Source organism: Symphalangus syndactylus, chromosome 10, assembly GCF_028878055.3.
Source record: "Symphalangus syndactylus isolate Jambi chromosome 10, NHGRI_mSymSyn1-v2.1_pri, whole genome shotgun sequence".
Taxonomy (NCBI): Eukaryota; Metazoa; Chordata; class Mammalia; order Primates; family Hylobatidae; genus Symphalangus; species Symphalangus syndactylus.
Window position 1 is genome coordinate 91,591,892 of NC_072432.2, and position 60,948 is coordinate 91,652,839.

The window sequence follows — 60,948 nt, forward strand, 5'->3', positions numbered from 1 at the left end:
TTTGGCTTTGTTCTTTTTGCTTAGGATTGCTTTGGCTACTTGGGCTTTTTTGTTATTGTTGCTCCATACAAATTTTACAATAATTTTTTTTCTAGTTCTATGAAAAATGACATTGGTAGTTTGATAGGAATAGCACTGAATCTATAGATTGCTTTGGCCAGTATGGCCATTTTAATGATATTGATTCTTCCAATCCATGAGGATGGAATGTTTTTCCATTTGTTTGTGTCATCCACGATTTCTTTCAGCGGTGTTTTGTAGTTCTTCCTGTAGAGATGTTTCACCTCCTTGGTTAGGTGCATTCCTAGGTATTTTATTTTTTTTGCAGCTATTGTAAATGGGATTGCATTCTTGATTCGGCTTTCAGCTAGAATGTTATGGTGTGGAGAGATGTTACTGAGTTTTGTGCATTGATTTTGTATCCTGAAACTTTGCTGAAGTTGCTTATCAGTCTAGGAGCCTTTCGGTGAGTCTTTAGGGTTTTCTAGGTATAGAATCATATCATTTGTGGAGAATGATAGTTTGACTTCTTCTTTTTTAATTTGGATACCTTTTATTTCTTTCTCTTGTCTGATTGCTCTGGCTAGCACTTCCAGTTCTGTTGAATAAGAGTGGTGAGAGCAGGCATCCTTGTCTTGTTCCAGTTCTCATGGGGAATGCTTCCAGCTTTTGCCCAATCAGTATGATGTTGGCTGTTGGTATGTCATAGATGGCTCTTATTATTTAAGATATGTTCCTTTGATGCCTAGTTTACTGAGAGTTTTTATAATGAAGAGATATTGGATTTTATCAAAAGTTTTTCTGCATCTATTGAGATGATCATATGGTTTTCATTTTTTATATACTTTGCATAGTATTTAAAATGGTATCTTAAAATTACATTTTCTAATTTGTTTGCTGTTAACAGAATTGCAATTAGGTTTTTGCATATTGATTTTGTATCCAGTAACCTTGTTAAATTCTATTAACTTTAATAAATTATTTGTGCATCCTTTTAGTTTTTATGAAGACAATCATATCATCTGTAAATAGACTTTTGTTTTTCATTTCTAATTCTTATATCATTTTTTCTTTTCCTGCTTTACTGTACCACCCTTAATATAATCTTAAATAAAATCTTAAATCTTAAATAATGGTTAGCTAAGCTTGTTTATGATCTTACAGTCAGGTGATCTGCCCACCTCGGCCTCCCAAAGTGCTGGGATTATAGGCGTGAGCCACCACGCCTGGCCTTCAATGTTTTTAACTCAAAATAATCAATATTTGGGAGGCCAAGGCAGGCAGATCATGAGGTCAGGAGTTCGAGACAAGCCTGGCCAAAAGGGTGAAACCCCATCTCTACTAAAGATTCAAAAAATTAGCCGAGCATGGTGGCGCGTGCCTGTAATCCCAGCTACTCAGCAGGCTGAGGCAGGAGAATTGCTTGAACCCGGGAGGCAGAGGTTGCTTTGAGCTGAGATCGTGCCATTGCACTCCAGCCTGGGCGACAGGGCGAGACTGCGTCTCAAAATAATAATAATAATATACCAGTCTGGTATATTTGGAGGTGGCCCATCTTTCACTTCTTCGAGGGGCATGTAAGTTTTCACACCTCTACTATTAAGTGTATACACATGAAACTTATCAATGTCATTTAAGTAGACATTCATCTCTAATAGTATAGATGTCAAAGAACAAAGTCATCAGACACACCTTCTCTTCCAGAGTGGCCTGCCAGGTCAGATGATCCTACCTGGACCAGCTTCTCTTCAAACACTATGAAATGTTTTCTGTTACTTGTTACTTGATTCAGTGACAAACATCATTATCAACCAAGCAACAGAATGAGGTAGGATGTGATTTCCATGAAATTGTCCCATTTATTTAGACAAATCCTTCACTGAGTAACCTCTAATGGTAGCTAACAAGGCATTAAATGCTGGGTATCACAGAATTCTTTCTGGCACAATAAACCACAGGTAAGCATTTATCCTCCAGTAGGACCAAGTAATTCCTCAGGTCAAACCTCAGTTTATTCTTAGACAAATCCTAGGCTTCTTTGGAGTGTAGCTCACTGACTTGTTTTGCCCAGACTGTGACCTAAGCCCCAACATGTCCATTGAGCACAGGCTTCCAAGAAACATCTTAAACAGTGCTCTCTGCCCTTCCCTTCCTTTTCTGGGCCCCCAAGAGAAGTCCTAGGCACAAGAAAAGTATCCCAAAGTAAAGATGATGGGAATAGCCTACTGCCCAGACGCTACCTTGACCTAACATCAAATCATACCTAGAGGGAATCTAGAGCTGCAAGGAGTGGCAGTGAAAGGGTAGGTAGCTCTGAATCCAGGTAGAGAATATGTGAGATTGAGAGACATGGAGAAGACAGGGGAGTTTGACCAGAGTAAGATAAATGGCAGACAACCATCACCACAAATGGGAAAAGGAGAGGGAGAAGAATGAGGATTGGAAGTAGACTGAAAAACGAAAAAAGACTAACAGAGGGTAGAGTGAGAGTGTGTAGCAAAGAGAGTAGGAGAGGAGAAAATAAAGAGGAATGGGTGGCAGAACTGAAAGTTAAGCAGGAGTATACTTATCATCTATAAGCATCTGAAGGTGAGGATGGGTGCAGTGGCTCACACCTGTAATCCCAGCACTTTGGGAGGCCAAGGCAGGAGAATCACTTAAAGCCAGAAGTTCAAGACCAGCATAGGCGACATAGTGAGTGACTGTCTCTATAAATTCTTAAAAAAAAAAAAAAAAAGTATAAGCATCCGAAGGTGGAAGGGATCTGATATATCCTAGCTCCAAAACAACATGAAAAGTATAAGACAGACTTAATATGAACATAACAACTTCCTAAAAGTTACAATAGAGAGATAAGAGCAAAAGAATTGTGACTGGTCATTCTTTGAAAATGGAAAAAGAACAAGATTTATTGCCAGAGACAAAGAGACAGTTGAAAGTTCTCTGAAGCTCCATTCTAGAAAGGTTAGATATATGCCCTGCTTATAGCTTCCCTTTTCACACAGGGATGGTTGGATCCTTTCCACCCAATTGTGTGTAACCGGAAATTCCAGCCCCAGGAGGAAAACCGTCTCCTGTTAGGAAGGCATGCATGAGCCCCCACCCAGCCCTCAGCTCCAGCATGCACAGCATGGGTGGCTGCAGTAGCAGCAGTAACTGCTGGGCGAGTGAGTCTGGGAAGAGGTGGGTGACTGGGAAGAGCTTGACGTGACTGTCTCCAAAAAGGTGCAAATCACTGTTAGCTGAGGGACAATCCTGAGGATTAGAATGTTTTTATTTTCCCTGAAACTTCAATCCATTCATCATTTTAAATTAAGTACACAGAGGTTGAGCATTTTTGCTTCTAGAAACATACACCTTCAAATATCTCAAGTGCTTCCTAAATACAATCTTCTATAACCTGATAGCCACCAATCCTTTCCCTCACACACTCCATTCTTCAATTCCTAAAACTTTTCCTCAGTTGGCATGGGTCCCAGACCCAATTATCTTATTTTTTTCACCTCTGAATACATCCTGATTAGTGGCTAATCCTTCAATATTGAGGGCTCTGGAACAGACGCAATACTTCACTTGATGCCTGATCCAACCAGAGTAAAGAACATTACAACCAGCACTTTCTTCATGTGTTGATATTATGATTCTATATATGCAGCCTGTGGTGACCCTGGCATTTTCACCACCCCATAACACTGCCAAATTACTAGTTTGCTAAGTTCCAAAAGGTTGACCACCATTCATCCATCCTGTTTTATAACTGGGCTTCTGGGACCAAGTGGGTACCTTCTATTACCCCACAGCTATACCCTTGCGCTTTTCCCATCTTCCCTCCTCGAGCAGGCCCCAGATGCTAAGGAACGGCAGCGTAGTGATGGAATTTATCCTTGTGGGCTTTCAGCAGAGCTCCACTTCCACACGAGCATTGCTCTTTGCCCTCTTCTTGGCCCTCTACAGTCTCACCATGGCCATGAATGGCCTCATCGTCTTTATCACATGGATAGACCCCAAGCTCAACAGCTCCATGTACTTCTTCCTTGGCCATCTGTCTTTCCTGGATGTCTGCTCCATCACCACTACCATCCCACAGATGTTGATCCACCTCGTGGTCAGGAACCACATTGTCTCCTTTGTATCTTGCATGACCCAGATGTACTTTGTCTTCTGTCTTGGTGTGGCCGAGTGCATCCTCTTGGCTTTCATGGCCTATGACCGTTATGTTGCTATCTGCTACCCACTTAACTATGTCCAGATCATAAGCCAGAAGGTCTGTGTCAGGCTTGTGGGAACTGCCTGGTTCTTTGGGCTGATCAATGGCATCTTTCTTGAGTATATTTCATTCTGAGAGCCCTTCTGCAGAGACAACCACATAGAAAACTTCTTCTGTGAGGCCCCCATAGTGATTGGCCTCTCTTGTGGGACCCTCAGTTTAGTCTGAGGGCAATCTTTGCTGATGCCATCGTGGTAATGCTCAGCCCCGTGGTGCTCACTGTCACTTCCTATGTGCGCATCCTGGCCACCATCCTCAGCAGAGCCTCCTCCTCAGGTCGGGGGAAGACTTTCTCTACTTGTGCCTCTCACCTGACTGTGGTCATCTTTCTCTACACTTCAGCTATGTTCTCTTACATGAACCCCCACAGCACACATGGGCCTGACAAAGACAAACTTTTCTCCCTCCTGTACACCATCATTACCCGCCATGTGCAACCCCATCATTTACAGTTTCCACAACAAGGAAATTAAGGAGGCCATGGTGAGGGCAGTTGGAAGAACCAGACTGGCCCAGCCACAGTCTGTCTAGCAGGAAGGCCCTGAAAGGAAAGCTCCTTCACCTGGGGAATGGGAGAGTTACCCCTTCCCCAGCCCTGGCAGATGAGTAACTCTCCTATGCTGAAAGGCTCCAGGAAAGAGCGTTCATGGCTTCCTTGGCACTTGAATCAGACCTGAAAGTTCCTCCTGATGTCCAATGTCCTGTGTTATCTCTCTGACTTCATTTCCACATTGTTTTTTCTTGGACCTTCCTTGGGAGAATTTTGGATTTTCCTTAGTTTCTTTTCCTCTTAAGTTCTCACAACAGGATTCAATAAATAAGTGCACTTAACTCCATTTTATTTGTATATACCTTTACATGCTAGTCCCCCAACCTGAGTTTCATACATACATTTAGAAATAAACTCTTTTATTTTTCAGCTTTTTTTTTTTTTTTTTTTTTTTTTTTTTGAGATGGAGTCTGGCTCTGTCGCCCAGGCTGGAGTGCAGTGGCGCAATCTCGGCTCACTGCAAGCTCTGCCTCCTGGGTTCACGCCATTCTCCTGCCTCAGCCTCTCCGAGTAGCTGGGACTACAGGCACCCGCCACCACGCCCAGCTAATTTTTTGTATTTTTAGTAGAGACGGGGTTTCACCGTGGTCTCGATCTCCTGACCTCGTGATCCGCCCGCCTCGGCCTCCCAAAGTGCTGGGATTACAAGCGTGAGCCACCGCGTCCGGCCTATTTTTCAGCTTTTCATTTTGCTGTTTTTCTTTCTCAAATTCCATTCTTACTTCCTGGGTCTACCCTCATCTACCCAATTCCTATGAAAAGTAGGTAAAGAAGCAAGAAAAAAAAGGCTGGGCACAGTGGTTCATGACTGTAATCTCAGCACTTTGGGAGGCTGAGGATGGAGTTTGAGACCTGCCTGGGCAAGCTAGGGAGACCCATCTCTACAAGAAATTTTAAAAATTAACTGGGTGTGGTGGCACATGACTGTAGTCCCAGCTACTGAGGAGGCTGAGGTGGGAGGATTGCTGGAGCCTGGGAGGTTAAGGTTGCGTGAGCAATGATAGCACTGCTGCACTCCAGCCTGAGCAACACAGCAAGACCCTGTCTCATTTAAAAAAAAAAAAAAAAAAGAAGAAGAAGAAGAAGGAAGGGAGGGAGGGAAGGGAAGAAAAAGGGAACTAGGCATAAGTATTCACATAAGAAAAGTCAGTTAAAGAAAAAAAAAAAAGATCAGCACCCTTAACTTCATCTTCTTAGCTTCCACCAGTCGTGGGGGGAGAATGATACTAAATGTCAACAGTGCACTCAATTTGTCTGTGTTGTGTGTTGTCGGGGACAGATGGGTGATAGAGGCCAGTGTGCCAAACCCCTTCTCCTAAATCCTCTAGCTTCCTTTAGCAACAGGACCGTCTGCATGATATTTCCCTTCCCATGCAAGTGGCAAGTGCCTCTACCACGCTTCTCAGGTTACCTATTTCCTTCCCTGTTATCCATACCCCAAATTAACTCCCCTCTCCCCCTACTGCCTTCCTTTTTCTCTTCCATCTTTCATTTCATTCCACCTCAATCCTACTCCACCTTACCTCCTCATCTTACACGGCTCCCTGTATTTTAAGGAACCCTTCTGCATACTACCTCCACCATTGCAGAAGTCTTTCAATTTGTAACCCTGCCCTCTGTGGCTTCCTCTAGCTTCTCAGCTTAACCAAACATAGCTTTCTTTGAGAAGGTACTATATTCTCAGCAGTTCTCTTTCTTTGAAAATTGCATATTTCTCATACCCCTTCATAATAAATAAACAAGGGGGTAGGCCTGTTATTTATTTCCCAGTGCACTTCCATAATATGAATGGAACTCATTTGGGATGCTCTCAAATAGATGTACTGCCCTTTCCACTCCTGCACATCACACACTACCCTTTGCAATGATGACTTAAAACAGTAGCTTCTGGCAGGGCGTGGTGGCTCACGCCTGTGATTCCAGCACTGTGGGAGGCCAAGGTGGGCAGATTACTTGAGGCCAGGAGTTCAAGACCAGCCTGGTCAACATGGTGTAACCCCATCTCTAATAAAAATACAAAAATTAGCTGGGCATAGTGGCGCATGCTTGTAATTCTAGCTACTTGAGAGGCTGAGGCAGGAGGATCACTTGAACCCAGGAGGCGGAGGCTGCAGTGGGCCATGACTGCACCACTGCACTCCAGCCTGGGTGACAGAGTGAGACTCTATCTCAGACAAAACAAAACAAAACAAAACAAAACAAAAACAATAGCTTCACTCCACAGAACTCCAATCTTTTGAGTCCAAATTGATTTATGCAGAAATCAGAGGATGTGAGAAGCTCTTCTTAACAAGGAGAAAGGAGAAACCACTGTAATTGGGAAGAAACAATAAATGCAGAACCTAAAATTTCCATTGTCAAAATTTGCATCAAAGTCAAACAGGCAAGAAAGACCTTAAGACTATTGCAATACGAGATTAAACTCAACACTACTGAAACAAGGGTCTGGGAAGTTTTTAAGAGCTGCTGTACAAGAAATCACATGACATCTGTGTTTGCTAATTGCAAAGGAAAAGGAAACTTTCTTCTATCTTCAAAACAAGCTGTAGTTTTACAATTCCAAACAAGGCACCCACAGGAGGTTAGGCTCCCACCCTCCCACAGAGACTGAGAGATAGGGGTGCTATCTTCCTTGATGATTACATTTCAAAGGGATGGCTCACAGGTCCTTGAGAAAGACATTCCCTAGGTCGTAAAACTGGCATAAGCTTCTAAGGAGATTTATACACATTTCAAAGGAGCAGAGAAGAATTTTGCAATCACAAGTTTTCTAAAGTAAACATTCAAAGAAAGGGGAGGTCAGGGGCCTAACATCCAGAAGAAACCTGTCTTAAGTTGCCAGACTGGGGTGAATATTAAGGCTCTTTTGGTCACCACTGAGAACAACAACAACAAAAAGGTCCCAATCTTTCCCCCTTGGGTCTCAGCTTCTTCTCTAGGTTTGAAAATTCCTATCTCAAAGAGGAAAAAGTGAAGGAAAGGAAGAAAGGGAAAGGAGAAGAAAGACTGCTTTTAAAAAGTTTTCTAAGAAATTATTTCTTAGCTTTACATTTGCCCAGCACTGACAGACGCTGAGATTATAAACAAGACAGTTCCAGCTTTTGAGAATCTCAGTCTAGTAGGGCAGACAAGAACAAATAATGGTAATAGAAAGGGCAAGCATTATAAAAGGCCTACACAAAGTACCTTGGAAGCACATATGATAACATACTTATTAAGCACTTACATTGTAAGAGCTTTCCATTTAATCGTCACATAACCTTAATGAGGTACTAGTATTATCTCAAGGTTGAGATGCAAAAACTGAGGCTCATAGAGGTCAAATACTCAAAATCCACAGCATTTACAATGGCATAGAGGCCTGCGCCTATAATCCCATACACTCAGGAGGCTGAGGCGGGAGGATTGCTTGACCCCAGCCTGCAGTAAGCTATGATCCCGCCACTGCACTCTAGCCTGGGCGACACAGCGAGACCCCATCTCTAAAAAAAAATAAAATAAAATAAAGAAAAATAAAACGGCATGGCTCCTGTTCCTAAGCCTGCACTCCTAAGAAGGTCCAGGACAGCGCAGGCTTTATACCAAGGAGGTGATACTGGCTGCGCCGTTAAAAATACGCTGGAGTTGTAGAAAATTGGGGTGGGGGTTCGATACCGGGGACGAGTGAAATTCCAGGCAAGAGGAATCGCCCGCTTAGTCGTAAAACTGGTGTTGTCAACATGGATGGCGGAAGGTGAGCTGGGGCCCGGAATGCTGGCAAAGCAGGCCGAGTGACCTAGAACTGCTTTCTCAAGGACGAGCACTGTCTCATTCAAGGCCCTGGGCTCCCGGAGGCCCGGGCGCCAGTCGGGAACGGACGCGAACCGAGCTCGCAAGACAAGCCACAGCCCTGGCCGCGTCTCCCCTGCCGTAGCTTCGGCCCTGGTCCCTGGTCTCTGGAGGACACAAATTGCCCCTAGACTCTGCGAAAACCCATGAAAATGTAATTAACCAGAAACCACCCTGAAACTGCAGGGCACTTCCCAGTCCCCTTTCATGTCCCAATGCAAAGACACTTGTCGCTGGTGAGCACGCAACCAGGCTCTGGGGTTACCACAGCGCAGCCCAAAGACCGAAAATATGGGAAGGGTACTCAGGAATTGGCTCCCGCAGGGTTTAGCTGGGCCCTCGGCTCCCTCACACTCAAAGCTGAAGCTGTCGCCATATTTCCGGGGCCGGCTCCGCGACGCACTTCCAAACTACCCAAGAGGCTGTAGGGCCCCTGACCTAATTAGAAACTGGAGAGGAAATAGGCGTGGCCCGCGCTGACAGCCTGTGACGAATCAGCCTTCCTCGGCCTCTCGGACCGGGGCTGTGGCAGCCAATGAGCGCCCTCTCTTTGGCCGCCTCGCCCGCGCCGAATTGCGGTAACCTGACCACCTCTGGGGAACACGATCTATTCTGGGACACCAGTGCGGCTGCTCAGTCCTTCCAGCGGGAGATGCGGACCTTGAGGCTTAGGATCCCCTCGTAGCCGAGTGGAATGGTTGGGATACTGCGCCCTATTGGCGCAGGATGGGATGGGAGCGAAGCAAGGTTTGACGCAGACCTGAGCAGAGGTCTCTGCCAATCACATCCACGGATCCGAAGCCAAGTTCTTTCGCAGTGATAGCCCCGACTCAGCGAACTGTATAATTGTTGAATCCTCTTCCCTCCGTCGAACAACAGTGTCCTTTGAGCTGCCTTACCTCCCCTTTCCAGGTAGCCACTCCGTGAAACCTCCCATAAGCCCTACACCTTTCTGGGTTTACTAGACTTTCTTTGAGTTCCCTTAATAGTCTGTGCGTTTTTCTGTCACTGTACTCCCTTATTGTTTTAGAGTATATTTACTTTCCTACCTTCTCCACTCGTCTGTGATTTATTTTGTAATTCTTCACACAGCATCCGGCCAGAGGAGGTGCTGTAGTGCTATTTCCTGAATGAACTCTTAAGCAGAATCCTGATGTATTAACCAAATAAAAACAGAGCTGTTCTGATAGAAGTGGAGTGGGAATGTCCAGAGCCCTGAACCCTCACGGAAGCCCCCGAGGCACCTATTATTAGTGACTTCCTGTGAAATATTCAGTTTAACATATAGAAATATGGTTTATCTAGGAGATGAAAAATATATTTAGATCCTCAAGGAGCACTTGGTTTGGGTCAGCCTTGAAGACCCAGCTGCATTCTCACTCTTGGGTTCTGTGAAATAACCTTACGCCCATATAACAAATGGTTTTTGTTGTTGTTGTTTGGCTTAAAGCTGTCTGAAATGGGTTTCTGTTTCTTGCAACTGAAGAGTCTTAGCTGAAGAGGCTTAACTAGGACAACGATGCTTCAGTGTGGTTATGAGGATTAAATAACATAAAGTATTTCAAGCACTTCGATTAGCACCTGCAGAAATGTTTCTCGCCTCTTCCAACTGTTAACAGTATCCCATGTGCCCAGACCATCAAACTTACCTGTGTTTTGTACATGCTCAAAATAACAAGCCCATTTTGCGGTCAGTTTTCTTTTATTTTTATTTATTTATTTATTTATTTATTTATTTATTTATTTATTTGAGTCGGAGACGGAGTTTCGCTCTTGTTGCCCAGGCTGGAGTGCAATGGTAAGATCTCGGCTCACCACAACCTCCGCGTCCCGGGTTCAAGCGATTCGCCTGCCTCAGCTTCCCAAGTAGCTGGGATTACAGGCATGCGCCACCACTCCCGGCTAATTTTGTATTTTTAGTAGAGGCGGGGTTTCTCCGTGTTGGTCAGGGTGGTCTCGAACTCCCGACCTCAGATGATCTGCCCCCCTCGGCCTCCCAAAGTGCTGGGATTACAGGCGTGAGCCACCTCACCCAGCCAGTTTTCTTTTTTGCAAGTTTTTCCTCATTCCAGCCTTCATCTTTCAGGTGTTGTTATGATTTATGTGGGGTTTTTTTTGCTATGTTTTAAAGTTCTGTTTGTTCCTGAAAGGATTTAGTCATACTCCTCAGTTCATGGCACACTATCATCAGACCACGACAGTAAGGCCCTCTTGTTTTATTTATTTATTTATACCCTTCAAATCCCATTTTCTCCCTACAATAGGCAATTTTCTAATGTGCTTAATGTGCATATTTCCATTTATGTGTTTTCTAAACATAGTTATTATTTTGTGAGCATGCATTATTAAAGGTACTCCAAAGCTACTGAGATATTTGTCTCATTACTTATATTTGTTTAACCTAAGCATTGTTTTTTAGCTGCATCCACGTTGCCAGATGTTAATATTTAATCTGTTACTTCACATTGATGCCTAATAGTCTGTGGTATGCATCTGTCCACTCTTCCATTGATGAGCTCCCATGCTGCTTCCAACTCCATGCTACTACAAATAACCCTGCATTGAATCCCCTTGTGAACTTGTAAATAATTTGTTTTATGTTACTTAGGGGAGGAATTGCTGCTGGGCTACTGGGTATGAATCTGTTTAATGTGTCCGAGTAATGCCATATCGCTTTCCAAAAGTGGTGAACCAATCTTGCAGCAGTGCAAGATTCTGCATTTCCACGTCTGACAACACTTGCAATTTTTCTTTTTTTTTTTGAGGCAGAGTCTCACTCTGCTGCCTAGGCTGGGGTGCAGTTGTGTAATTATGGCTCACTGCAGCCTCCCAGGCTCAACCAATCCTCCTGCTTCAACCTCCTGAGTAGCTGGGACTATAGGCGCATGCCACCATGCCCAGCTAATTTTTAAATTTTTTTGCAGAAATGGGATCCCACTGTGTTGCCCAGGCTGGTCTCAAACTCCTGGGGTCAAGCAGTTCTCCCGCTTTGGCCTCCCAAAGTACTGGGATTACAGGCATGAGCCACTGCACCCAGCCAACACGTGCTATTTTCTAGATTTCTAATCACTAGTTTGATAGGAATAAAGTGATATCTCATTGTTTGTTTAATTTGCATTTGATTACTAATGTAAATTTCCATATACTTATTAGCTTTCTCCTCTGCAATTAATTGCCTGTTCATATTCTTTGCTCCCTTTTTTTAAATTGGGTTGCTTTATCCTGTTCATTTGCAGGAGTTCCTTACATATTTTAGGGTGATATTACACCGTTGTCAGTTTTAGACAAAGCAAATATATTCTCCATTCTGCCATCTGCCCATTAACTTTGTTAATGATGCCCTTTATGGAACAAAAATCCTTAATTTTTTAATAATGAAACTCCCCAGCTTTTGCTTTATGACTTGCGCTTTTAAAACGTTGAAATATGGGTCCCACTTTCTTAGTTGTGCTTATTCTCTGCCAGATATCTCTAAATCTGAATTCACTGGTGAGGTCTCTAGGCATTCCATTCGCTCCTCTTCACTGAACTCCAAAGTCACTGTTCTGACTGAATTTAACCCTCTTTGAACATTTTCCCCCATACAGTCTCAAGCTATGAAAATCATAGCCTTTAACTATTTGAAGTCAAGTTTTTCATAACCCTGGACACATATTTCACCTTATCTCCTTGGCTACCAGAAACTCAGTGACATGGTTACTTTCTCTCAAAGATTTTTCTTCACTTCCATTTCACTAATCAGTTCCATCTTTGTGGGTCAGAATTAGATCCAGAATAGCAATCTGTGCTGTGTCACCTCTTCTTTCTGAGGAATGACATTTATATTAAACAATATATCCTCCGATTCTGGAACTTGGTTTTGTGCCGGTTTCATTATTTGCTCCTGGGATCTATAATCCAGTTTATGTATCTGTTTTGTTAGCCCTTGGCACATTTTAAAAATGACATGACTTATTTCCTCTCCTTTATCTTTACCTAAACAATTCCTTTCTTGTTTCCATGCTCAAGAATATAAAAAGCCCACACACAAGACTCTACCTTCGTGATGTAAAGGGCTACTCTGACTTTCCTTCTATGATTTTCTTTTGTTTTTATTTCATTCCTTGCACTTATTTTCTTTTGTCTCTTTCTTTCCTTCCTTCATCCCTTACCTGCCCCTTTTTTCCCTCTTTCCTTCCTGAATTTTACAAATGCCAGGGACAAGGGCTAGCTTTCTGTAGATCACAGCAAAGAAGCTGCTTCTGACCCAGAAGCAGGTTTCCCACAAACACATGGTGTGTGTCCCATAACCAGCAACCCTTTTCCAGCTGTGCATCAGAACTTAGTTCTGTTTCTATGGAACAACGTATTGTATCTTTTTTCACTGCCAGATTCCAGGTGTGAATCCCATCCTACCGCGTTTCTTTATGAGATTTTATTTTCCTCATTGTATAAAATCTAAAATTCTATATTACCTGTATTTTGTGCATTGGTGTGGAGGCCATACGTAGGTTTTTTGTTTTGTTTTGCCAACTCCATTGTACTTTCTTTTTCCAGAAAATTACTAGGATGCTGCCTCTGCTATGACTTTTCCTCTGGTATCATACTTGATGTCCTCTGTAGCATAAAATGTTATGGCTTTCCTGAGCATTTTTAAACTTCTTTTTAAAAAAAAAAAAATTTTTTACAAACCCACAGCTAACATCACACATTTTTTTAACTTTCTTCTCCATTTTACCTTGTCCCACCTGCATACACACCTGCCCCTCCCACACATACACCATTCCCATTTTAAAATTGAAGTGCTTTCAATTTAGTGGCCAATGCTCATAGAAAACAGATTTTCCCTTTGATCTTCCGAGAAGCACTCTGTCCCGATTCAAGAACACTCTGTCCCAATTCAATTATTCCCTCATAGTTAGACTGTGAGCTCCTTAAAGGTAGGGACCATGACTTCCTGGAGTCTGCAGCAGTGCCTGCAGCCTTCGATGACACATAGCAGGCAGTTGGTAAACACTTGCTGACAAATTCACTCAATCATTGTTCTCTTTTTGTATGTATTTTTCTATCATGCTGATAATAATTATTCACCTGCTATAAAAAAGTTTTTTGACTCTTTATTCTCAAAGCTGGATTCAAATCACAATAAGCTTTCCTTAGCATATTGTAACCATTTATAGCAGATTAAGGTGTAGTACCATTTAATGGGAAAAAATTGTTCTATAGTTCAGATGAACAGGCTTCTGTTCCTAACACTGTCATTAACTGTGTAACCATGGACATATCACCCATTTCCTTAGTTATGTACAATGACATAATTAATATTCGCTCACCAGCAATTCTCTTAGAAGGAGGCTGTACTTTTTGATGAAGTACTTGGGGTAAAAATAAGATAAATTTCCCCTACCCAGAGGACTACATGTGAAATAAACTATTTTTCTCAAAATATGAGAATGTGCTGGTAATGCTGAGCAAGCAGGCAGCAGCAGAAAGAAAGAAAGGAAGGATGGGGTGGAGGAGTCTGTTAAAGGCGTAAACTTCTTCATGGGACTTTCCCCGGGATCCCTACCCCACCCACCCCCATTTTCCTATTCAATCTACAGTAAAATATTGTAAATGCCTAGCAGGGTTATGTAATAGTTCCTCTTGAAACTAATGAAGAGGTGTTTTGTGAGTCCTACAGTTGATAAGGAATGAAACTGAGGCAGCCTGCATGGACTCAGGGGTGTGGATGCAAGGGATTGGGGATGGGCTAATTCCCTCTTTTTGGAATCCAGGATCTGGTATAAAAATGAGACCCTTAATTTCCGGAAATCTGTTTTTCCTTCCATCTGTGTCTGCTTATTAAGCCATTAAAAACTGCGTGCTTCAAAGAGAAACTTAAAAACTGACAAATGAAAAACCTTACAACTACAAGCTCTTCTGTCTATGTATTTATATATATTGTGTGTGTAATGTTTACATAAAAGAGCTCCAATTAATTGGCTTAAAGAAAAGCACTTAAATATTTTCTCAGAAAAATTAAAACTAATGCCTTTTAGTTCATGCGACTATGGTAAACTTTCTAAAATAAAGACAGTTTTAAAGACTATTGATAAAATAAAAATGTCTTCAAAGTTTAGACATTTGGTCTAAATTAGGTCAGATATTAGGTTTGCTAAATGATTTAAGGTCATAAACTACTTCTTTGACTTTTGGAAATTGTCCAATTTACCTACCTTGAAGCCATTAAATTTTAGATAAGACCTGGAGACATGTGGAATTAGCCATGCCTCCTCGCTATGCAAAGAAGGTTATAAAGAAAAGAGATTTCATTTAAGGAATGATCTTGTATGGTAAATTATTATCCTAAAGCAAAATGACTGGTTGTTTAAAAAGAGGGATGTTTAGGGCACGTAAGATAGTCCAAGTATGTTGTAGGTGGTCTGTGTAAGTCATGAAAGGATTTGTGAAAGGGAATTTATGCAAAAAAAGTTGTACAATTCAAAGGTTGTTAGACCTCCTAAATCCTTCATAAAATGCCACTGTGACTCTTACTGTACAACTTGCCTGGCTTTATAGTTAGGTAAGGCCTGAGACATGTGGAGAATGAAGAGGAAAATAAACTGTGGGACACTGCCGAAATTGTATGGCATGCTGTGGACTTCCCAGGTTTGGAATTGAAATTTGGGTCAAATTTAATCAGATTCTTAATGACATGGGCACTCCCTTCAGACATCTGAGTTACATACAAAATGGCTGTATGAGGCAGGGTGCAGTGGCTCATGCTTATAATCCCAGCACTTTGGGAGGCCAAGGTGGGCAGATTGCTTGAGGTCAGGAGTTCGAGACCAGCCTGTTCAACATGGCGAAACCCTATCTCTACTAAAAATACAAAAATTAGCTGGGTATGGTGACACATGCCTGTAATCCTAGCTATTCGGGTAGCTGAGGCAGGAGAATTGCTTGAACCCAGGAGGCAGAGGTGCAGTGAGCTGAGATTGTGCCACTACACTCCAGCCTGGGCAATAGAGTAAGACTGTATGCAAAATAAATAAATAAATAAAAATAAAATGGCTATATGATCATCACTAAAGTTTATTTCACCAATAACATTTTGTAAGATTCTAAGGGACGGTAACATGTGTTTTTTTATTCCCAGCTCTAAAATCTTGTAATTCTTTAGATGTTATATACTTAAGATTCAATTACACATGTTTTCTGCATATTATAAGAAAGGTCCCTTACTACTAATTCCAGACAGACTTTCCCCCACCCCACAGTGTAACATCTCTGAAATGGAATGTGTCTTGTAATTGATGGCACCCTTCAATTACTGTTGGCCATGCAGCAGTCATGACATAGTTGTCATTGCCTACACATGCCTGATCTGTAATCCCTTGATGTTTCAGTTAATCAACCATTTAATGACCATTTGAAGGAATATTAGTTCTAGTTGTTGTCTGAACACCTTCCCTGAACATGTTCTAGCAAGATCAAAAAATGTGCCAGCATTAAAACTTGCATACTAGGTATTGTAGCCTGGAAGAAATTCCCATAGACAATACTAGAGGACTTTTTTTTTTCTTTATAAGAAATGTCACTTCACGAATACTCAAAATGGCCCAGAGAATAGAAATGCATGGGAAAATACATCAACAATTCTGAGTCAAAAAGTGATTCAAGTGTAGACTCAGTGTGAAAAAAATTAAATAATACTATAATGACTCAGTTATTTCAGTGCATAGTAGTGATTTTAAGTTCTATTTCCAAACAACTCTAAAAGAGTTCTTTAAGAATGAAACTTTAAAATATAAATATAAGAAAGCATAGCGATAATTTTACAGTATTTTTTCCTTTCTTAATGGTACCTAAAATAGGATGCCATACAGTCAATTGTGCCTTAAAGTCAATAAAATAGATACTTTAGAGACTATAAAAATGAGAAAGCAGTTCCAGCTCTCAAGATAACTGATAATCCAGAAGGGAGAACATAAAAGCACATCAGGAATAATAGTAGTAAGGCAAAATACAGTTACCATCCCCCAAATAGGTACAAAGAAAAAGATTTGGACATTTTAAGGAGGAAGAGATCACATCAGGAAAGGCTCCATGATGGAGGTAGCATTAGAGAAGGGCTTTAGAGAACTGGTAGAATTCTAACTAACAGAGACATGATGGAGCAGGAAAGTAAAGAGAATGACCAGAAAACCAGATGCAGGAAAATGAGGGGCATTTCTGGGAAATGGTGAGTAGCACACACATTTTAACTAGAGTTAGTTACCCTTTCTGACTTTACAGGCTTCTTTAATAATTTGATGAAAATTATGAACGCTATTCCTTTAAATAAAAGCACAAATTCATAGTCAAAAAGTTTTGCATGCTATTTCTGGGGATTTCCCATTCACAGCATGAGAGAGGGAAAATGGGCAAGGGGAGGTGGGGAACACCTCTGAGAGGCTGGTGCAGGTGGCCCAGGCTGCAGAAGTCCTTTTTCTGGAGGAGATGTGCATCTGACTGCACTTGGGAAGCATGACTGAGAGATACAGAATTGAGGCCAGAGGGTGCTCATTTAGATGGCTCACTCAGGGATTAAAGAAACTGGGATACCCCTGGGAATCATTTCCAGCTTTGACTGGGATGATACGGGCTTCTTACCTGGTGGGATGGTGTCTAGAAGATGTAGTTGAGAAATGAAACATATAGGTTAAAAAATATTCCGGGCCTAATTAGGGAGGACCTTGACTCCCCACGCCCACTGGATTTTAAACTTAGCTTAGGAAGCACTAGGGACATAGAGATTTCTGAGAAGAATGAATATTCAGAGCTCTGATTCAGGAAGATTAACCTTCGGATGAAAGGTATGTGAGCAAGGCCAGGGGAGACCAGTTAGGAGTTTATTGCAGTTGTTTTTTACATTATTCAAATACATTCTGTTTATTTACTTTGCCTTCTCTCCTCGCCACCCACCATTTGACAGAGAGCCAGGCCTTTAGCAGGCATCTGATAGTGCTTGCTGAAGTGAAAGCCATAAATTCCCTCAGAGGCTCCCCTTGTAATGTCACTATTCCCCGACAGGTGGCACCATTACAGAATTATTTACAGAGCAGGGTTCCTTCTATAAGCACAGTGCTTCCAAGCAGAAAGAGAATTCACTTTCTGGGGACAGTCTAAATGTAAGGGGGAAATGGTAGCTAGAATAAAGGATTCAAAAACATGTCTTTTGTTCAAAAATATTTCTTACCATAGCAAGGTATCCTGGCTGAATTTCTTCTTCAAGGCATGTAAATGAGGAAGATGCTTCTGAAAACCTGCCTTTTCAAAGATGCAAGCAATTTTATGTCTTGCAAGAAGTATACGCCTAAATATATTTGGGTAAGGACTATTCCTTAGTTCTGGGAAAACTACTAGGTGAGCCATTTCATCATACATATCAAACAGAGACTATCATTTATGGTGATCCTGAGATCATGTAAAACTGAGTGTTCATGTTGGAGGCCAGCTTACATCTCTTAGAGAAATAACAATTTCTCTAAGAGCAGATTTTAGCTGTACCAGGATAAAATTGTAGCTTACTTCTATGAAGCTATACGTGTTTTCATCTTGAGAATAGGAGCTAAACCCTGAGAGAGGCCCCTTAAACCAGTGTGAGACGGGAGTGCCAGAAACTGAAAGAGTTGTGAAGAGTTACATGCAGCACAGCGTATGTTGGCCCCAGACATAGAATGGTATGAAGCCATGGCGGGGGCTATTTCCTCACCCCCACAACATCAGCAGTGCTCCAGCAAACTCCAAGTACTAGCAGACTTGGAAGTGTTGGGAGACAGGATTTTTAGCACATTATGAGTGTCAACAGAATTTGAATGTGTTGAATAGATGATGAGTAATCAGATTTATGTAAAAAATTTCAATTCAGTGTGGAAAACTCTGGAGGAAAGGGTGCCAAGAGTACCAGGTTCGGGAAAAGTCATTTCCCGTTGGGTATTGCTCAAGTTAGAAAGTCTCATTGCCCTTTATCTCAGTGATTCTTACCTTTTTTAACTTAATTCTTACTTTTTAAGAATCAAGTTGAAACAATGTACCTTTCTCTAGAGAATGTACATACTTAAATGACTTTGCATTCAATTTCAAGGGGTTGTGGCCCTCTGAAGTTCATTTGTGACCCTTGCCCATGAATCTGCGCTTAGGAATCCCAGCTGAAACTCACTCATCAGAGAAGAGAAGAGGCCGGGAGGCATTACAAAGGAGAAATGCAAGAGGAGAGTGGGGAATAGGGAGAAACAAGGACCTCCTACCTGTGCTGGATCCTTGTGAGATGCTGGGTGCAGGTGACTGAATAAGGTTGAAGGATTGCTTTTTCTGGAGAGATTTTTCTCTCTCTGGGACTTGAGGGGGCAATGGTTAAAGAACTTCAAAGAGGCCCTAAGGGACTGGGCATAAGAAGGGGAACTGGAGTCAAAGGTTAAAAAGACTGCCAGAACGTTCTACAGAGGCTAAAGAGCTAAACTGCTCTTGGCTTTTTTTGAGACATGGTCTCACTCTGTTGCCCAGGCTGGAGTGCAGTGACACAATCATGGCTCACTGCAACCTCAATCTCCTAGGCCCAAGTGATCCTCCTACGTCAGTCTCCCAAGTAGCTGGGATGACAGGTGTGAGCCACCGCTTCCACCCTGAAGTGCCCTTGGGATTCATGTCAGACTCTGGAGAATCTGAGCTATAGGGAACAGGAAAGAGGCACAAGAATGGAGCTGTGTGAGAGAACACCTGGGAGCATCGGCTTCTTCCTCTTAAGGAACAGGCTCAGGAGGCCATCTTCTTGGTGCTATTGGACTCTGGGAAGGGTCACTAACCAAAATCTGAACTGCAATTTCATGTTCCAACTAAGAAGATGAAAAGTAACCAAAACTAAGGTTATTTCCTTTTCAGGATTCGATTAGGCTTCGATACCCTTATTTCTCCAAACTGAAGATCCCTCTCTGAAGATCCAAATAAGAGAGCAATTAGCAAAGTGGTTTCCACTTTGGGGTGGAAATCAGACAGGACTTTTTAAGTCAGACAGACCTAGGTTTAAGTCCTGGCTCTGCCAAGTACTAGCCTGTGACCCTGAGTGTCTTAGAGTCTGTTTCTGAACTGTTATATGAAAATAATGATAGTGCCTATTTCATAGGGCTGTTGGGAGATAAAATTGGGTACAGTGTCTGGCACATAGTAGATGCTCAATAAATGATAGTTATTGTTTTTCTTAGTGCATACTGCTGGAACTATAATAGGAACCTATTTCCCAGTCCTCTGGGACACTTTCCCACTTATATACTTTAGCAGCTCTGTCTAGGGCCCCCAGCACACATTCCCCAGTCACTGCATAATTCAAGATTCCTCTGGCCAGCCTATGTGTTCAGGTCTGGCTGTCTTGGGGGACAGCTTTTTGGCCCATAGTTACATGACACTCATGATGACCCTTTCATTTATGATGAAAAGCTCCATGCTAGCTTAGGAATCTTACCATTTCCCTTTCCTTAGTCCCATCTAATTCTAAATAACTAGAATTCTGTAGATAGAATCAGATAAGTAGAATTAGATAGAACACCTAATATCTAATTCTAAAGAAGGATAAGGGTTTTTTTTTTTTTTTTTTTTGAGACAAAGTTTCGCTCTTGATGCCCAGGCTGGAGTGCAGTGGCACAATCTTGGCTCACCACAACCTCCACCTCCCGGGTTCAAGTGATTCTCCTGCCTCCCGAGTAGCTGGGATTACAGGCATGTGCCACCACACCTGGCTAATTTTGTATTTTTAGTAGAGACGGGGTTTCTCCATGTTGGTCAGGCTGGGCTCGAACTCCCGACCACAGGTGATCTGCCTGCCTTGGCCTCCCAAAGTGCTGGTATTACAGGTGTGAGCCACTGCGCCCGGCCTCAAGGATTCTTCAGATAGGAAAAAATTATATGAAAAGAAAGTTTCTAGAACTTTCCCTGGGAAGCTTTGTTTTCCCAGAGGAGCCAGTCACCACTACCCCGTGCCCCCACTCCAATAAAACTATAAGGAAACTAACATTTGCACAAGACTTCCTAGGAGTCCTATATATTTTTCTCCCCAACAACTTCTTGTCCCCATTTTACATATCCAGAAACTAAGCCTCAAGCACTCAATTGTTGGAACTGAGATTTAAGTCCAGATCTGTGTCTTTAGTGCTCTCTCTTTCCACCACTCTGCGGCTACCAGCAGCTAGAACACACACACACACACACACACACACACACACACACATACACGCAGCACCATAGCTCATTCTGCTCTCAAATTTTGTTCAGGGGCAGCCTCAAGAAATCTCCATTGCAGGGCCGGGCGCGGTGGCTCACGCTTGTAATCCCAGCACTTTGGGAGGCCGAGGCGGGCGGATCATGAGGTCAGGAGATCGAGACCATGGTGAAACCCCGTCTCTACTAAAAATACAAAAAAAAATTAGCCGGGCGTGGTGGCGGGCGCATGTAGTCCCAGCTACTCGGAGAGGCTGAGGCAGGAGAATGGCGTGAACCCGGGAGGCGGAGCTTGCAGTGAGCCGAGATTGTGCCACTGCACTCCAGCCTGGGCGACAGAGCGAGACTCCGTCTCAAAAAAAAAAAAAAAAAAAAAAAAAAGAAATCTCCATTGCCCAGGGTAGTAGACTAGAGCTGTCAGTCAAGCCCTCTGGGGAACACCTTACCCGGGTTCTCCACTAGAGGACTGAGGCAGTTATTGTGGTTTCCCTTTGTGATGTGTCACTATTTCCAGAGATCCCAGGCAATCCCTCCAGAACAATACCCTCACCCCACTCCCTCCATGGAACAGGTGCAGTACCTGCCATTCCAGGACCCAGATTTGGAAATCATCTCCCAGGGCCCATATGCTTCACTGAAAAAGAAGTCTCCTGCACATTTGGAGTTCTGGCTACTAAAAACTCATGTTAGCATGGGAGTCTTAACACTTACCACCTCCTTCCCCAGGACAGCTTGAGGTCAAGGTCCAGGACAGAAGGGAAAGCAGGGAGAGTTGGCAATGCCTGTCCCAACCAGGTCAAGGACAGTCAACTCCTTGAACTGGAGGCAAGGAGAGAGGAGGGAAGGCATGGTCTCTGCAGTTCTCACTAAGCCCCACCCTGATATCCCCCTAGTACCAGTCAGCAAGGAGGGGAGATGACGCCTTTTTATTAAGGTTAACACCAAGGAAAGCATTGAGAAGGAATACACAAAGGAGGCGGAGGGCACACAAAGTCACCACTTGAGGAGGTGGGAGGGCAGCACATCAGTAAAAGAACCTCAGGACAGCCACATGCTCCATGCCCTGGTTGGGGGAAGAGGGAGGGAAAAGCGCCATGATAGCTTGGAGCTCGTAGAAAGGTCTGAAGCCCCCTGAACCTAACACCAGAGCCACAAGCCCTGCCCCTGAGGGCTCACACACTACTACACAAGTAGACACACATAACACACACAAGACATTATGAAGGCAACACCGAGAGGCAGTGGGCAAGGACATATTGACAGAAAAAGGAACTGAAGTTAAGCAGGTGTAGCCAGGAGAGACAGTTTTTGGCTGCGGCCCCAAGAGTCCCTCAAATGTCCCCTAAATCTGGGCTGCTGCTGAGCACCCCCAAGTCTCTGCTGTGAACCGGGCTCTTTGTTCTCTAAGCCCCAGTGAGTGGAAAAGCAATCCCAGATGAAGTCAGTGACAAGGCAGGATCCGCTCTGCATGCAAAATCCTAGAGGTTGAGCTATTATGTCTTCATGCACGTTCATAGCCAGCTCCTCCCAGCCCAGGGGCCCTTGGAACCCCATTCACCCAGATTCCTAGGGCTGCAGTTCCCTCCTCAAGCTTCCTTTACCAATCAGCAGCCGCAGAGATCTGTGAGGGGGAGAGGCTTCTGCAGAGCACTGAATATCTTGGATTTCAGCAGAAGGGTAAATTTCCTGTTGCCAGAACAAAATACCCCCAATTCCTTAATTTCTAGGTAAATTGTTAGAGATTATTTGCCATGGTCCTAGATAAGTCCTTTCTCAGAATAGAAAAAGCAGAATTTTATTTACACAATTCACGGGTTCTCCTGTTGTCTGGGGAGGGGGAAAGGACAGGATAGGGATGGATGGGAGTCCAGAGATGGGCGCTTCCTCTCCCGGAGCCTCACCTTTCCGCAGTTTGCTATAATTCGCTTAGTTGGGCAGAAAGAATTCTTGATGCTCCCAAAGTCCTTCACCCTACAAATCCTTCCTCGAGGGAGTCTCTCTCTGCCTGACCCACAAGAGCAGCTGTCAAGTGAAGCATGCCGCACCGCGCCGTTCAGTCCCCTCGCGTCATGCACTCGGAAACCCAAAGACAGCCCGGGAAGGTAGTGCCCCGCGGAGTTCCCTCACAGGGAGGCCTCGCCCTCCAGCTGCAGCAGGGTAACGTCGGGCACGTCGAGGGGCTCCACAAGTGGCCCGTCCCCCCCAAGGAGACCGGCACAGGGGCTCTCGGGGCGCTCACAGTGACTGGTGGGTGTGGCGGGGCTGGGCATCTCCTTTTCTTCTTCCTCGTCCTCCTCGTCCTCGGGATCGCGACCCAGCAAGCCGCTGTCCCCGATCCCAGGCGAAGGAGTCTCCGGCTCTTGGAGGTCGCTCGGGAAGCTCCCCTTGCCGCCGACCACGCCCAAGCCGCCCTGGCGGGGCGCAGTGGTCATAATCTGGCACATGGAGACGATGGCTCGCTGGTTGGCGCACACGTCGTCCGAGAGCACCTGGATGTGCGAGGCCTGCTCGTCCAGGGCCCCCCTCATGGCCCTCACGTCCTCAAACAGAGCTTGCAGCTGGGCTTTCAGGTGCTCCATCAGTTCCTTCATGCCGCCGTTGTACTCCCCGGAGATCACGTCCCCCACTGCCGGCACGGTGGACACCTCCAGGGGCGCCGGCATGTCGCCGCCGTCCTTGGTCATGATCTCCAGCAGACCGTCCTCCATTGAGTGGCAGAAGCGGGTGGCGGCGGCTCTGGGTCGCGTCCAGCCCGGCCTCCGGGGTGGGGGAGGAGGGTGGAGGGGGAGAGGTCCCAGGAGGGGCGGGCGGGAGCCGAGGGAAGCGGAGGCTCCCGAGACGGGCGGGGAGCCGACGTGAGAGACGAGTCCTGGGCAGAGGGCGCGGGCAGGATCGCGGGAGGCCGAGAAGAGGCGGCGGGACGAGGACCCGGCGAGGGTCCCAGAGCCGGCGTCTCTTGGGCTCGCCCCGGGACGAAAGTGCCCTGCCCTGCCTCGCCTCCCGGATCTCGCCCGCGTCAGCGCCGCCCTCTGGGCGCCACAAGCAGAGAGTGCCTGCGGGTTCCGTGGGTCAGACGCGCTCGCGGAGGGGTCCGGGTCCAGGCTGAGGCCAGCGGCGCGTCGGCTCGGGACTCCCCCAGGCCATTAACGGGCAGCGCCCGCGAGTGTGGCAGCAGCAGCTGGGGCGGGTCTCCAGGCGGTGCCGCGGATGCTCCTCTGTTTCCAAGGCGACGCACGGCACGTAAATGACGTGTGTCTCCATGGTAACCAGGAAGTGGAGAAGAAAAAGGGAGGATGGCTGGAAGCTGCAGTGGGGCTCTGGAGTGTGGACTAGCGGGGTGGGGGGAGGAGAGGGGACGCTGCAGTGGCTTCGGCCAAGGCTGGAAAGAGCGTGTGGTTGCAATGTTTAATAGGGAAGCATGAGAGAGCCGTCTGCTGCAGAAACCTCTAAGTCCAGGAGAGATCGTCCCTCCCCTAGCCGGGGTATGAGACCCAGCGCGACTGCCCTGGAAGGATTTTTCCAGCCCGCATTCCTTTCTCAGAGGATGGCGCTAAAGTCGAGTCCTGCCTCCCTGTCCTCCAGCGATGCGCAGGAAAGCGGAGAGGGTAGAGAGGCTGAGTTGAACTGGGGCACGGTGGCGCTCTGGAGCCGGCCCCACCGGGCCTGGCGGTGCAGAGGCAGGAGGAGGGCACTACGGAGGTTTCTGCAGTAAATCAGCCCTCTCGCTATATAAATCACCGGAGCTGGGGAAGGATGGGACTCCCTCCTTTATGAGACCCTACCGCTCCTACCCAGGTCTCTGGGAGTTTGTCCCGGATGGGGAGGCCAAGTACTTAAGTTTTGAGAATAAAGACTCCATAAGGGCAGAGATTTTTGTCTCCCCTGCACCCTCCATCACGGAATCCCCAGCTCCTAAAATAGTGCCTGGCACCTAGTATGTAGATGCTTAATATAGTTATTGAATGAATAACAAAAACCACCACGTCCCATGCTCTCATCCAGAACCCTCCAAGCCAAACGTAGTGGGTTTTAGGAGACCTGAATTCAGTTTCGTTTCTGCCATTTATTCATTCAGCGACCTTGGCCACATAATTTTCCTCATCTGTTAGGGAATTGGACTGGATAATCTATAATATTATTTCTAATTCTGAATAACACTCTGCATCATCTCACAGGTGAAAAGGCAAACTGTTGACCGTTGTGTGGAGGGGATGGATGGGGGACTGCGTGTTAGAGTAATTCCTGCTCTCTCTTTCAGTGCCCAAGTTCAGACATACACTGAGTATCCCCAACCTTTGTGACAAGCCCTTTCCGTATTTAGTGGGTGGAGCAGGAAGGGCGGAGGAAGAAGAAAAATTGTCTTTAATATATGTAGATGATTCCAGATTGAGAAGGAATCAGCACCTGGGCAGAGCACACTAATTAATAATGACCCTAGGAAATTAGGGAAGCCAAGGGATCAGAAATCAAAAATGAAGTTCACAAGAATAAATCTGGGAAAGAGAAACAAACTATATCACTTCAAGATAGAGAAGAACTAGGTAAAGGTGAGTGTTTTGTAGACTGGTGGTTCAGTGACAGCAAATGTGTTACCGTTGGGTTTCCCTGGTTATGTGTTTGGTGACAAAGAGTGAGGCTGGCCCAGGGAAACTTTTGTGACACTAGAGGACTGTTTGGCCTATACCAATCTTACTGCTATTAAAATAGAAACAAGTGGAGACTATCCTAAATGACCAGCAGCAGAATGTTTAAATAAACTAAGGCAAAATTGCTGATATATAAAGTATTATGCAGCCATTAGAAATTTGATTTCCCAAAACAAATATATGAACAAATTTTAAAAACACAGTATTGTATTTTCTGAAACTAATGATTCAATTCTATTTGCTTGCTCATTTCTTCCTTCATTCTACAGACTTCCAGGACTCTCACCTTGGTTAGGACTCCTGCCTCTGCTCTGTACCCCACACGTGGTAATAACAGCTTAGATTACTCCTGAAACTCTGGCTCAGGAGAGGACAGAAATGCTTTTCCTTGGTTTCCATAAGCACAGCTGAAGTGGGCTGGTGTTTACAAAGAGACTTTATTAAAAACTATAGGAAAACTAGAAATAGAAACAGGACACATGAAAACAGCTGAGCTTACACAGCATAAGTTTCTGATTATACTACAGCAAGCATGTTCTCAGGGCTTATGGGTCCAACCCTGCTTTCATCCTTCGGAGGAGGGCTCTGCTATAGCCAGAAAAGACTGGCATGGCTTTCAGGCTTTCTGTCTGGGTCTGTTACTTTACATCTCTTGACAAGCACTTCACATGGAAGATTTCATCTTACCAATTCACCCTTCAGGTATATCCCTGCCTTGTACCTACAAAGAGTGACTCTGTCCCAGTGGGGGACCTCTCATCATTGAAATCCCATAAGCTTACATTAAGCATAGCCCCCATACAGGAGGAGCTATGGTATGTCATCATACAAGGCCTTTTGCCACTATTGTTGAGGATGTGAAGGCTTTCAGCATAAGATTACATCATGCTGTCCAGAGGTGCTGGCCATGAAGTCCGCTGAGAGTACAAGGGATCTGAGCCCAGAGGGAGGGGAAATTATTGGAGAAGCACAAAGGGCCATGGGAAACATGTGCAGAGATCAAGCAGTTTGGCTGGTCCAGTCAAGTTCCAGGTCAAACATTTGAGAACCAAGGGTAGGTGGGAACTGGGGGAGTGGACCAGTAGCAGGATTTGAAAATATAGGAAGGTGGCTAGGCGTGGTGGCTCATGCCTGTAATCCCAGCACTGTGGGAGGCTGAGGTGCGTGGATCACTTAAGATCAGTAGTTTGAGACCAGCCTGGTCAACATGGTGAAGCCCTGTCTGTACTAAAAACACAAAATTAGCTGGGCATGGTGGTGGGCACCTGTAATCCCAGCTACTCCAGAGGCTGAGGCAGGACAGTCGCTCAAACCCGGGAGACAGAGGTTGCAGTGAGCCAAGATTGTGCCACTGCACTCCAGCCTGGGTGACAGAGCAAGACTTAGTCGAAGGAGAGAGAGAGAGAGAGAAAAGAAAGAAAGAAAAAGAAAGAAAGAAAGAAAGAGAAAAAGAAAGAAAGAAAGAAAAAGAGAAAGAAAGGAAGGGAAGGGGAAGGAAAAGAAAAGAAAAGAGAAAAGAAAAGAAAAAGAAAATATAGGAAGGAGACATTGGTGCGTCTGATAAAAAACCAGATCATTTCAGGAACTCTGTGTGAAAATGAGATAAGGTAGAAAAGTCTAGTCTCAGGAAAATAAGGAGAACAAAGGCAGAGCCTCAGTTGGCTAGCTGGGTTACAGGCCTGGGCCCTCTGGATCCCAATGCCCTATAGTTAGTTGCATGGGTCCATTTCCAAGCAAAAGGGGGCCAGATGTGTACCCTAGCCATCCTACTAGAATATTCAGAGGAACTGCCACATAATAAAAGAATATAACCCCTGCACAGCTTCTGCTTCCTGCTTTTCTATTATCCTCTGGGAATCACCTTAGCTATTCTCTTCCTTCATCCCACTCTCATCAATCTGTGATAGGGACAGACCGTCATGCTGTCTACATATAGGTTTCCATCAGGTACACCTAGTTTCAAACATCACATTCTCACTAAAATTGGGATTCAGAAGAGGCTCTGCCATTTTCGTCTGTCTGGTGTCTAATGTATCTCTAGTTTCTATTTTCTATAGCTGGTGTATTTTTTGCACTATAAATCTGATGATGCTGGCTAGGGTCAGGTCTAGAGCAATGATCTAAAATGAGACTGCTGTACCTGAGGCCCCAAATCCCAGACAGTATCCCCCAAATATAACTCTTATGAAGCTGAGCTGTTTTGTGGCCCATCGCAGCATGATATCACATTCAAAAGAAACATATCCAACAGCCAAAAGAATTAAAAAGCAATTTAGATTTTTATTACAGTCTCTGGGCGAACTCTAAAGGGGTTTACATTCTTAGTGAACAGCGAAACATCTGAAACTTGTCTTCCTTCCTTCTCTATTTGTTCCACACATTATGGCATAGCTGTTGCTGCTGGTCTCTCTCCTTTCTCCCCAAACACTCCCACACTTTCTCTCAAGCCTAGCCCTTGCTTTCTCACTCCCTGGCTCTCTTCACTTCTTGGATGTATTCTTTTTCTCTCCTCCAAGAAGCTTCCTGTCCTCACGTAAATCAGGCCAAGCTTATTTTAGCTCTTTTGATTCTGTCCCTCATTCCCCCAATCTGCATGAGTACTGGGAATCCCAGCTATCAATTACAGGGGTCTTCTCAGAGGATAAAAAAGATGGAGAGGCTGAGAATATTCGCATTGTTGTGGGTTTTGCCTGTCACATAGACTAGTTTTTCTCAGCACCAGAGAGTGGTTTACCTGGCATTACAGCCAATCTGCTTTGTTCATCTCCCTGACGTTTGCACGGAGAAATGGACATGGTGGTTTGCAAAGACCCTGGGCCCTTATGAGCCTCTAACTGGAGAGAGGATCCAACTGTCCACACCCTCAAGATTATTTAGTGTTATAGACATGGCCGTGTGGTGAGCCACCTACCCACACCTCACGTAAGGCCTGAACTACACTTCCAGTTGCTTGCTCTGTGACCTCAAACTATTTTTAGGAGTCTTTCAGGCTACCCCTAACCCCTTATTTATCTTCCATATTAACCTAACTCAGAGCAAGAATTCTAGGGGACCTTCCCACTTCTCATGCAATATGAATCTCCACTGAAAATAACCCCCCATTCCAATTAAACCTGTTTTGCCAGTGTCATCCCATCTCCCCTTTCTGCACTGCCCCCTGCAGCAGCTTCTCTCAGATCAACGCGTGCAGAGGCTTTTTCCCCTCTCAGTGCATATTCAAACATGTATTCAGTGTCACTGTGATGTCACCAGTTCCAACCCGAGTCTCTAGGTAGCTGGCCATGGACACAGAAGCATTCAGAACTCCAGAGCCACCAATGATCCCTGGTGCATGGCCTCAAGCACCTTCCATCTTTTCCATAAATTATTTTGCCCCCCAGAAAGTTGCCATTTTTGCAACAGCTTAGAGCCTGATTTGGCCCCAAGTCAGGCACTGATAGTGCTGCACCACCTTAAAAACCAATTTCTGGTTCAATGGGGGCAATTTTGTTTGACCAATTTCCTCTCCCAGAGTGTCAGTCCAATTTGAAGGAAATCATGTCCAAATATCTATGGTAGGATAGGGACTATGATATGTGTGCCATAAACTTTCCTTCCATTAAAGGTATTTTTAGGAATTTAATGTCCCTCATAGCTGACTTATGCAAACTTCCAGCCTTCCTTGCCTGTCATATCTTGAGGAAGTCTGTGCTATTCTATCCTACGCAATTCTACAAAACTTTGTAGGTCTCCCTCTTACTAATACATCTAGTTATACTAGTCCATCCCTCTCAGATGCCCCCCCAAATAGTGTCAAAAGTTATTTCTACCACATTCTCAAGGGCCAGCAAGGCACTGTCAGTTACAGTTTAGCAGCCACTGTAAGGGTGCACTCTGTTTCCATTGCCCAGACACAAATGGAGACTATACTAGTATTTGTGATGATACCATGGACAGGGGCCCCAAAATGTAATCCATGTCTTCAAAGTACTGTAGAAGTGCTAGATCTTAGGCAAAAGTGAGGAGAAGGACGCTTTCCCCCAACTTTTCTACCTAGAACCCCGAGGGCCCTATTTTAAGAAATCTTGCCTGAAAATAGCTCCATCTTCTATGGTTGACCACTCGTTCACAGTTCATAGGCACAACGCCTGCTCTTTTGTTTGTTTTAAAGCACCAGGATCACTTTCATCCTGGAACTCGAATCCTTTTGCTTTGCTTTGTTCTTCTCCACACCAGTTATCACTATCTGTTATCCTGTATTTTTGTTTATTTATTTTATGTATTATTTATTTATCTTTTACTCCCAACTAGGGTGTAAGATCCATTAGGGCAGGGGGTTTGTTTTCTTCACTGCCTTATCTGTAGCACCTAGAATAGTGCCTGGCACATGGCAGATGCTCAATAAATATGTGTTGAATAGATAAATGAATGAAGTCTAAATCCATACCTGGAAAAAGAAACAACTCCCTTAAGGACACGCAGTCTGCAGAGCTTTTTCAGTTTCAACCATCTACTTTGGTAATCTACAGCTTATGGTCACACTATTAAGTGGCCCTGTTGGTGGCCTTTCTTGAACAAAGGAATAGTTACTTCAGAGACAAATGGAAGTCTCTATTTCTTACAAAATAGAAAAGTGCTTGCACCTTTGAAATGAGAGCTGCCACCACCCCTCTAACCTCCCTTGGGATATTCCACCACTATCCCCATCGAAGTCTCAAAGATACTAGGACCAAGGTTTGTCAGAACTCAGGGTCAAAGAAATGCACGCTTTCTGCTACCCTCAGCATTACCTGGGAATGGGATGATATCAAGCCTCTATCTTCATACTGTATGTTAAGGAGAACTCCTGACTTATATTCTTATTCTGGTGGAGACAGCCTCAGAAAAACTACCCTGTTTCTGGTTGTAAGATTAGTAGCTAACTGAGAAAGGGACATTATGAACACAGAGATTACTATGCTTTAACGCTAGTGTACGTCTTCTCTTTGTGTTCCTAAACTGGTAGACTATGGTGATTTAGCGTAGCGTTAGCACCGAGTTACACGTTTTACTGTAATAAAATTGAGTCCTTTTTGTCCCTTGCTGCCTCCTTTCCTTGCTTCTGTTCTAAAACCAAACCAAACAAAAACTCCCCACATTGATCAAATATATAACAAAAGATATATAAAGATCAGCCTTCCCAGGATAGTAAAACTAAATTAAAACCAAACAGCAAACATGGATCAGAAAAATAATATTCCAGAAATTGAGGTTGGTCTCTAAACAACCTAAGTGGGACATTTTTAGTAAGATCTTGTTATTCTCCACAGTGTTGTCTGGGTCTCTAAGATGCAGAAGGGAACAGTATGTGAGATTTACTGGTAATTGCCTGGATCAAATGAATTAAACTTGGTTAGATTCTCCTCAGAGGATGATCCCGAGTCACACATCCAATCTCTCATTCATCCCAGTTCATCCATCACCATATCACACACTGGTTTCCAGCTGCTTCTTATACTATTAAAAACCAATTCCCTCTTACCTAAGGCATTAGTGGCTTTTGCTGCTCATTAGAACAATGAGTATCATCCAAGACACCTCCAGGTATATTAAATAATAAACTGCTCACAATTTCACATTATTCACACTGAAATCACTGATGTTTAAATTGCAGGGAGGTCTGTTGGACATAAGCTTCTCTGCTTCATACTTGTGGACTTAAACTAGTGTGTTAGGGGAGATTCTCTTCCTAGAAAGGAGAGATTGCAGAGAAAGATTCTAAGAGATGGAGATAATGTAATTTGAAACTTACTGCTGTTAATTTGAGATCTAAGACCTAATGGAAGAAAGCAAATAGTCAATAGATGTGACAGAAGGAAAAGCTAGAAAGAACTTCTCAAAGGATTTTTAACTCTGAGACAAACTAGCATTATTCCTACTTCCACTGTGAGGTCAAGATGCAGGATAAGGCATTTAGGTTAGATTTCTTAAAGAACTTGAGAGCGATGGATGTGTGAGAGAGGAATGAGCCTGCATTTCCTCTCCAGGAATCCTTGAAAACCAGAAGACAGTCTTACTTGTCTGAGTTTAGCTTGGGAAAAAACAGATTTACATATCCCTGAGACCAGCTCTGTGCTATCAGCAATTCTACCTCCCACATTTTAACTCCAAACCAAAAGTTGAATGAATCCTGAAATGATTGCATGTTTTTCACAATAGGAAGATTACCACAGTCTCTTAATACCCACAGATGCTTCTCTAATCCATTTCCTTCTCCCTATTTCCCCAAGCAATGCCATACTCAGGCCCTTGCAATCTCCTGCCTGGAAGACTATTCCTCTGCTGCATGTGATTAGAGGCTAGCAGATTGGACAGTGCAGCTCTAGGATTTACAATATACACCTGTAACATATCATAATCTACTTTCAAATAGTGTAAAAATCTTATAACAATTTACTTTCAGTTTCTCCCTTATGTTTTTTATTGTTTTTGTCATACATATTGCTTCTACGTGTGCTAACACCCAACTGGATTTTTATTATTTCTACTTTTTATAGTCATTTATTTTTTTTCAAGAGATTAAAAAGTGAGAGGTTGGGTGCAGTGGCTTATGTCTATGATCCCAGCACTTTGGGAGGCCAAGGTGGGAGGATCACTGGAGCCCAGGAGTTCAAGACCAGCCTGGACAACATGGTGAAACCCCATTTCTGCAAAAAAAAAAAAAAAAAAAAAAAAAATACAAAAATTAGCTGGGCATGGTGGCACGCACCTGTAGTGCCAGCTACTAAGGAGGCTGAGAGAGGAGGATTGTTTGAGCCTGGGAGGTCAAGGCTGCAGCGAGCTGTGATCGCACCATTGTACGCCAGCCTGGGTGACAGAGCAAGACTGTTTTAAATAAATAAATAGAAAATGTTTTAACTATTTTACTTATATTTATCAGTTTTCACACTCTTTGTCTTTTTATATTGATCAAATTTTTGTTATCATTTTTCTTTTGCCTGAAGAACTTCCTTTAACATTTCACCTTTGTTGGTATAAAAAAAGTCTTTATTTCACCTTTATTTCTGAAAGACGTTTTTGCGAGGTAGAAAAAATTCTGGCTCAATCTTGTCTTTCACTTTACATAGCTTTTACAAGAAATCTGTTGGCATTTTTTTTTATTCCTCTACACCAGGGATGGCAAACTTTTCATAAACATCCATACAGTAAATCTTCCAGGCTTTGGAAGCCATATGGTCTCTGTTGCAACTACCAGCTCTGCCATTGTAACACAGAAACAGCTATAGCAAATACATAAATGAGTGTGTATGGCTGTGTTCCACTAAAACTTTTTTTTGCAGAAATAAAAAGTGATCTAGATTTGACCCAGGGGTCATAGTTTGCCAACCCCTGCTGTGTATATAATATGTCTCTTTCTTTCTTTCTTTCTTTCTTTCTTTCTTTCTCTTTCTCTTTATTTCTTTCCTTTCTTTCCTTCTTTCCTTCTTTCTTTTCTTTCTTTCTTTCCTTCTTTCTTTCTTTTCTTTCTTTCTTTCTTTCTTTCTTTCTTTCTTTCTTTCTTTCTTTTCTTTTCTTTTCTTTTCTTTTCTTTCTTTCTCTTTTTTTTGACGGAGTTTTGCTCTTGTTGCCCAGGCTGGAGTGCGATGGCACAATCTTGGCTTATCACAACCTCTGCCTCCTGAGTTCAAGCAATTCTCCTGCCTCAGTCTCCTGAGTAGCTGGAATTACAAGACTGCGCCACCATGCCCAGCTAATTTTATATTTTTAGTAGAGACGGGGTTTCTCCACGTGGGTCAGGCTGGTCTCAAACTCCCGACCTCAGGTGATCTGCCTGCCTCGGCCTCCCAAAGTGCTGGGATTACAGGCATGAGCAACTGCACCTGGCCTGTGTCTCTTTTTCATCTGGCTGCTTTTAGAATTTTTTTCTTTATCCTTGGTTTGTAGCAACTTGGTTATGATGTTCATGGGAATGGTTTTCTTTGTTTATTCTGCCTGGATTTTATTGAGCTTTCAAATTTGGAAAAATGTTAGCTTTTATTGTTATTTATTTATTTATTTTTGAGATGAAGCCTCACCGTCTCCCTGGCTGGAGTGCAGTGGCACAATCTTGGCTCACTGCACTCTCCACCTCCAGGTTCAAGCGATTCTCCTGCCTCAGCCTCCCGAGGAGCTAAGATTACAGGCACCCACAACCATGGCCGGCTAATTTTTGTATTTTTAGTAAAGACGGGTTTCATCATGTTGGCCAGGCCAGTCTCCAACTCCTGACCTCAAATGATCCACCCGTCTCAGCTTCCCAAAGTGCTGGGGTTACAGGCATGAGCCACCGTGCCCAGCCTCAGCCATTATTTAAAAATATACTTTCTTTTTTTTTTTTTTTTTTTTTGAGGCGGAGTTTTGGTCTTGTTGCCCAGGTTGGAGTGCAGTGGCGCCATCTCAGCTCACTGCAACCTCCACCTCCCAGGTTCAAGTCATTCTCCTGCCTCAGCCTCCCAAGTAGTTGGGATTACAGGCACCCACCACCATGCCTGGCTAATTTTTGTATTTTTAGTAGAGACGGGGTTTCGCCATGTTGGCCAGGATGGTCTCGAACTCCTGACCTCAGGTGATCCACCCGCCTAGGCCTCCCAAACTGCTGGGATTACAGGCATGACCCACCACGCCAGGCCATATTTTTAAATATACTTTCTTAGCCCATGGCTCTTCTGAAATGTCAATTGCATTATGTTAAAATACTTGATATGCCACACAGAGCACTTTTGCATTGGTCCTTTCTTTTTCAATATTTTCTTTTCTCTCTGTGCTTCACTTTGAATAGTTTCTATGTCTTCAAGTTCTCTGATTCTTGTCTTCCATAGTCTATAATTTGCTATAAGTTTCTCTGTGAATATTTCAAATGTTATTCATTTAAAAATTTGATAATCCTGGCCTTCATTGTCTAGAAACAGGCATATTTCAAATCATATTTAAATTAATAATTTGCAACAAGTTCCTGACGTTTTATAATTCTTTCACACTTGTGGAACTTCTTCCAAATGCATTAAGCAATACTATTTTTTGTCTGGTTAGATGGGTTTCCTAACCGGGCCCACTTTCTGGCACGTTTGCTATCAGTTTCTCCGAAAACAAGATCTTGAGAGCAGTGCCAAATCCTGAGCCTGAAGCTTTCCCCACATTTGACATTTAAACCAACCAACGCAATCCCTATTTTTTGAAATACTTCTATAATGCAGCCTAAAATCTGTCTTTAGTTACTTTGCTGTTTCTTCCATCTCAAGCCAAAAAAATTTAAATAAGAATTCCACTGGCTGGGCGCGGTGGCTCACATCTGTAATCCCAGCACTTTCGGAGGCTGAGGCGGGTGGATCACGAGGTCAGGAGATCAAGACCATCCTGGTTAACACGGTGAAACCCCGTCTCTACTAAAAAATACAAAAAGTTAGCCGGGCGTGGTGGTGGGCGCCTGTAGTCCCAGCTACTCGGGAGGCTGAGGCAGGAGAATGGCGTGAACCCGGGAGGCAGAGTTTGCAGTGAGCTGAGATCGTGCCACTGCACTCCAGCCTGGGCAACAGAGCAAGACTCCATCTCAAAAAAAAAAAAAAAGAAAAAAAAAAGAATTCCATCAAAATACAAAAGAAATGATTCGACTTCCTAAAATATTTCCAGAAGTAACTTTTTGTTTTCTGAATCTTGAACTTCATTTCCAATGAATAGTTGAAAATCTGGATGCTCAGAGAGTGGTTGCATTTTAGATTAAGGCCTTAATTTTATTAAGCAGAGAAAATACAAGTTCTTGAGCCTTGTTGGGTCTTCCCCTTCAGTCAAAATGCCATCAAACCTCTGATGGAATTCTGTGATGTGTGTCCCCATTTCTTTTCCAAATAAGTATCTTGGTGTTTTTCTTGTTGGGTTTTTGTTTTGTTTTGTTTTTGAGATGGAGTCTCATTCTGTTGCCCAGGCTGGAGTGCAGTGGCATGATCTCAGCTCACTGCAACCTCTGCCACCCAGGTTAATGTGGTTCTCCTGCCTCAGCCTCTGAGTAGGTGGGACTGCAGGCACGCCATGCCCGGTTAATTATTTGTATTTTTAGTAGAGATGGGGTTTCACCACGTTGGTCAGGCTGGTCTCGAACTCCTGACCTCAGGTGATCTGCCTGCCTTCGCCTCCCAAAGTGCTGGGATTACAGGAATGAACCATCACGCCAGGCCAAGTATCTTATAAATACCATCTTGCTCTCAAATGCACATTCATGCTCACATGTAGTCCAGATATAAGTCTGTAGAATGCTCTTTTTATATACAGAGTACTTTTGTCCAACTGTGAAAAATGTTCTGCTCACATTTCCATTGATAGAAGTGCCAAAATATTTAAAGGTCTTTTGTCTGTAACTTGAAAGTCTTCCTCATAGATCATGATATCCCGTATCTTCCAAGCATCTGGCACCTGTAATTCTCAGGATTAAGGTATGATCTATACATTCAGCATCAGGGTGCCGTATGACATCAGTTTCACAGAAGTTGTCTGAGGAGTCATCTTGCTTGGTCCACTGAAGAACAGTCTTTTGTGTTTTCCCGCTCAGAGATTCATCCACAGATCCATGTTGTTCAGCTTGTCCATAGTCTTCAGTGAGATTACTGGCATCTTCAGAACACTTGTAGCTTGCAGACTTTATTTAAACTCTAGATGTTTAACTTATTTGATTTCACATTTTTATGGCTTCTTACACTAAACTTGCTTTATCCTATAAAATACATAAAATAGTTTTATAATACCAGTATTAGAAGTAACAATAAAATTACAGAATGAAGCTTAAGAGTTCTTTGTAGTTTGTTTTGTTCCTAGAATATATTTCACTAAGGAAAGACAAAGTGTTGTGTTTAAAAGTCATTTGAAATAAATCTTTCTTTTTGGTTATGTTACCAACCTCATAAACACTTAGCTTTATTTATTTCACTTGCTTCAATTTTAGGGCTTGTTCTTTTTTCTCTTTTTGGTTTAACTTAATTATTGAATATATTAAATGATTACATGATTCTAAAGTCAAAACTACATAAAAAGGTATACTCAGCCGTATCTCCCTCCCATTGCTTTTCTTTTTTTTTTTTTTTTTTTGTGACGGTGTCTCACTCTGTTGCCCAGGCTAGAGTGCAGTGGTGCGATCTCAGCTCACTGCAACTTCCGCATCCCAGGTTCAAGTGATTCTCCTGCCTCAGCCTCCCGAGTAGCTGGGATTACAGGCACGCACCAACATGTTTGGCTAATTTTGTATTTTTAGTAAAGATGGGATTTCACCATGTTGGCCAGGCTGGTCTCGAACTCCTGACTTCAGGTGATCCGCCCAACTTGGCCTCCCAAAGTGCTGGGATTACAGGCGTGAGCCATCGTGCTCGGCTCTCCCTTCCATTTCCATCCATTTTCCTTCCCTACTCTGTGTAGATAAACATTTTTATTACTTTTATATTTACTAGTCTTTTATTGCTTTCATCTTTCCAATGCTTCATTTTGCACTAAAGTAGCTTCTCATAAAATATTGTGGCTATCATTCTAGAGCAACACATACAGATATTCCTCATGTTTATGGGTTCATAGTACTCCACTATATACTACAGTTTATTTAACCACTCAACTGCTCCCCTATTGATGGATATTTGGGGAGTTTCTAGACTTACATCATTCAAAATACCATAATGAATACTAACCTTGTGTATATATTATTTCTTTCTTTTTTTTTTTTTTTTTTTTTTTGAGATGGAGTCTGGCTCTGATGCCCAGGCTGGAGTGCAGTGGCATGATCTCGGCTCACTGCAAGCTCCACCTCCCGGGTTCACACCATTCTCCTGCCTCAGCCTCTCCCAGCAGCTGGGACTTACAGGCACCCGCCACCAGGCCCAGCTAATTTTTTGTATTTTTAGTAGAGACGGGGTTTCACCGTGGTCTCCATCTCCTGACCTCGTGATCCACCCTCCTTGGCCTCCCAAAGTGCTGGGATTACAAGCGTGAGCCACCGTGACAGGCCGTGTTTATATTATTTCAAATTTGTGCAGAAGTACTTTTAGTGTAGAGTCCCAAAAAATATCATTGCTGGGTTAAAGGACAAATTAGTCCATTTGTAATTTTGCTAGATTGTACTAAATTCCCTTCCTTAAGGACTGTATCACTCTATACTTCTACCAGTAGCGTCTCACTGTGTCTCTTTTCCCCTAGAGCTTTAGCAACAAAGTGTACTCTCGAACTTTTGAATTTTTGCCAATACAATAAGCAACGCTCTTTCAATGTAATGTAATTTGCCTTTCTTTTCTGAGTGAGTTGCCCATGTTTTACTATCTTAAGGGCCACTTGCATGAATTGTTTCTATCTGTTCATGTCTTGTGCTCATTTTTCTACTGGATCTGTGTCTTTTTATTTCTCAGAGCTCCTGTATATTAGGGAGATTACTTTTTATTCTGTTGTAAAAATTGTGATTGTTTTGTCCAGTGACTCATTTGTCTTTGGCTTTGCTTATGGTATTTGGGCCATACAGTTTTAAAAAAATAATATGTAATAGAATTGGGTGGCTGGGGAATTCATGTGTAGATCAAAGTGCAAGCAGGTGTGAGAGGGTCCAGCAGAAGAAAACATGGCAGCCAAAGTGTTTGAGTCCACCGGCAAGTTTGGCCTGGTCTTAGCTGTTGCAGGAGGCGTGGTGAACTCTGCCTTATATAGTGTGTATGCTGCGCCGCAGAGCTGTCATCTTTGACCGATTCCGTGGAGTACAGGACATTGTGGTGGGGGAAGAGACTCACTTTCTCATCCCATGGGTACAGAAACCAATTATCTTTGACTGCCATTCTCCACCATGTAATATACCAGTCATCACTGGTAGCAAAGATTTACAGAATGTCAACATCACACTGCGTATCATCTTCCAGCCTGTCGTTAGCCAGCTTCCTCGCATCTTCACCAGCATCAGAGAGGACTATGATGAGCCTGTGCTGACGTCCATCACGACCGAGATCCTCAAGTCAGTGTTGGCTCGCTTCGATGCTGGAGAAGTAATCACCCAGAGAGAGCTGGTCTCCAGGCAGGTGAACAACGACCTTACGGAGCGAGCAGCCACCTTTGGGCTCATCCTGGACGACGTGTCCTTGACACATCTGACCTTCGGGAAGGAATTCACAGAAGCGTTAGAAGCCAAACAGGTGGCTCAGCAGGAAGCAGAGAGGGCCAGATTTGTGGTGGAAAAAGCTGAGCAGCAGAAAAAGGCAGCCATCATCTCTGCTGAGAGCGACTCCAAGGCAGCCGAGCTGATTGCCAACTCACTGGCCGTCACAGGAGACGGCCTGAGCTGCGCGAGGTGGAAGCTGTGGAGGACATCGAGTAACAGGTCTCACGCTCTCGCTCTCGGAACACGATCTACCTGCTGGCGGGGCAGACCGTGCTCCTTCAGCTGCTCCAGTGAGGGCCTGCCCACCCTGCCTGCACCTCCGCGGGCCGATTGAGCCACAGCCCCAATGATTCTTAACACCGCCGCCCACCCCCTCCACCCCAGAAATCACTGTGAAATTTCATGATTGGCTTAAAGTGAAGGAAATAAAGATAAAATAACTTAAATATATATATAATTTATAAATAAATTATATATATACTATATATAAATATATAGTATATATATAGAAAAAATAGTATCATGTATCTATAATTTCAGTATTATCATTAAAATTGTGAACAACAGAAATTTATAAATATATATATATATGTAATAGAATTGACTAGTCTTTTATTGATTCTGGGTTTTGAGACATAGGAATGCTTTGCCCGCTATTCCCAGGGGTGCATAGGTAGATTACACAAAAATCTACACATGCCTTCTTCTGGACTTGTAGAGTTTCCATGTAGTCATGTTTAGCTAATCAAGCCACTTGGAGTTTTTCTTGGATGTGCAGTATAATCTATGGATCCAATGTCACCTTTTTCCACAAGGTGCCCAGTTGTCTCAACAGCATATACTTTTAAGGCCCATTTTTCACATTGTTTTATAATGTCTAACATATATTAAATTTTTATATGTACTTGGATTGATGCCTAGACTTTCTACTATGTTCCGTTAGTGTGTCTGTCTATATGCACCAATTTTATACTAGTTTGATTATGAAGGTTTTGCAATATCTTAAATGTCTGATAAGACTGGCCCCTCCTCATTGCTCTCCCTTTCAGGACTTTCTTGGATATTCTTGTTTATTTCTTCCATATGAACTTAAGAATCAATTTGTATAACTAAAAAACAAAGTGAAACAAAAAAAATCCTTGGCCTTTTTATTGGAATCATGTTAAATTTACAAATTCACTTAGAATGTCTTTCATTTTTTCAGATCTATTTTATGTCTTTGAAGCTATTATATTAACAGTTTTCCTCATAGGCTTTATATATTTCTTTTTACCTTTATACTTATGAGTTTTGTAATTATGGTCGCTCTTACCAATTGGCTCTTGATTCCATTTTATTTTCTAACTGGTTCTTCCTTGTATCTTATGTATGAAGCCTGTTGATTTCTGTATATTGCTTTTATATTCTGCTACCATATAGATTCATCTTTTTGTTTGTGTAGTTTATTCATTGATTTGCTTTTGTTATCTAGATATAACTATATCATCAACAGTTTTCACACATCCAGTAGGTTTCTTTTGTAAAAATGCATTGACGAATACCTCCAACATCATGTTAATGTTACAGTAATGGTGGGTATCCTTGTCTTGTTTCAGACATTAACAGGAATGCCTCCAGTGTTTTCCTATGAAAATAGTAAGATGATGATAAACAAGATGCTTTATGATGTTAAGAAAATTATCTTCCACTCTTCTTTTGTAATTTACTTTTATAGGAACTACAACTTTAATTTTTTCAAATGCTTTTTCAGCACCTAGGAAGATAATTACAAGACTTTTCTTCTTAGATATAATAATATTAATTATATTAATGAATTTCCTAACATTGGACCATCTTTACATCCCAGAACAGTTTCTACTTTGTCATGACATACTGTGCTGTCTGATTCAATTTGCTATTTTTTTTTAGCATTTCTGCCTATGATATTCATAAACGATATTGGTTTGTAATTATCTCTTTTGTATAATCTTTATCAGGTTTTGGTTTCAATGTTATATTTATGTCATTAAAAATTTTTGAGTTGGGATAAGAGGTCTTCAAAGTATATAATTTTAAACAATCTTGGATACTTTTAGAAAGAGATACATATATATAAGCTAGGCATGGTGGCTCACGCCTGTAATCCCAGCACTTTGGGAGGCCGAGGTGGGTGGATCATTTGAAGTCAGGAGTTCGAGACCAGCCTGACCAACATGGTAAAACTCCGCCTCTACTAAAAATACAAAAATTAGCCAGGCGTGGTGATGGGTGCTTGTAATCCCAGCTACTCAGGAGGCTGAGGCAGGAGAATCACTTGTACCCAGGAGGTGGAGGTTGTAGTGAGCTGAGATGGCTCCACTGCACTTCAGCTTGGGCGACAGAGAGAGAGAGAGAGACTCTGTCTCAAACAAACAAACAAACAATATATATATATATATCTTTTTTGTGTATGTGATGGAGTCTTGCTCTGTTGCCCAGGCTGGAGTGCAGTGGAGCCATCTCAGTTCACGGCAACCTCCGCCTCCTGAGTTCAAGCGATTCTCTTGCCTCAGCCTCCCTAGTAGCTGGGATTCAGGCACATGCCACCTCACCCAGCTAATTTTTGTATTTTTAGTAGAGGCAGAGTTTTGCCATGTTGGCCAGGCTGGTCTCAAACTCCTGACCTCAGGTGATCCACCCACCTCGGCCTCCCAATGTGGTGGGATTACAGGTGTGAGCCACCGCGCCCAGCCTAGGAGTCATTCTTGACCACAGTACCCCTCATCTCCAGCTTGTAACCAATCACCAAGTTCTATCAATTCTAACATTAAAATATTTCAAATTCACCCCCTTCTCTCCCTTTCTATGGCCGCCACTCAAATCTAAACCTGCTTGACTTTTTGTCCAGATCTCTTAGGCTGCTGTTTTCTCTATTTTAATCCTTGTCATGGCTCCACTATAATCCATTCTTCTTCAAAAAGTCAAAGTGGTCTTTTAAAAACACACATGGGGTCATGTCACTTGAATAAAACCTGTTGGTAGGCTTCTTGTTCTTTTGGTATACAGTTCAGAATCCTTAGCATGTCCTCCAAGACCGCACCTGATCTGGAGCCTTCCCACCTTTCCAGCTTCTTGTCTCCTCATTCTTGCCTCTTCCTTGTCTTCCAGCTTCCTAAGCTCTTTCCTCTTCAAGGTCTTTGAATACCCTGACCCTGCTCCATTGGCTGGGGAGGCCCCCTCCCCACACCTCCTCCACACCTTTGACCTGGTTGTTTCCACCCATCTTCCAGGTCTATGCTCAGGGAAGCTTTTCTTGACTTCCCAGCCTGAATTAGGTCCTCTACTGAATTGTCCTATTACCCTCTCTACTATTTCTCTTTGTTTATTTGGGCGCTATAACAAAAGTACTGTAAACTGGGTGCCTTGTGAACAACAGAAATTTATTTCTCACAGCTCTGGAGGCTGGGAAGTCCAAGAAATCCCGGATGTTGGTGTCTGGTGAGGCCCCACTTGCTCATAGATAGCACTTTCTTACTGTGTCCTCATATGGTGGAAGGGGCAAAGGTCCCTCTTTTAGAAAGGCACTAGTCTCATCATGAGTTCTGTGCCCCTATGACCTAGTAACCTCCTGAAGGCCCCACCTCTTAATACTATCACCTTGGGGGGAGTTAGGATTTCAACATATGAATTTTGAGATGACATAAATATTCAGTCCATTGCACTTTTCCTTTATAGAAGCCATCACTATTGTGACGATTTAGGCTTTCAGGTGACTATCTAATATTTGTTTCTCACATCAAACTAATTTTCCTGGTGATCAGGACCATATTTCTCTTGATCTTAGCTGGCTGGATCTTTAGTGTCTATCACAACAAACAGCACAGTGACAGAATTTAATAAGTATTTGTTGAATTAATGGATGAATTAATCAATCAACCAATTAATGATATAATCAAAGACTTAATGAATGAACCAAGAACGAATCATTCAACTCTGGGCAAGAAGCAAGAAGGAGCAAATGCTCTACTTGCCCTCCAGAGGGAGACACACTCCCATTAGAAATAGCATAGGCCCAAGTGAGCAGAAAATTCTGACATCGACTGTAATTTGCTTCTCAAATGGATTCAGAGAACCAGATCTTTTTTCTTTTCCTTTCTTTTCTCTTTGTCTTGCTCATAGGACTCTCCAGATTAGTGTGGACCACCCAATTGTACGAAGCAGGTAGTCATTTCCTCTGTAATTTCCCTCCCCTGGACGACGTTACCTCTCCTGCCAGAGTTTGTCCACTTCAGTCTTGATTTGCTAGGTAATTTAGCTATAAATGCCTACATTCTTGGAAAAAAATAATATCATGTATCTATAATTTCAGTATTATCATTAAAATTGTTATTTGTATTTTTACTGTACTTTTTTTTCAAAATCCTTCAGGCAATTTTTCTCTATGAAGACTGAAAATGTTTTATAATTGCTCTGATAGTGGAAAATATTGGTAGACTATATGACCAAAAATAATAATAAAATATTGATTAAAAGCTAATTTTTTAAAAATAGAGAATTCATAAAATTTCCCAAGCCCTGGGGAAAGTTAAAAGAAAAAAAAAGAGTAGAGTTTGGCTATTGAGCGCATGTCTGCCTCTGAGCAGTTTCTGAAAGAAGTCCTTGTTTAATTCTGATGGCATGTCTTGGGAGAGTATCCCTGCTGCACATTAATACTGTTCTTTTCTTTGCTGAATTACTTTCTCTAGTACAAGGTTTAAGCATATGAAAGGTTTCATGAGACTTACATTATGTTTCCTCTGAACTTTCTTTTTCTTTGCTCTAGTTCCAAAGCTTCCTTTTCAATTTTTCTGTGTCAGGGACTAGGACATAGAGGCACTCCACTATTCCTATTTTTGGGAGATCTGTTCACTTTAGTTCAATTCCATTGTATTTATTAAATAACTATTGTGTGTTTAGAACTGTGCTATGACAAAAGAGATGAGTATAAGAAATCTAAATCTCTGCTCTTTTAAAGGTGCCACAATGTAACTGGGAGGATGAGATATTTGGTAACCTCCTTGAACAAATATAAAATCATATAAACATGACATGTCAACATTTATGTAGTTTATGAAACCACTTTTCACAAACGTGGTCTAGGTTTTATGAAATTAACTTTTGGAGTAGGTATTAATACTCTCATCCCATTGTACAACTGAGATTCAGGTAAAGTATTACTTAGTTTAGTAAATAATTTTACTTTTACTTATAAAAGTACTTACTTTTACAAGTAAAGTAACTAGAGCTACTATCAGAACTGGAATCTTGGTCTTTATGAAGTTTGCATAATATTACATTATTTCTATATATAAGGAATGTGCTGTAAGTGATAGTCCTAAAAATTGAACAAATTCAAAGTAAAGTAAAATATTCCATTATTGAGAGAAAGCTATTTTTTCCCAACTAGCCAACTAGTCTGACACTTGGATCTTATTTTTTTACTCTATTTTGTAAACATTGACTGATTCCCTCTCTTTCCTTCACTCTTAGGGTATCTCAAACTCCCTTTTGGCTTGTTTCTTTTTCTTTGGTGATGGAGAACTTATTTGAAAGGGGTCCCTTCTTCTTACTTAACTTGCTTTTTTCTAGGAAGGGTGTCAGGGAAACGTTGCCATCAACATTAGCCAGGCAGCCCCTGATGGAGAAGAATGACAGGGGAGTATTTGATAATTTCTGGCCAGAGATTTTAAAAGCTGTTGTGAAAGGCTTCATGTTACCACTTAGAAGCTTGCGATGCAGAATTCCTGTGCCCCAGCACACTGTCACTCTGAAAGATCCACTCAAAATCAGGACAGGGTATGGAGCCAGCCAAATGAAAAAAGGAGTTTTTTACTCCAATTAGGGGTTGCTCAAAAGCCTGTGGCCATTCAGTACTGGCAAGACTCAAAGGGCAAGACACCTAGGTCTGTAACCTGGGATACCCCATACCCACAGAGTCTGGATACTAATACTGTTGAACAGTGATAGCAGCAATCATTACAGGCAAAACATCATTATCAAATTTCCAGATCAAGTTTATGCCAAGGTCTGAAAATAGGAACATTAGTCATACTGTTGATCAACATCATCTAATGAGCACTTCTTGAGAGCAGAACTGGAATCAGGAGGGAAGGGAAGAAAAAAAATAATGACCTAAAAGTCTTATGGGAGACACAGCACACTAAAACACAAAATTCATAGAATCACTTGTAATCAAAACATCAAGAACAGAAATAACCAACTAAAATATGCAGAGATGGAATCTGAATAGTGAATGCAAGATTCATGGGATATGATCAAAATACAAGTTTATTTTTTGTCTTTTTCCACTTTAAAAATATTTTTTTCTGGCTGGGCATGGTGGCTCATGCCTGTAACCTTAGCACTTTGGGAGGCCAAGGCGTGGATCACTTGAGGTCAAGAGTTCAAGATCAGCCTGGCCAACATGGTGAAACCCTGTCTCTACTAAAAATACAAAAAATTAGCTGGGCGTGGTGGCAGGCACCTGTAATCCCAGCTTCGCAGGAGGCAGAGGCAGGAGAATTCTTGAACATGAGAGGCAGAGGTTGCAGTGAGCCAAGATGGCTCACCACTGCACTCCAGCCTAGGTGACAGAGCCGGACTGCATCTCAAAAAAACAAACAAACAAACAAACAAACAAACATTTTATACTGGAGGGTAATAATCTTCTCCTGCTCCTGAACAGAAAATTGGGAAGATTCCCTGACTTTTTGGTTCACTCTTTGATAATTGGCCATCCTTTAAGTAACAGTCACTTTAAACCAAACAGTCTCGGCCAGGCACGGTGGCTCACGCCTGTAATCCCAGCACTTTGGGAGGCCAAGGTGCGCAGTTCATGAGGCAAAGAGATCGAGACCATCCTGGCCAACATGGTGAAACCTCTTCTCTACTAAAAATACAAAAATTAGGAAGTCGTGGTGGCGCCTGCCTGTAATCCCAGCTACGCAGGAGGCTTAGGCAGGGGAATCGCTTGAACCTGAGAAACAGAGGTTGCAGTGAGCCGAGATCGTGCCACTGCACTCTAGCCTGGCAACAGAGCCAGACTTCGTCTCAAAAAACAAAAAACAAAAACAAAAACAACAACAAAAATAGTCTCTAATTAGTAATTAGAATATTTCCAGTTCAAAACGGTAATCCAATACTTCAGTCTTCATTCTAAGGTACTAATCTAAGACTGCTCCGCCTCCTCCTCTATGTAAGGCATATGGCTGGTGGCTGCCTGCAGCTTTCTTCTCAACTTTCTTCCTCCCCCATTAGATAACTGCTATTGAATCTGCTTGTGTAAAAGTGGGAGGAGGTAGGACAGCTAAGGAGATAGGGCAGGTTTTTCTTTCTTGGTAGGGTAGGTCTGTACTAGCTGGGTCTTGCACATGGTTAAAGCTGACTCTTTTTCTTAAAGCGTGCTTTTAAAGGTTCTTTACAGATTCCCATCATCAGAGATCTCTTACTTGAGTTCCTTTGGCCAAAACCAATGCAAGTGGTTGACTGTGACAAACTGTGGATTGTAGCATCCCTGTGTTCATTTCTGGCTTCTGGCCACTAGGTCCCCCCATACCTCTAGACAGCCCATTTGGATAGACCAAAGGCAACCCCACGTTGGCTGTCTTCCATGTGGCCCACATCTGGTCCAGGAAAACATTTATACATTTGTCATCCCTGCTGAATCTGGGTGTCCAGACAGATCCCAATGCAGCCGCCTCTACTTTGTGGCTACGGCCCTCTTTAATTTATAAGTAAGCATTGGTGCAGTTTTTGTTTTACAACTATGGGGAACAATCTTCAAGCTCTCTGGTCCCACAGAAGCCCGTCTTTAGGCAACATCAGTACTTCCTTTCCCTCTGGGTAGGAGGAGAGTGGGGACTCAGCACAGACAAATTTCTCCCCAAGAAGTCTCTTCACAGACAACCTCCTTCCTTCACTCTCTTGATCTCAGCATGAGGTAGAAGTGTCTGTCCACACTGACTTTGGACGTAACAATGTTGTTGAAATGATCATCGTTAATTGCAGCTGAGGAAGTTCATATCTGTTTCCCAACCCTTGATAATAAGAGACTATCTCTCTCCATTTCTGTCTTCCCTGGAGAGTTGAGCACAAAGCCTGGAATAAAGTAGGTGCTCAGTAAATGTTTGATGAAAGGATGATTGAATGTATCCGAAACCAACTTTCGTTGCGCACTGAATTCTCAGAGACACTTCAAAGAAACCAGTATGGGCCAACTTTGGTGTCTATTGCCTGGCTGACATGAGCTTTGGGGCTCAGCCAAGGGGACTGTGAGAGTGTTGCCAAGGCAATTCTGCATGCGAGAGGAAGTGTGGCAGGACTAGGGGCTCGCTGATAGCTGCCTGGGAAGCTGGCCCCTCAGGCAGTGATACCACCAACCACCCTTGAGGTGGTCAGGGCCTTAGCAGAAGGACTGCAGAGACTGCACATGCCCCTTGAAGCCCAGGCTTATTTCTTGGAAGTCTTTAGCACTCACATTTGCTATCTGAGGAGGTTTACTGCCTGGAGCGAAGTATTCAAAACAGAAAAGATAGAGAAGCTAGAGAAGGAACAGCAGTGAGGCATCAACAAGCCTTTATTGGGGGACCACTTTCCCTCACAACACATTTGGAGAGCCTGAAACTGACAAAGACTACCTGGGTCAGTGGCTGTTGATTTATTCTGGTTTCAGTCATTACTGATATCTGTCCAGAAGAACTAGAAAAAAAATGATTCAAGTCGTGGATGAGATAGTGTTCCAACTCTGCCAAATTTAGCTTTTCATCACCGTTGACCCAGAGAGGGACATAAGAAAGGCCATTGCAAATTATGTGAAAGAATTTTCTCCCAAACTTGTTGGCTTGATTGGCACAAAAGAAGAGATCAATCACGTGGCCAGAGCATACAGAGTATATTACAGCTCTAGCCCCAAGGATTAAGATGAAGACCATGTTAGTGAATCATACAATAATGTCTTTGATTGGGCCAGATGGTGAGTTTCCAGATTATTTTTGCCAGACCAGGAAGAATGCAGAAATTGTTAGCCAGTTCAATTGCTGCACACGAGGGCACACAGGAAAAAAGGGCTAGCCAAAGCAGTGATGCTGTGTGCAAAATTCTCTTGTTAAAGAGGAAGGAAGTGGCCAGGCACGGTGGCTCACGCCTGTAATCCCAACACTTTCGGAGGCCGAAGTGGGTGGAACACCTGAGGTCAGGAGTTCGAGACCAGCCTGGCCATCATGGTGAAACCCTGTCTCTACTAAAAATACAAAAATTAGCCAGGTGTGGCGGTGTCCGCCTGTAACCCCAGCCACTCGGGAGGCAGAGGCAGGAGAATCGCTTGAACTCGGGAGGTGGAGGTTGCAGTGAGCTGAGATCGTGCCACTGCACTCCAGCCTGGGCGACAGAGTGAGACTTCATCTCAAAAAGAAAAAGAGGAAGCTTTGTCTTCCATAGAAATATATATATTGTGTATATATATATGTTATATATAGTATATATGTAATATATATATTGTGTGTGTATATATATATGTTATATATATATATATATATATATATATATGCAACGTACAGAATGACCTTTGTACCATTGTACCATGAGAATGTTTCTATTTTGGATTGGCATGTTACTCTTTGGTTCAGTCAAAATAGACTCCTGGAACTGTAAGATTACAACTCAAAGTCTCCCAAGTAGCTGTGGTGAGACCAGAGGACCAAGTCAAAATGAAGTCAGTGAAGAGTGGAGGAAGCTCATGGAAGGACACAGCATAGGGAGGCACAGCCAGTGCATCTCCCATTATGAATGGGCCCTCCCAGCAGCTTTGTTGGCTCTCCAGTGTTTTGGACCCTTGCTCATACAGGCTGTGGAACTGAATTTCACAGAAAAGAATAATTTTTATAGTGCTTTGGCTTCTCTCTTCTTGAGTTATTTGCTCTTCTGTGTTCTTGGTGGCTGATGATAGTCAGATTAGGCTCTCTGCCATTCAAAGTTTATCTTTATACTTGAAAGCACGAATTTTGTCTTCTTCGTTAATGAATATCACTGTCAGGCTTACTCCACTGCCCTATCAGCAGGTACTGATTTGACTAATAAAGATGAGATCTATTGTTTGGGGGGAAAAAAGTTAGTTTGATTTCTCTAGGGGTCTTTTATGTGATTTTTAGCTAAGTGATGGGCTAGGTTTTCAATGACATGCCAAATGGAAATAAGAGGATATTGATCATGAGTGTGATATAGAGTAATTTTCTGCATATACTCAGTTGCACGTTATGTAACACAAAAGTGTATTCAGTTTTTCAATAAATAAGTAAAATAACCTGTATTAAGAGCCTATTTTATCACTACCTGGGAGACTCCACTCATTCTTACGTTTGTAAGATGCTGATGGTTTCCCAGAATTTATATACTTCAGCATTTCCCAACCAAGAAATTTGAGAGATGTGGTCCAGCGTGGTGACTCATGCCTGTAATCCCAGCACTTTGGGAGGCCGAGGAGGGTGGCCTGGATCACCTGAGGTCAGGAGTTTGAGACCAGCCTGGCCAACATGGTGAAACTCCATCTCTACTAAAAATACAAAAAAAAAATTAGCCAGGTGTGGTGGCAGGTGATTGTAGTCTCAGTTACTCAGGAGGCTGAGGCAGGAGAATCACTTGAACCCGGAAGGCTGAGGTTGCAGCCAGCCAAGATCGTGCCATTGCACTCCAGCCTGGGCAACAGAAGTGAAACTACATCTCAAAAATAAATAATAATAATAATAATAATAAAAACATTGCCAGCATTTGCAACTTCGAAAAATTCACCTTTTAAAAAAAGTATTTCAGCTTCTTTTGAAAAAATGGACAATCTCACCATGGTGCAGTGGCAGGAAGTGGAGGGCATATTCCTACCTGGCAAAATTCCTTTGAGTCTGGAGCTCAAAGGAGGCTCACTCCCCAGACCAGGTCATGAGCTTTCAGTTTACCATCCTCTCACTGATGTACATGAACTGTCTGGGCCTGCTTTAAATTTCTAATTGGTTAGATTTGGTTGCTTAGAACAAGCTTTGGGGAGTAGGTGTGGGGCACTCTGGGTAAACAGGCTACTGGGCAGACCACAACTCTTGCAGTCTGCCTGAATGGGCTGCTTCACTCCTTCCATGCACCACCACCATGTGCTGCTGACTTCAAAATGTTTATGCTTTGCACAGAAAGTCTGTCACTCAGAGGTGTCATGTTTTTGCACGGGAAGTTTCATTAACCCTAATAAGAGTTATAAATAAAGGTCGTTTATTCCTCTACATTTAGAATACTACACCTCTTGGGTGGTTGAGTTTGTCTTTGATATGGTTTACTTGAAGGAGGGTGGACATGTACAGGAGGGTTCTAAGGAGCATAGATTCGTTCCACCATTATGAATAATGCTGTAAGTATTTTTGTCAAAGACACTTCTTATTAAGAGTTTAGACTCCTAAGCAACTGAACCATTGTGGATGGACCCCCTGCTGGCCTGGTCCACGCAGGTGCAACCATATAGAATCGGCCCAACACTCAGGGTTCCCGAGCTCTTTTTCCCCCGCTGCAGGACCAAGACCCGAACCCTGCGGCTGTGGCCGAGAAAGCTGCATTGAGCCTGCGCGCAAAGCCTCTGAGTAAAAAGTGAAAGTAACCCCCTAACTAGGCCTCTGGAGGACGGAAGCTGCTGCACAAGTCTGCGCAGGCGCGCCCCGCTGACGAACACTCATCAGTGCGCAGGCGCCCATCTTAGTTGGTCTTCTTGTCCTGTAAACAGAGGGCCTGCCCCCGACAGCTTCTGCTTCCGGGTCACGCCTTGACAGCGGCTTTCAACGCCCACCTCAGCCCAGGAATTCGGTGAGTGCGGTCCTTGGAGCGGGTCTACAGCCAGGTTTCCTAACCCAGGGTGCCACGCCCAATAACGCTTCCTCTACTCCCCGGTCGAAGGGCTCTAGTTCTCGAGGCTGAGACTTATTTCCGGGCCTTAGGGGGCAGATCGAAGAGGGAGTTGGTCCGCGTCTGAGGCCCCCCAGCGCAAATTGCGTGATTCTCTTTCAGTACCAGACCTGCCGGGATTGCTGCGATCTGTTTAGAGCCCGTGCGGAAAGTGACACCGCACGTCCTTGCATTTCGTGCCCTTGCTCCCCGCCCCCTAGCCTCAGCGAGACAGCTGCCGCGAGCCCTCCCGCAGCAGGTGCGGTGGGATTAGGGGCGCTGCAGGCTCGGCCAGGGTTCTCCCGGGGCGGGAGGGGGCGGGGCCGAGGCCTCCCTCGCATCAGAGCTGTTGTGTCTTCTCTTTCTCACTTTGCTTTTTTTTTTTTTTTTTTTCCCAGCTTCGCAATAAATGCCCTTTGGTGTTTTCTCTGGATCCCGTAGCAAAAGAAAACGAGGGAGACAGGGCTTTCAGCTCTGGCAGAGGAAAGGGCCTTCCAAGGGGATCACACCGTACATGGGCTGCTGTCTAGTGAGATCGAATTTAGCTTTCCTTGACCATTCCTGACAGTGAATGCTGTCAATCTGCCGTGAAGTTTCATTCCTTTACTGGGAGCTTCCAGGCAGCAGCAGACCACTGACCATACTCTCAGGAATTCTTAGCCCGGAGCCCAACAGCGCCCGGGAAATGAGTGCAGGGTTTAGTTTCATCAGATTATCATGGCCCAGAAATGGTTAACAAAGCCACTTTATTTATTTATTTTAATTTTTGAATTTTTTTGTAGAGACGGTTGGGTTTGGGGGTCGTCTCGCCATGTTGCTCAGGCTGGTCTTGAACTTCCAGGTTCAAGAGCTCCTCCTGCCTTGGCCTCCCAAAGTGCTGGGATTACAGGCAACAGAACCACTTTGGTCCAAGCCTCCTGCTTTAGATGCTCTGTCTTCTGCTGTCATTCTTGGAATTACCAACTCAAATGCACTTCTTTTTTTTTCCTTGAAACAAAATAATTATAAGATACAGATACTTGTCTCAGAGCAGTTTCCTGGCTACTGGAGAGATTAAAACATATACCAAATCTGACTATCTAGAAAATGTCATAGAGACATATAAACAATTGTGTCAGCTTATCCGTGCATGGTAACAGGGGAGAAAAATACCTAATTTGAATTATCGATACATATGAATATTTTTACTTGCATTCTTTTAATAGAATTTACATCTAATATAAATGGCTACTGATTCACAAAATAGAAACTGTCAGAATTTATAGTATATAATATATAAAGGGATACGCAATCACAAAAAGCAAAAATTGGCCAGGCATGGTGGCTGATGTCTGTAATCCCAGCACTCTGGGAGGCCAAAGCAGGTGGATCACCTGAGGTCAGGAGTTTGAGACCAATTTGGCCAACATGGTGAAACCCTGTCTGTACTAAACATACAAAAATTAGTCGGGCGTGGTGGTGCACACCTGTAAATCCCAGCTACTCAGGAGGCTGAGGTTGCAGTGAGCCGAGATAGCGCCACTGCACTCCAGCCTAGATGACAGAGTGAGACTCTGCCTCAAAAAAAAAAAAAAAAGAAAAAGCAGAAGATTATATATATATATACACACACACACACATTTTTTATTTTTTTTTTTTGAGACGGAGTTTCACTCTGTCACCTCAGCTGGAGTGCAGTGGCGCAATCTCAGCTCACTGCAACCGCTACCTCCGAGGTTCAAGGAATTCTCCTGCCTCAGCCTCCCAAGTGGCTGGGACTACCAAGGGTGGTGCACACCACCATGCCTGGCTTTTTTGTATTTTCAGTAGAGACAGGGTTTCACCATGTTGGCCAGGCTAGTCTCAAACTGCTGACCTCAAGTGATCCGCCCATCTCGGCCTCCCAAAGTGCTGGGATTACAGGTGTGAGCCACCGTGCCCCACCAAAACATTATATATTATTAAATGACCAAAACAATTTCATATGGGTAATGGGCTTATTTATTTCAAGTCTTGAATTTCTTAGGATCTAAAGTAATAAACTTTACATTGGTTCAACAGATGTTAAGAACCTACCATGTACTCAGGGACTATTGAAAAAATCAGTATCATTATTCCCAAAGAGCTTATAGTAAGAACACAGATTTCTAAGCAGTTGCACCTAGAGAGCTGATACTGTGTATTATATTTTCTTTATTGTTTTTGATACGTATTGCTTCATAGAAGTGCTCTACCTTATTGGCTGTAATTTTAAATGGTCCCTAACTCTTCTCTCTTATACAGCCAAACCTTTTAAGTTGAATTGAAGTATATTGCATTATTTTCTTCTTCCATCCTAGAACTCTGTCCTATTGTGGTTTCAACATATATTTCACCAAAGTCTATTTCTCAGTTGTCATGAATAGCCAATTATTAAAAATTTTAACTCATTTTATTTTTTTGAGATGGAGTCTCACCCTGTTGCCAAGACGGAGTACAGTGGTGCAGTCTCAGCTCACTGCAACCTCTGCCTCCTGGGTTCAAGCTATTTTCCTGCCTCAGCCTCCCGAGTAGCTGGAATTACAGGCGTGCGCCACCATGCCCAGCTAATTTTTTTTGTATTTTTAGTACAGACGGGCTTTCACCATGTTGGTAAGGCTGGTCTCGAACTCCTGACCTCAGGTGATCCACGCACCTCAGCCTTCCAAAGTGCTGGGATTACAGGTGTGAGCCACCACGCCCCGCCTTTAACTCATTTTAAAATCTGTAAATTTTCCTAAAACTGAAAGTACATTTCATTATTGTGAACTTTAATTTTTTCCTAGTTTTATATAAATGACTCCAGGGTAGTTATACTTTTGCTTTCCTTCCTTATTTTAGAATATTACCTCAAATAGTTCTTTTTTTTTTTTTTTTTGAGATAGAGTCTCGCTCTGTTGCCCAGGCTGGAATGCAGTGAGGCGATCTTGGCTCACTGCAAGCTCTGCCTCCCGGGTTCATGCCATTCTCCTGCCCCAGCCTCCCGAGTAGTTGGGACTACAGGCGCCCACCACTATGCCCAGCTAATTTTTTTGTATTTTTAGTAGAGACGGGGTTTCACCACGTTAGCCAAGATGGTCTCGATCTTCTGACCTCGTGATCCACCCATCTCGGCCTCCCAAAGTGCTGGGATTACAGGCGTGAGCCACCACACCCGGCCAAATATTTCCTTTTTTTCCTCTTCTGAAGACATTTGAAAATATTTCAGATGACTTTTCATTAGTAAGATAGATACATTTGCTCCATAGCCTTCTTCCTCTCTTTTCACACATAACAATCACTTCTATACTGTTTAGTCAGTCAACCAACCAATATTTGTTAAATACTTACCTTTTGTGAGATTCTGTGGCTGGCCTTACATGGGTGAAAAAGTAGAAGACAAAGTCCTGGCCTTCCAGTTGATTACAGTTTCGATGGAGAAACAATATGTACATAACTATATTGCAAGGCCCAGTGTTATAAGTAACTTAGTGGTGGTGCCGATCATAAAAACCACAAAAATTCAAAGAAGGAAAGTAATGTTTTGTGGCCTCTTCAAGCCTTTTAAAAATCCTATTCCTTGCCTAGTCTTGTTTGCAAACCACACAGAGCTCCATGGGGGTCTTAGTACCTCTTGGGGAACTCTTGTGCTAGACTAGGTTAGAGTAGAACATTTGTGTCCAGGTTTAATCCAACTCCCTAGGCAACTATTATAATCCAATTCCTTATGATTATGAAAATAGTATTAATCACTCCTTGAAATCTGCTTTTAGTATTGGGAAGGCCTCAGAGAACACCTAACCCTAAAGACAGGTGTGCTCAGTGATATTGTATATGCCGAAAACTTCTTTGTTTCAGGCAGTTTGGAGCATGTGAACGCTGTGAGCCTTGATGAGTTCCAGTATGTGGTATATTATGCAGAGCATTCAGAGCAAATACTCTCTCTCGGAGCGCTTAATCCGAACAATTGCTGCCATCCGTTCCTTCCCACATGATAATGTAGAGGACCTCATCAGAGGGGTGAGTGTGCTGGTATTGACAGGAGAGTCCTTGCGATGTGAAGTAGGAAAGCTCTGTAAATCCTCATGGATCACAGATTTGCAGCTTTGACTCAACCCAAGATCACAGGGAGTTTTTACATTTTGCTAACTGCATTAACTTGATCATTAAAATGTATTTCCCCTATGTTTGCTTCGCTTCCCTTCTCCCTTTCACTTTGTGTATCTGATATTTTTCTTCATGGACTATGTTCTCAATAACCCTAGTCGCATGTTCTTTGTAAAATATCTGAGTATGATGCATACGTAATCCATTGAGCTCAAAGTCTTCTATACGTGTTTTATTAAGGGAGGAGGTGAGCAAAGCAGAGGTGGTTTTTATTTTTATTTTTTGAGACAGGGCTTCACTTTTGTCACCCAGGCTGGAGTGCAGTGGCGCAAACAAGGCTTACTGCAGCCTTGACCTCCCGGACTCAAGTGATCCTCCCACCTCAGCCCCTCAAGTAGCTGGGACTACAGGCACATGCCACCCATGTCCAGCTAATTTTATTTTATTTTTTGTAGAGACAGGGTTTCACCATGTTGCCCAGGCTGGTCTTGAATTCCCACGCTAAAGCAACCCACCTGCCTTGGGTTCCCAAAGTGCTGGGATTAGAGGTGTGAGCCACTGTGCCTGGCCACAGAGGTGGTTTTTAAATCCTTGTGAGACTTTCTTCATACCTGGGTTATAATAATTACATGGAGAGATTTTTACTTACATTCTATGTTAAAAGCAGCTACCACTTCTAGCTCTGTAGAGGATATCAGCCTCTAAAATGCATGGTAATTATAGTTTAAGAAAACACCTTAACCATCTGATGTTTAATCATGGCCCTTCAATAATTGTTATATAACTAGTATCCTAGAAGGTCTTTACTATCCTCTTCTATTTATTTTTCTTGTTGAAGAGAAGTTAGAGTAATTTTTTGATCACCAGAAAATGCATCCAGATGGTTACTTGTGTATATGCTAAGACTTCAGGCTCGTCATTGAAAGCCTGCATCTCTGTAGCTGCTTCAGAGTTATTGGGCACAACTGGAGAAGGAAAAGTCATGCAGTGTTAGCTTATTCTGAGCAAAAGTGGTGTCAGAAGACTCCGCGGTAGAAACCTTGTCACATTCTAATTCTAGCTCTGCTGCTGAGTCATTCAGTGACTTTGGTCTGACTGGTATCTCTATCTCCCTTGATTTTTTTTTTTTTTTTTTTTTTGAGACGGAGTTTCGCTCGTCGCCGAGGCTGGAGTGCAATGGTGCGATCTCGGCTCACTGCAACCTCCGCCTCCCAGGTTCAAGCGATTCTCCTGCCTCAGCCTCCTGAGTAGCTGGGATAACAGGCACCTGCCACCACACCCGGCTAGTTTTTGCATTTTCAGTAGAGACTGGGTTTCACCATGTCGGCCAGGATGGTCTCAAACTCCTGACCTCAGGTGATCTGCCCGCCTCAGCCTCCCAAAGTGCTGAGATTACAGGTGTGAGCCACTGCGCCTGGCCTCTCCTTTGATTTTGAATAGAAGCACCAGCAAAGGCTAGGTGGTAAAGAATGCTGATACCAAGAGGCTACTTTGAAGATGTTTATAAAAAAGGAAAAATAGTGTTAAGATGATGCCACTATTAGTGATGGTCATTTGCTGAATGGCCAGAAGAGCATGCATGCCAGTTCTGGCCTCAGTCTGACAGATGCACTTTCCTACTTTTTCAGAGCATGGTGGCCATAGAAAGTGGATTGCTGGCCCAGCTTTCCTGCCTGATGATAAGGTTTCCAGTGCTTTGATACATAAGATTATGTCTTCAGTGATGTCCAGGTGACCATCTGGCAGCCTCCCTTGTGGAGAAATTTAGTAACTTGATCTAAGGAATTAACAGTTACTTTCCTTCATCTTCAGTGTACTCCTTTGGCCTGGACATGGGCATAATATTAATTAATAGAAAAGGAAACAAGGAACTAGCAGTGTATCTATAAAATAGTGAGAGTTAGAACCCTCTGTCCCCTGGACTCAGTTCTGAATTCTGTCCTGCTGGGCAAGCCAGAGCTGAGCACACTGACTGAAGTTGTCTTCTGCCCACAGGGAGCAGATGTGAACTGCACTCATGGCACACTGAAGCCCTTGCACTGTGCCTGTATGGTGTCAGATGCTGACTGTGTGGAGTTACTTCTGGAAAAAGGAGCCGAGGTAATGTTTTTTAACACATTCACATTAATGATTCACTAAAACTTGAGCTTCATGCTTTCTTAGAATTTCTCCCCATCACTCCTCCATCTCTTTCCTCCTCCAGTCTGAACTTCTAACTCAAGGTAATGTTGGCATAGCCAATATTAAGGAAAATAATGGTAAATATATAAAATGATCTAAGGATTTCATTCTTTTGCCTTTCTGTCCCCACCCTGCTTGCCCCCATTTTATGGTGCTGATACTCTGCTTGCCTTTCTTCTCCTTAACTTAAGCTGTCACTGACCATCACTTCAGGAAGGTTACCTTGTAGGGGCTGTTTATATTTCCATTTAATCTTCTCATTGCTTATTGTCTATCCAGGAGATATAAATGCAGAGATCCCTCAACTCTGATTAAATCTAAGGTACCCTTAAAAGTACTTAAAGTACTTAAGAAGTGGTATTTAAGATAGGTTTTGGCCAAATAAAAGGTTGAATTTACTTAAATGTTTCAGGGTTTTTTTTTTTTTTTTTTCATTAATGAGGGAATATGCTATTTGGAAATTTGAAGAAAAAAACTACAGGTGATGCTGACTGTCAGCAAGCCAGCTGCTTTTCCAGCACTGAGAGATTTGTGCTCTTCCTATCACATGCTTTCATTTGGGTTCTCTTGTGAACCCACAGCATATTTTTGCAAAGGTCTGACTTATATTCTAACATTTTGAACTTCTCTGTATGGTTAAAGAACTTGGCAAAAGCTATGTTTTTCAGTTTGGTTGCTACATTAGCCACAGGGTACAGAAAGGGTCAGGATAAGTAAAATAATTCAAAACTCTGTGTAGTCAAGCAGCTTTCCAGTAATATCTTTCAGAGCAGTTACAGGGACTTAGACTTCCTCTATTCCTGCCTTACCCGTTACTCTGTGGTAGAGATTCTAATGAATAGATAAATGAACACTGCAGCAAAAACCGAAATAATGCAGACCAGCTAGTCAGTGCACATAATAGTGTTGACTGTTTGAGGACAGTTCTTTTCCTTTTTGCTCCTAAGTTCCTGTCATATCTTCATCTTTATCACCAAGACTCCCTGGGAGTTGCTTGTTGACCCTCTTGTTCAGAGCACTGCATAGCAAAGGTAGTGGGTAACCATGCAAGCTTCTTTGCTGCTGTCCTGTCTTCCTCTCAGTAGTCTGTCTACTGTAATAGTTCCTCCCTTTTTACAGGTGAATGCCCTGGATGGGTATAACCGAACAGCCCTCCACTATGCAGCAGAGAAAGATGAGGCTTGTGTGGAGGTCCTATTGGAGTATGGTGCAAACCCCAATGCTTTGGATGGCAACAGAGACACCCCACTTCACTGGGCAGCCTTTAAGAACAATGCTGAGTGTGTGCGGGCTCTCCTAGAGAGTGGGGCCTCTGTCAATGCCCTGGATTACAACAATGATACACCACTCAGCTGGGCTGCCATGAAGGGAAATCTTGAGAGTGTCAGCATCCTTCTAGATTATGGCGCAGAGGTCAGAGTCATCAACCTAATAGGCCAGACACCCATCTCCCGCCTGGTGGCTCTGCTAGTCAGGGGACTTGGAACAGAGAAAGAGGACTCTTGCTTTGAGCTCCTCCACAGAGCTGTTGGACACTTTGAATTGAGGAAAAATGGCACCATGCCACGAGAGGTGGCCAGAGACCCGCAGCTATGTGAAAAACTGACTGTTCTGTGCTCAGCCCCAGGAACTCTAAAGACACTCGCTCGCTATGCCGTGCGCCGTAGCCTGGGACTCCAGTATCTCCCCGATGCAGTGAAGGGCCTTCCACTGCCAGCTTCTTTGAAGGAATACCTGTTACTTTTAGAATAGCCCGGAGAAGATGTTTGCACCATCATGCAGGCAACTCTGGGTGAGGTTGTCCCTGCAGTACTCCTTGTCACAGAAAACAGAAAAACAGTTGTTCCTGTTGTGTGGTTTATAGATTTCGAAGCAACATGTCACAACGGTAACCTCCATAGCACCTCCCCTTCCAAACCAAACAACCCAAGAAAAATCCCTCACTTTTGTTTTCTGTTTATTGCTTACTTGGCTTTTTATATTGCATTTTGCAAAAGAAGAGGTCTCCCTCAATCCTCCCCTTTAGGGAAGGAGTCAACAGTGCAACTAAATTTCTCTAGGAAGATGGAAAGTACTTAAATAATGTGTGTGTGGTTTTCCTTTGGGGGCGTGGTTAATGGTCCAGAAGAATCCCTTCTAGAAAGCATTTCAGGCCAGGCATGGTGGCTCACGCCTGTAATCCTGGCACTTTGGGAGGCCGAGGCAGGCGGATCACCTGAGGTCAGGAGTTTGAGACCAGCCTGACCAATATGATGAAACCCCGTCTCTACTAAAAATACAAAAATTAGCTGGGCATGGTGGCATGCGCCTGTAATCCCAGCTACTCGGGAGGCTGAGACAGAAGAATTGCTTGAACCTGTGAGGCAGAGGTTGCAGTGAGCCGAGATCGCGCCACTGCACTCCAGCCTGGGCAATAAGAGGGAAACTGTCAAAAAAAAACAAAAAAAAGAACATTTTAATTGATCTGTGAAAAAATTTAAGAAAATCACAATTTCAGCTAACAGCAATTGTGTCCCAAAGATGAAGATACTATAACCTCAAATGGTGCAGATCCATAATTGGGCTGGATGACATCCCTACTGTGCCATGTCCTGGGGCATTTGGAAGGGACTGGATCTCTTTCCCCTCATCAAAGGAAACAGCAGTCTTTGCCTCTTTCTCTTGGTTGTGACCACGGGCTATAGTAGCTCTGAAATAACAAGAGCTCTGTAATAACAGTAATAAATAGCTCTGAAATAACAGCCCTAAGAACTCCTAAAGTCCTGAGAACTTTTCTTGTAATGCAGCTTTTTCTCTTCCTGAGAGCCAGTGTGTTCTAATGGGCTTCACAGGCAGTTCCTACACCTACGGTGTGTGTTCCAGCAGGGAGGAGTTATGGGCTGGGCTACCATTTCCCGTGGGTCTTCATTCCCAATGGAAAGTTCACTCTGCTTAGTTTGGAATTATTTTTCTTTCAGTTGTTCTGGAACCTTTGCTTTTTATTGATTTATACAATACAATTGGTGGGAGGGTGGACTTGGGATGGGAGTGGGAAAAGCATATAAGAGCTTCTTTTGTGATGGTCCATCTACCCAAAAGAGATCTGCTTTAGTGAACAATACTCTTTCCTTTCATGTTTCTAAACTAGATCAAGTTGTTACTGATTTTAGATGACTTGTATGCAAATTTGAAAAACTTTTTTTTTTAAAGCTGTTTGGGAACTACAAACAATGAATGGAATCTACTGACACAGCTAATTGGAAAACAGATGTCTTCTTTTGTCCTATTGATGCTGGTGTTTAAAAAACACCATTAAAAAAAAAAAGAATAAATAGTTCTAAAAGCAAGTTTGGCAATTTCTACTTTTCCTACTTTTCTCCAACCCCCCTTAGAAAAAGTTCTTCATTTACTGCCTGGCTATTCAATGTAACTGTCCATCCCAACCTTTCTCCCATTAGCAGCAGTGATTCTGGGCATTGCTGGAGTGCACAGAAGGGCCTGGGCAGAGTATCTGAAGAGCTTCCCCTTCCTTTATACCTTCTCCCACCCCAAATTTTGAATTACTGCTTTTATGTTCTCAACTCCAGCTGCACATAAAATCACTAAGGAAGCTTTTTAAAAACACTGGTGCCAAGATTTCACCTCATACCAATTCTTTGGAATTTTCTGGGGTAGGGCTGGGGGCTTGAGTGTTTCAAATGTAGCCAGGAATGAGATCCCACTGTGTAAGTAAGTCAGTGGTTCCCAATTCTAGTTATTAATTAGAACCACCTAGGAAAATTTTTAAAAATACTAAGGCCCAGGCTCCACCCCCAGAGATTGATTTAATTGGTCCAAAGCAGACCTAGTAGGGCTGGCCGCAGTGGCTCACGCCTGTAATCCTCACACTTTAGGAGGCCAAGGTGGGAGGATCATTTGAGACCAGGAGTTGAAGTCCCCATCTCTACAAAAAAATAAATAAAGTAGACCTGGGCATGAGTATGTTCAAAGGTCCCAGGTGATTCTAATATTCTGGTAGATTTATAAACTGCTTTAGATGCTACTTCATTTCTCATCATAAATAATATTCTAGAAAGTTTTGTCCATATGAGAAAAAATGTTACCTGTTTCTCAGTTGCTTCATAATCACTCATGTGGTTGGTGGCTAATAAATTCTGCTTCACCTCCACTTAAGAGTTCAAACACAATTTCACTT

General features: G+C 43.2%; 3 protein-coding genes and 2 pseudogenes across 6 annotated transcripts; 3 read left to right on the forward strand and 2 right to left on the reverse strand.

Annotated features, from left to right (window-relative positions):
- Window positions 1-1,706: 1,706 nt before the first annotated feature.
- OR10AD1 (olfactory receptor family 10 subfamily AD member 1) lies at window positions 1,707-5,132 on the forward strand. The gene is given in 4 exon segments (XM_055295071.2): window positions 1,707-1,828; window positions 3,841-4,412; window positions 4,415-4,692; window positions 4,694-5,132. Coding segments are annotated over 4 exon segments (960 nt in total). The 5' UTR covers window positions 1,707-1,823; the 3' UTR covers window positions 4,799-5,132.
- A 16,633-nt stretch (window positions 5,133-21,765) lies between these two features.
- On the reverse strand, window positions 21,766-24,182 carry CCDC184 (coiled-coil domain containing 184). Its single transcript, XM_055295072.2, has one exon. It carries the CDS (start codon window positions 23,564-23,566, stop codon window positions 22,982-22,984), a length of 585 nt encoding a protein of 194 aa, XP_055151047.1. The 5' UTR covers window positions 23,567-24,182; the 3' UTR covers window positions 21,766-22,981.
- Window positions 24,183-34,417: 10,235 nt separating this feature from the next.
- On the reverse strand, window positions 34,418-36,963 carry LOC129491643 (ERO1-like protein alpha; annotated as a pseudogene).
- A 1,069-nt stretch (window positions 36,964-38,032) lies between these two features.
- On the forward strand, window positions 38,033-38,970 carry LOC129491160 (prohibitin 1-like; annotated as a pseudogene).
- A 10,896-nt stretch (window positions 38,971-49,866) lies between these two features.
- On the forward strand, window positions 49,867-60,100 carry ASB8 (ankyrin repeat and SOCS box containing 8). 4 transcript variants are annotated; one of them, XM_063611284.1, is made up of 5 exons: window positions 50,329-50,432; window positions 50,634-50,769; window positions 54,345-54,506; window positions 56,589-56,693; window positions 57,894-60,100. In XM_063611284.1, the coding sequence occupies exons 3-5, from the start codon at window positions 54,378-54,380 to the stop codon at window positions 58,524-58,526; spliced, it is 867 nt and encodes a 288-aa protein (XP_063467354.1). In that variant the 5' UTR covers window positions 50,329-50,432; window positions 50,634-50,769; window positions 54,345-54,377; the 3' UTR covers window positions 58,527-60,100. The 4 variants fall into 4 exon arrangements, with proteins under 4 accessions (XP_055151066.1, XP_055151067.1, XP_063467354.1 ...); XM_063611285.1 differs by having other exon boundaries at window positions 54,349-54,506; XM_055295091.2 differs by lacking the exon at window positions 50,634-50,769 and having other exon boundaries at window positions 49,867-50,432.
- The last annotated feature ends 848 nt before the right edge of the window (window positions 60,101-60,948 follow it).

Excerpts from the sequence above, each read along its gene's own strand:
- CCDC184 (XM_055295072.2), bottom strand. The coding sequence starts at position 23,566 with ATGGAGGACGGTCTGCTGGAGATCATGACCAAGGACGGCGGCGACATG.
- ASB8 (XM_055295091.2), top strand. The coding sequence starts at position 54,378 with ATGAGTTCCAGTATGTGGTATATTATGCAGAGCATTCAGAGCAAATAC. Across the intron at positions 54,507-56,588 it reads TAGAGGACCTCATCAGAGGG|GGAGCAGATGTGAACTGCAC; the intron begins GTGAGTGTGCTG and ends TTCTGCCCACAG. Across the intron at positions 56,694-57,893 it reads TTCTGGAAAAAGGAGCCGAG|GTGAATGCCCTGGATGGGTA; the intron begins GTAATGTTTTTT and ends CCCTTTTTACAG.